The sequence below is a fragment of the Zootoca vivipara genome, chromosome 13 (assembly GCF_963506605.1).
Source record: "Zootoca vivipara chromosome 13, rZooViv1.1, whole genome shotgun sequence".
NCBI lineage: Eukaryota > Metazoa > Chordata > Lepidosauria > Squamata > Lacertidae > Zootoca > Zootoca vivipara.
This window is the reverse complement of record NC_083288.1, coordinates 33264606-33334407: the sequence shown is the minus strand read 5'-3', so window position 1 is coordinate 33334407 and position 69802 is coordinate 33264606. Positions and strand designations below refer to the sequence as shown.

The following is a 69802-nucleotide window of genomic DNA, read 5'->3' as shown; positions in this document are numbered from 1 at the left end:
CACGAGCGTTTAGTAGTGCTTTCTACTTTATGGATGAGTCCACTGTCCATAAAGTGCAGCTGCTGGTCATGGGTTGGTCTTGGCGTCTTCTTCATCTGTCGCTGGCTGTTTGTGAGCTGGTCGCCACCCCTGCCCACCCCGTTTAATCTCCCCTGCGCCCGCCCGCTGGCAGCTCCCTGGTTGTGAAATAACAGAGAGATACTAGCAGGAGGGGAGGTTTGACTTACCCTGCCTTGTGGGTTTTGGGTGAGACAGCAGTTTTTACAGAATTAAAAAACGTTCTTCCTTTCCCATAGGGCTCACAGACTACATAAGGCTTTATTCTGCATTAGGAAGCGGAGAACAAAACTGAAGGAGACTCAAATCTTGCATGTTCAGCAAAATAGTGTAGTAAATATTTAAAAGCTCCTTTACACCTGCAAAATACTTACTTGCCTTTATCCTTCTTCTCCTTCCATGCCTGGTTCCTTTCATTGTCTTTGGAAAAGGGGCCTGCCTTTCTTTTTCTGCAGAAAGGTAAAATTTCATTTAAGGCATATGCACAGATAAAAACCTGAAAGAAACAAAAACGAGTGCACATGGTTCGGATTTTCAGTTGGTCATTGGAGCTGGCTGCCTTTGAAGAAAGGGCAAATGAGAACCCAGTTCATGTGGCAATTGATGGCATGCTGCTGATGCCCTCAGCCTGCCCTCTTTCTCCTACAGGGATGTTCTGAGCCCAAAGTAAAAGGGGAACACAAAGCATTGGCAGAGCAAATGCCTCTGTGTTCATCCTCTTTTATCCCACCACCCAGAGGACTCTTGCTACCATAATCCAATTTCTACCCTTCCCCTTTGCTGTCTCTTGTGCTTGGAATTCTCTTCCCAGCACAACTATGAGAAGTCCCCATCCCCACCCCTTCTATCAAATCACTCCTCAAAACCCGCATTGTTTGTGACGCATTTGGCACGGTCCCTTTATCCCCATATCTTAGAGCTAAGTGTGTACAAATAAGCCAGATACATATTTTTCATTTGTTCACTCTCAGCCCTTCCCTTTGTCAGATATTAGATTGTAACCTCCTTGGGGCAGGGACTGGCATTTTAGTTGCTGCTCTTTAAAGTGCTGGGCACATTGAGAGTAACTCACCTATTCATAATCATAATGGCAAATAAGTCTGGGAAAGTTTGGAACAGAGGATCTGACTCCCAGCCACCTCTGACTTCGCTGGCTCTGAGAATTGATAATAAAAATATATGTGTTCTGGTTCACCCAGCGTATGAGCGGAGGGCAAAACCCAGGTACCCTACTTGAAACTCCATAACTCAACTAAAAGATTGCCAGATAGTTTCCCTCGCTGCTTCAGATCCTATGTTCTGCTTTGCTATAACTTCTGTCTCACATGTTTAAATTTAGAGGGTAGTTTACTGGGGGTCATTGTATTAGAGGTTACTTACTGCCTGTTCCTGTGGCTTTATGAGAAAAGCGCAACCATTTTTCACTAGTGGTGACAAACTGAATAGGGAACTAAGTAGAGCATTTTAATAAAACTAGCTGAGGGGAAATTTTTTGGCATTGCTTTTTTTTTTTTTAGTATTTAACCCCTTAACCAAAAATCTTATGTTTTCCTGAGAGAGTTAAAGAAAGAAATGTTGTCAAGTCTGGAGTAGGTCTCTGCTATTTCTGATGAAATTTAAGAGAGATGAGCAATTGGCCTTGAAGACTGAGAAAATGGTCTGGGTAGAGGCTTTCTATAACTATATATCAAATTATTGTTGTTCTTAAAGCCGGTCCCCCCAAATATTATGATCATTTAATTTCAATTTTACATGTGGGTTAGCTATAGTTCTGGTTTTTTGTACCGCACACACCACTGATTATCAGAATTATAAACATTTAAAGGTTTTCAAGGCTAGGATCCAATAGCTCATGAAACTAGTTGGTGCCAGCTAGTTGCATGGTTGAATAATTTGAATACATCTAATAATTGCCTCCTTGCTAGAAACATGCAAGTGATTAGCAGGCTGTGTGCCAGTTTAATGGGCGAGACAAATGTAATGCCGGTGGATCTTGTGTGTGTGCTCGCGCGTGAGCGGCAAGTGTTAAAATGTAAAACTAGGTCAGTACAGATGCATTCCATGAGGCAAAGTAACTCCTTAGATCTCTGCCCATATAGGCTACCATAAGGAAAAGGAAAGTGTATTTTTAAAAAGTATTTTGTCTCCTTCCCAATCCCCAAGGGACAAAGCTGCAATCCCAAGCCCATTAAAACAACCATTGTATTTCTAATCAAAGCATAATTTTTTTAAAATAAAAATGTTTTAAGTACTGTCCTTTAAAAAAAAATTATAATGTGAAGTTTTGGCAGGTCTCTTAATTGAGAGAATTCTGCAGAATTGGGGTACAACGAGACCTTGCTTTTCACCCTGGTAGATCTTAGTAGAGCAAAGAGGTGAAGGTTGGGAAAAAGGGCCACTGACACTGAGCAGAATTCTTGGAACCTCCTTTCCCATACAGGATTTGCAGCTTCAGGTAGGCTACAAAGTCAGGAAGTTTGGTTGTAATGCACCTTATTGAACACAGGGCCCAGCCATGTATAGCACTCTGAGAGGGGCTCATGTTCTGCAAAACATAGCTGCCAAGTTTTCCCTTTTCTCGCGAGGAAGCCTATTCAGCATAATGGAAAATCCCTGAAAAAAAGGGATAACTTGGCAGCTATGCTGCAAAACTATCTTGAGAATAGGCTGGGGTGGGAAAATTTATTCTAGGTTTTATCTCAAATAAACTACAGGTTTTGTGGAAATGGCTTAGTCTTGTAGTGTTTCAGTTCTAAAAGAACTAGGCAACTTAACTGCAGCAAACTTGGCAACTCAGGAGTGTTGGTGGTTTTTTTAACCCAACCAATAGAACAATTTACCCATTTATATACAGTGTAATGGTTTCCTTTTAATATACCTGCATATAATTGTCTTATAAGTTAAGGAAATTTAAGGAAATATTGCTATAAATTGGCAGGATAAATAGATTCAACTAAGATTAAACAGATAAAACTATTAATGCGTAAACAGGCCTTAAGAACCACTTACTTGGAACCCAATTCTATGCAGGTTTACTTCGAAGTAAGCCGCGCTGATTTCAGTGGGACTTACTCCTGAGTAAAATTCCATAGTATTGTAGCGTCTGTTCAGTAATAAGCAGCATAAAATGGCTGTGTCTATGTTTAGCTTTCTGTTCAATTTGATGGCAATCATGTGTTTATGTAATTTTGGTGTAAGCCCCACTGAATGCAGTTGGGACTTACTCTGAGTTGAACAGGCAAAGAATTAGACTGCTCATAATCTTTAGGATGCAATCCTGCGCCCATGTATCTGGCAATAAGGCCCATTAAACTTAATGAGACTTTCTTCTAAGTACACACACATAGGACTGCACTGTCAGACTTTCCCCATTATAGATGCAAAATGATTTGTTAAGTTTAATGCAATAATATGTGGCTATACCTTTGATTTCAAGAGAGCAACAAAGAAATAGTTGGAAACTTCCTTCCACAATAGCGGGGGTTGTTGTATCCAATGTTAGTCCTACACATGGCAAACACATTGAATTTAATTAGCATGACTAATTTAGGTTCATTAATTTCAGTGGGTCTACTCTGATTAGAACTTAGTTGGATGCAACCCATTTGGTTTAACAGAAAACTTAATGAGGTTTTGTTTTTTAATATAGTGACTGGTATTCAGGGGACATTAGGAGTCTGTTTGCTTTCATTTGCCTAGATGGCGGGCACTAGGTTGGCGAAGGCTGATCTATACTCTGTATCTCTTGCCTTTCTTGTTTTCTATCTCTTACTTTCTCTCCCCCGCCTTTCATGCAAGTTCCTGTTTGGGGTTAAGACAGAATCCTTCATACATTAGTTACTTGCCCCACAACCCTGAACACCTTTATGCAAAATTCCCCCCGGCTTTCCTTCTGAGCACTGCTTGTAAGTACATCTTGGGCACAGCATGAAGGAGGCCTTATCTTCACTATGCACATGCTCTAAAATGGAAAATACTGTAACCTAAAAAAAACCCCAGTTAGATTCCAAAAGTGGGGAAAGGATCTCCATGTCCCGTATCTTACCAACTGCTTTGGTCCATAGACTTTTCTTGGAACGAGATTCACGATGGCAGTGGAACTGTCCTCCAAGACCTCCAGGCAATGATCCCAGACCAGCTCATGTTTCATCGAAGAGACTCTTGTGGTCAAATGGTGCTGGGACGGGCATTCCTGCCAAACTCCACACATTTCTGCAATAGAAAGGAACTGCCCTAAAAAGCAGAGAGAGGAGGAGGACAGGTTAGGAAAATGGCTTCAAGTTCAACCAACTGTTGCTTGCTTGAACAGAGGTGTTCATCTTTTTTCCTATCAGTAGAGGGCAGGCATGTTGAAATTTCACAGCGCCCTTTCAGTGAAGGGCCTGAATAAGCATGAATGTGTACCCACTGACTGTGCACAGCCGCCATATTTCCTCTTTGCATAAGCCACCCGTGTGACATCTTTCGGAACTTCCCTATTCTTACTTCCCAGTCTAAGCCTGTTTAGGAGGGGGGTGGGGAGTTAGGACTAATAGCGTATATGCCGATGAAGACCCCTGCATGCTCCCAATTCCTCAGGCCCCTCTTTAAAAATACATGTTTTGTTCTTCAAACAAGAAGACGGACTAAGATTAGCTTTGGCCCAGATCCCCATCCTTCCATCTCCCAAACACCAGCCTCATTCTTCCTCTTATTCCTTCCTAGACAGGATGATACAACTCCGGGAGTCCTAGAGCGTAACACCCACCCAGCATACGGATGCAGCGTGCTCTCTCCAAGAGCCTCATTCGCCTTATCTCTTATTGCACAGCCCTTTCCTGCCCTCCTGCATTCACAGCTAGAACCCAGGACTCTTCAGTCAAGTAGCCCCGCTCTTCCCAACTCCCCGCCCAGGGATCCTGTCAGCCCACAGGAGTCTACCTCTTGGGTTGCTTGCAATCTGCCAGGCCTGCCGGGGAGACCAGTCGCCAGCTGAAGTCAAGAGATGGAAGTGCCGGTGCTTGGCCCATTTATAGACGCCTTGCCACACCAAGCCCGCCTTGTGTCTCCTCCCACTTGGGGAGAGAGATAATCACATGACTGTTTGCTATCTCTCCCCTCCCTGCCCCAAACCACAGGAAACGACAAGAGGCCTCTCTCCTCGAACTGGGGCAGGAAATTGCAAACACTCCCCCCCCCTCCTGTCCTGAGTCTTGCACACCCCTCCCACCTGATGCACCAAGGAGCTGTGGTTGATCTGTTTGTGGGGGCAGCTCCTGGCTAGGTCTGCCTCCAGCAAAGCGAAGGGGGCAGAAGGGTCCCGGGGGGCCCGCAGACACCTGCATCCTCTGGTAAAGCTCAGGGTGTGTACATGTGGAACAAAGGCCTGACTATAGAAACATCCTACGGAACCGAAACAAATTTCTCTTGAGCCCTTTCTTTTTTGGGGGTGGTGGTGCTGGAAAGGGGAGGCACCTCTGGGGCCCTTTCAGGGCTGTGTTTGGGGACATGGAGCTACGACTGTGCTATTGGGTGCTTTATATGAATGAGTGCTTAGCGAAGGCTGACCTTGGCATGGAACAGTTGGCTGGGCTCTTTCACCCATGCAGTGTTCAAATGCAGGTTTTCCTGTGCACATGCTCTGACCCTCTCGCAAGTGTGTGTCTGGCCCTCTTCAAATGCCTAAAGCAAAGCTAACTTGAGGGGTGTGGAAGTTGCCAAAAGAGGGGCAAATCTGCTGCTGTGCTCCTAACCCACTCATCAAAACTAAAATAGACAGGACCTTTGGGCTTGGCCTAGAAGTTGGATGGTGTGTATGAGTGATTGTCTGTTTTATGGTTTTGGGAGGCAATACAGTCAACTCAGGGTTTCCCCACAAGGGTTTCTGGATGTTGTTGCTTGCTAACATTCCTCACCACACTTCTGTCTCACTGAATAGCTCATTACTAGATGGGGAGAGCAAATGAGATTGCTTAAAGCGCTCCCTTTCTTACCTTAAGTTAGCCTTTGCTAGTCTGGTGTCCTATGTAGGCTTTCGACAACAACGCAGGCTGGAGCTGATGGGAACCGTAATCCAAATCCTCTAGGGCTCGCTGAAAGCTGCCCCAGGTTATCTCATAAGGGCCCTGAAGTGAGAACTTGTGCTAGCTCACAATACTCTTCCTCATTCACAAAGTGCCTGCGTGCTAATTTGTGCTGGGCGTGCACATGTGCGCTGCTTTGCAAATGCACTTTTCGAAGTAGTGCAAATAAGCTATGCTGAGGTGTAGGCAGAGTTTTTTCTGTAATGGAATCCATGCTATGGAACATGCTTCTTAGACGTCCACACTGGGTCCCATCTCTATTTCTCTCCCCCCACCTGACCCTCTGTGAGTCGAGATGTTCTTATTTAGGATAAGCCCTTCTATTTGTGTAATGATTGTGGTAATGTTAAACTTCTGCCCAATGGCTTTTGAGAAGCTCTTAGTGAATTGCAGAATCTAGATCTAGGGAAGTAATAGTACCACTGTATTCTGCTCTGGTCAGACCTCACCTGGAGTACTGTGTCCAGTTCTGGGCACCACAGTTCAAGAAGGATACTGACAAGCTGGAACGTGTCCAGAAGAGGGCAACCAAAATGGTCAAAGGCCTGGAAACGATGCCTTATGAGGAACGGCTTAGGGAGCTGGGTATGTTTAGCCTGGAGAAGAGAAGGTTAAGGGGTGATATGATAGCCATGTTCAAATATATAAAAGGATGTCATATGGAGGAGGGAGAAAGGTTGTTTTCTGCTGCTCCAGAGAAGCGGACACAGAGCAATGGATTCAAGCTACGAGAAAGAAGATTCCACCTAAACATTAGGAAGAACTTCCTGACAGTAAGAGCTGTTCGGCAGTGGAATTTGCTACCAAGGAGTGTGGTGGAGTCTCCTTCTTTGGAGGTCTTTAAGCAGAGGCTTGACAGCCATATGTCAGGAATGCTTTGATGGTGTTTCCTGCTTGGCAGGGGGTTGGACTGGATGGCCCTTGTGGTCTCTTCCAACTCCTATGATTCTATGATTCTAAGTCTTTCCTCTTCCAGTAGTGTTAGGTTACAACTGTGTTAGTTTTGCAGCTGGGATATGTTTCATGGTGCCTTTTGGTACTGTGCTTATTCTACTTCTGTATCTTGCCTTGAATAATTATGTGTGTGTATAAATACTCCTCGCACACTAACTTCTGCATGTGAGTTTGTGTATGCCCAGGCTATGGTATGCAACCATATATTTAGCTACCAGCCTTGGATAGATCTGGAGAGGGATATAATCAAACTCCTAGGTTCCTATATCAAATTTCCAGGTAACCTGTTGGAATGAGGAGTTGTTTTGACTGCAATTCAGTTGACAGAGAAAAACAAACTCTGTGCAACTTTTTTGTTGAGCAATCCTATATCCTGCCTTGCTCTCCCCCACCACTACACCCCCATGCAGCTTTCCTTAGAGCCCAGTGATAATTTTTCATGATATTGCCATGGTTTTGGAAGAGGCCTCTTGTTCCTACCCTCTCCCATCCTGTATGTCTCAACTTTTTCTTTTGGTTTCTTTCCCCTTGTATTTTCTTTCTGGTCTCCTTCCTTTTCAGATCTCTGCATGCCTACAGCAGGTATGGGAACTTTTGTCCCTCCAGCTACTGCCATTGGCCTTGTAGAGACTGTTGGAAGCTGTTGTTCGGCAACATCCGGAGGGTCAAAAGTACCCCACTAGTGGCCTTTAAATGTTGTTTTTCAGACCCTTTCTGCCAAGAGCTCTTGCAAATCTGCTATGGAGTCCCATGGATGTTCTAAGGCAGGGGAAGCAAGCTGCTTTGCTGATCAGCTGCAGGCAGCATGGCCAGCATCCCTGGCATGCTGGGGGTTGTAGTAGACCATCAAGATCTGGACAGCCACAGGTTAGCCACTCCTCTTGGTTCATGCAAGGCCCTGGCTCATTGGTAAGGATCACAGCTCAGTGGTGGAGTGCATAAACTGTACACTGAAGGTTCCAGGTTCAGTGCCTCAGACTCCGGAGAGTCAACTCGTGTCATGGACTGGCTGGATGCAGAGGAGTGGTCTGAGGCACGAATTGGAGAAATCCCAAGGGAAGAAGGCTGAGCCAGGGGATTGGTTGTGGGACCACGATGAGTAGTCAGAGGGAGAAGAGGGAGCAGACTGGGAGGAGGAGGTGTTGGGAGATAAAGAGGGTTTAGTGAGCAGGAAGAGTCTGTGGCAGAGAGCAGTTCAGAATACAGTGGTACCTTGGTTTACGAACTTAATCCGTACCGGAAGTCTGTTCTTAAACAAAAGCATTATTAAACCAAAGCATGCTTTCCCATAGCAGCAGGGGACTCAATTTACAAATGGAATACACTCAACAGGAAGCGGAACATATTCTGCTTCCAAGGCAAAGTTCACAAACCAAAACACCTACTTCTGGGTTTGCAGTGTTCTTAATCAAAGTTGTTCATAAACTAAGCTGTTCTTAAACCAAGGTACCACTGTAAAAGGCTGGAGAGGAGGGGAGTCAAGAGGCAGAGCCAAGGCAGGCTGCTGGAGAAGCCAGAGCATCTCCTTCTCCTGTTGCAACCAGCTGCCCTCCCTGCTGGTCTCCCAGAACCTGAAGAGGTAGGAAGAGGACAGAGCAAAGATAGACAAGGTGCCTGAGATTTGGATTGCTTAGGAAGGATCCAGGAGGAGGAGATTTAGGGAACTTCAGTCGTCACAAATGCCTCACTGGGGCAAGATCTACATCAGGCACCCCCAAACTTCGGCCCTCCAGATGTTTTGGACTACAATTCCCATCTGCCCAGACCAATGGTCCTGTTAGCTAGGGATCATGGGAGTTGTAGGCCAAAACATCTGGAGGGCCGCAGTTTGGGGATGCCTGATCTACATGGAAGCATTATTATATTCACTAAGCTTGGCCTCCTGAGCTGTTTGGTTTCTTTGACTAAAGAGAGTTAACTTCACTGCCACCGTGTGAGTTAATTCTGCTCTTCTCTTGACACCCGCCCTGATAACAGGTGGACAAAGAGGCTAACCTGATATAAGGAACTTCAATTCAATTTTATTTACATGAGACAGCTTACAACGTGCAAATGTCTGAGATGGGCAAGCTCTCTTTTGAGCAACTCTTCCACACTTCTCATTGAGTAACCATGATAAGGCTTCTGGAGAATTCCAGGACTCTCTGGGGAGCAGGGAGAGACAGAAAAGCAGTGGCTCGGGGAAAACTGGATGCAAGGGAATAGGAATGGTGAATGCTGCTCCCCCCTCAAATCCTGAGATGATGGCTTCCTTTTACTAGGCAGACCTCTCTAGCAGATGCTTCTTTTTAATTCTTCCTGCCATCTGCTTGTGACGTGCTATAATGTGGGAGCCTACTCTTTAATACATGTCTGCACCTAATTCTGAATACAACCCTAACCCAACCTGTTACAATTCGAAATCACACAGTTTTGGAGGTGGGAGTAGTGCATTTGTAAAGGTTTTGGAAAGTGTGGGGGCACTGGAAAAATAAGTTGGCTGAGATAGAAGACTAGATATGTGACAGCTGGAAGGTGTCATAATTGCTGGAACACTCTCCCCCCCCCCCCTTCAACTTGGGTTGTGTAAAATCTGTGGACCATACCTCACATTTTTTTCTGCAGGCATAATGTGCAGAAATATATCCACTAAAACGTTCTGTTGGTTTGAAGGTGGCATAATTGGCATGGTTATCAGAGATTTCCCTGAATAAAACAAGGAGAGCTTTCTGGAGTAGGTCAATGGCCCATCTACTCCAACCAGATGCCCATGGCAAGACTGCAAGCAGAATCTGAGTGCAGTAGCACTCTGCCCACCTGCAGTTGCTACCAACTGATAGTAGCCATTGACAGTCTTATCCTTCATTAAATTGTCTAATAATCATTTAAAGCCATCCCCCCAATAGGCCTTGAGGCACCTGGCTAGCCAGTGTTGGGTGTAGGGGGCAGGACTAAATCAGCTTATCTGGCAGACTTGATCCCATGTTTTTGCTGGCATCCATCTGTCTTGGGAGACAATGGAAGAGCGTGCCTTCAGGGATGCCTTCTTCCCCCTAGAAGCCTAAGGCTCTCCCATCTTGAGACCTGTGCAGAATACTAGCTAGGGGACAGGTATGTGCAAAAAGATAGTGTAGGTGGCAGAGAGCCGATTATCTATTGTACTCAATGAGTAATATACTTGGTTGACTTGCCTAAGCAATACATATCTTGCCTTTCCACCCCTGAAGGTTCAAAAGATAGAGAACAATCACAAAACAACATTGGAGTCAGTAATAGTACACTAAACTAACAGTAGTTACAAAACTATTATATCTGTTATAAAAAAATTATGCCACCCCTCCCTCCAGAGAGCTTGGACCACTGTACACCCCCATCCCCATTTTGTTCTTGCAATAGCCCTGTGAGGTAGACTAGGATGAGATAGTGCCTACCCAGAGAGCTTTGTGGCTGAGTGGGGACTTGAGCCCAGCCATCCCAAGCCTTGTTAAACACTTGGCACTGTTCCACACTGACTCTCATAAATACTCACCCCAATCCAACTTGGGGGCCCCTTTTCAAAATAAATGTCAAGCTATGGGAGGTCTGATCTTGGAACTCCAATATCTCATCTCTCCTCCTCCTCGACCACCACCCTTTCTGGAAAAGCACACCCCCTCCCTCTCCCACCCCTGCTTTGCTCCCATATTCAATGAGATCTCATTACATGATTCCAGGTTCTCCCTAGTTCCGTTTTCTAAGGAGGAAGTGCTCTTCTCTGTGGTAAACGTGGGCACCAAGCCCAGCTCGGTAAGTTTCTCATGAAACTACAATTTGGGAGTCTGTATTCCGGCTAATTCCCTGCTTTAACTTGCTTTATGAGCAAGAACGGTATTGGAATCCGGCCGGAAGTTTTGTCAGGGATTGCTCTGCTAAAGGTGTGTGTGTTGTTGTTGTTGTGCATTGTACAACTTTGTGTTTCCCATGATGCATGTGTGCTGAATGGATTAGGAAGTGGAGAGACTGCAGTTCCACCACTCAATTGAGAATGGAGATTCTCTAGGCCTGTCTTGGCTTCTTCAGTGAAATCAGCAACTAGACTCACACAAACACCCCGCATCCCCTAGGCAACATAACATTAGTCAGTCTTCCCTCACTGTTGCTTTCAGAGCTTACCAGGACATCTTATCTGATGAGGAGAAGGGGTTATTTATTTATTTCATTTTAGGCAAGCCAAGAAATGATGCTTGCAGAAGCTGAAATGTTCACCCTTTAACAACTAGAAGCACCCATTCATTTCTTGCATCAGAAAGCAGTAGAAAGTATGGTCAGGTATTGAGGCATTTGGGACCTCTGTTTTTCTACTTCTTTTCCCCAAAGCAAGAGTAAGGTTTTGCCCTTCCCGAGGCATTTGCAGTGTAATAAGAACACGTGGCCCCAACTGTCTACTGCTGTGACCAACTGAGAAAAGTGCAGGGATTAAGGATGGTGAGGTCAGGCTTTATGGCTGGTTGGAGAAGCTCGGTGGGCATTTGGTGGCATGCTGGTGCCTGTGTGGAACTTCCTTCCCCTTACCTCAAGCAGTTGGCCACTAAATTCCAGCCACCAGGAGGCAACAACAGGTGAGGACTATTGCCTTCAGTACCTTCCTGTGGGCACCTTCCAAGAGACATCTAGCTGATACCTGGGAAGCAGGGTGCTGAATTAAATGGGCTGATCTAGCAGGGCTGGAGGGTCTACGCACCATGGGTGATTCCATTTTCTGAGCTATGGCTAGCTGAGAGAAAAGGCTTCTGTCACTTCCATTTCTTGGTGCCCAGAAGCAAAATCCACCCCCGGGGAAATGAAAATTATGGTATCCGGACAGCAGCAGCAGCAGACCATAGCTCTGCAGCAAGAGGAATTAAACATTTCCCCACCAACATGAGAACATAGAAAGAACATAGAAAGTCCGCCTAGCCCAGTTTTGTCTACTCTGACTGGCAACAGCTATCCAGGGTCTCGGGCAGGGGTCTTTTCCATTGCTTGCCACCTGATCCTTCTAAAATGGTTAAATCCATAGATTGAACACAGAACCTTCTTCATACAAAGCAAAGGGTTCTACCTCTGAATTCTTATTCTTACTTTTACATATGTATAAAAACAACTTTACAGCCTGAGGCCATTGTGTGCAACAAGACAAAAACAAAACACAAAAAAATACAAATTCTAAAAACAAAACCGTTCTTGCAGGCTCTGAAAGCAATGAAACCATTCCTACAGGTTCTTATGGAAAGCCTTAAACAAAGATGTTAAACAAAGATATCTTCAGTAGGCACCCAAACATCATGAAGTTGGGAATTGATGCTGGAGTTGGCCACACCAAAAGCCCAGTTTCTAGGACAAACTAAATACACCATTTGAGGAGCATAGTTGTTGGGCAGGGATATATGGGGTGAGGTAACCCTTTAGGTAGCCTGATCCCAAGTTGTTTAAGGTTTTAAATGCTAAAAGCAGAATCAAACTGCTCCCAGCTGCATATTGTGGAAACGAATCATGACAACGTTTGGGAATCTCTGTTGCAGAGGCCTTAAATGGGAGGTTTTCCAGGACCTGAGATTTTATTCTTCTGACTAAATTGCAAAGTTTGGAAACTCCTTGGCTAGGTGCCTCGGCCACCTTGATTAATCATCACTGGGTTATTTCTTTCTTTGTGGAAGCCACAGAAATGGTTGACCAACCCCACACACCATTTTGCAGTAGTGAGTTCTAAAAATGAGTGAAGTACTGGTTAAGTAGAATGTCGCCTTACTTTGGTTTTAAGACTCATTTGTCTTCTCTCTTTACCAAGTGCTGTTGGTGGCATTCCCCTGCTTTCTCCTCAGTCACTTGTTTCAGTCCAATTCACGAGTTCATGTACTACTGTAGCAACCCCCTGACCCCTATTAAATAATTACTTGAATTAGGCAATCAGTTTTATGAATTGCTCTTTTGCCAGTCCTTTTTGTCACTCTCCTCTATGCATTTTCCTGTTCTGAGGTAGGAAGTAAACACTGTGTGCTGTTCTCAAGAAATAGTACAAAGAAGCATTAGGAAAATCAACCGTGAAAACAAGGGTATGATTTTTGCTGTCAATCTTTTTTTATTGTTGTGTCCCTCATCAGTTACTTTCCAAAGTAGCGATGGAAAATCATGCCAGCAATAGCTGGTGAGCCGTAGCATAGCTACCCGTGATCTACACCTACTGGCAGCAACACTCTTGCCTAAGATTTCAGACAAGAGTCTTTCCTGGCTTATTTGGAGTTGCCAGGGGTTAAACCTTCAGCTCTACCACCAAGCTATGGCTATTTGGCAAACTCTTGGGTGTGATGGCTGGCTGACAGTGACTTGTATCGAGTCATCATTTTAAAAAAATTAATAATAATAACAGCCTGCTTTTCCAGTTATGTGTTCAAAGAGAGATGACATAATTATAAAAATTAAAAAATAACAACATGATTAGAAAATGTATTCGTCTGTCTGAAAAGTATCTAGGGACAAATCCCACATGAAGTGGGGATTCAAGTGTTAAGATTTGCATGGGGGCTTCCTCATTTTTAACACCCACTCAGCCTTGAAGCTAGCTGGCTGAGTTACCATGGGCCAATTGCTCTGTCTCAGTCTAACAGCCCTCACAGGGTTGTCGTGAGGAGAAAATGGAGAAGAGGAACAATGCATGTTCCCATTGGCCTTGACTATTGGCCACCCTGGCTGGGGCTGATGGGAGATGTAGTTCAGCAGCAGCTGGAGGGTCGAGGGTTCCCCAGCCCTGCGCTACATGATAAACAGACATGCATGTTAAATTGGTTCCCATGTCCAATGTTTTTAAAAGTGTATCTAGCATGTGTTCTCCAGAACCTGCTGTGCTTTTTGGGTGGGTCTGCTTCACCCCTCTGCTGTCTTGAGGTCTAATGTCAACTTCAGGCATTTTTTTTTCTGGAGGAACTGGCTTGGGTGAGGTGTTCTCTGTCCCCCTCTCTTGAGAAGCACTCATTATTCACTCCCTACTGTTCTGCTGCCCTGCCTCCTACCTCTGGGCCATTTCTGTATCACCACTTGGAGAGTACATGTCGAGGTAGAGTGTTTTCTTCACTCCCCACTGTTCGGCTGCCCACTTTCCTGTCTTGTGCCTCTGGCACATGTCTGTCTTGCCACTCAGAGGGAAAGTGTAAGCTGAGCAGAGGTTCTGCTGCTTGGCAGTAGGAAGAAGGAGAAGCATTAGGGTCTGCTGGCGGTTAGCAGTGGGTCCCAACTTGACTTGAAGAACCGCTAGTCCTACCGGGGTGACAGAATTTGCTATCAGAGGGAACAAGTGGAACTTGCCAAGGGCTTCGTCAGACCTTGGGGCAGTGGGGAGTATGCAGGTGTTAAGGAGGGGGTCTAGCATCCTCTCACAATAGCCAACCAGATGCCTACAGGCAATCTGCAAGAAGGACCTGAGTGTAACAGCTTCTCCCCAGCAGCTGGTCTTCAGAAGCATGCTGCCTATGACAGTGGAGGGAGAACATAGCCATTGTAGCTAGTAGCCATTGGTAGCCTTATTATGCACGAATCTGTTTAATTCTCTTTGGAACCCACCCAAGTTTTTGTCAGTCTCTTGCCTTCTCTGGGAGCAAATTCCATTATTTAGACTTGCGGTATGAAGAAGGCTAGAGTGTTGTGTTTCTCTAGATTAGATAGGACAGAGGCTAATGAAATTTGTACTGTCCACCTGGGAAATAAAGTTTGTTTCTTTGTCCCCCTTCAACACAATAATTTGGAGGCACTCTCAATCTGATTGGCAGGAGATTCAGAACAGCCCCAATTCATAGAGCGGTGGTGATGGGTAAACAGAATCTCCATGGACGGAGATATAAGTCCATGCCAGTTAATGACTGCTGCTGTGTGTGTGCCAGCAGGATGTGTCAACAGTGAGGAAGACCTGTTGCCTTTATGCCCGGCCTGGAAGCTTTCTAGAAACTTCTTCCTGGCTAGATGGCTCTGTCAGCAGGCACTTCTGTTCTTGACACATATTAGGTCACCCTGCCCTATATGCTTGTGTTCTCCCCTCTTTGCAGGGAGTTTCAGCTTAGCCTGGGAGAGGGAACTGCAGAGACCCAGAAACATTTGTCAGAAGAGAGACGGGGCAACCACATCCTGCCCAGAGCCTGAGAGAGGAAAAGCAAAGGCAGGCTCGCACATCGGTCTGTCTCTTGTCTCATGCGTAGTCTGCCTTGCTCAGGCTCCTCCCCCTTCCCCTCAAATTCACAGTCTCCTTTGCTCAGTAAGGCCTTTGCTGTACCCACATGGCAACAGCCCAAGGTCACAATCCTGTCACACAGCTGCTTAAGAATTGGGGAGAGGGGGCTTAGGAAGAGAGGCTTATTTGCGGGGTGTGTGTGTGTGTGTGTGTGTGTGTGTGTGGTATTTTAACATGAGCGAAGTTGGTGGACCTAGCAAGGAGGACAAAAACGAGCTAAGCAGTTGTAAGCCTTGTAACCCTCCTGTTTCCTCAACCACTTTACGTTAAAAGCAGTCTGCAGTTTGATATCATCTGGTTCATCTTTGCTTCTGAGCCTCTACTTTGGGAAGAGAGACTATAACTCAGTGGTAGAGCATTCTGAAGGTCCCAGATCCAAACTCTGCCGTCTCCAGTTGAAAGGACCTCGTAACAAGGATGGACCTGTGGTCCTCTTGGCATTGCAGTGGTCCAACTCCCATCATGCTTGACTGTTGGCCATACTGGTTGGGGCTGATGGGAGCTTAAGCCCAGTAACACCTGGAGGACCAAAGGCTCCCCATCTCTGAGGTAGTGGATGTTGGAAATGACCTCTGCCCTGGGACTCAGGAGAGAGCTGCTGCCATTCAAAGCAGGCACCATCAGGCTAAACGGTATTAAACAGTTGGGTGAGTTTCAACACCTGGTGTCCTTAGGGAGCTGTTGAGTTCACAACATCTCGGTAGCGTCCATTGCGGACACATGCCTTTGTTCCCTGTTTAAGAAAACAAAAACATGTTGGCCTGGCACTCCAGACAATGCTTCTGGGGTGCGGTGGGGAGCTGAGTGTAGCCACCATTTAAATATCCTACAGTGCTCTGTAGTGATGCCACATTGGGGGCATTGTGAGAAACTAAAATGGAGGCTTGACTCAGCTGCCCGGCACTGCTGGAGACATGCTGCTGTCTCCATTGCCAGATAAACCCACCAGGTCCCAGTGGTGGATGAGGGGGTCCTCCAGAGGGTCCTTTCCCCAGGGACCCCCCAAAAAACCTAGAAGCAGCCCCATTAAGATAGTCCCCTTTGTTAGGGGGCACATAGAGGGAGGGAGGCTGGTGAGTCAGGGTCCATCCCCAGCTAGTCCCGTTGCCCACATTTGCCTTTCCCGTCACACCTCTCTGTAGGCAACTAGTGCTGCTGGCGGCATATCAGACCCCTCAAAGGGCTGGATTTAACTAGGGAAGAGGCCTCTAGTTTCTGATCTCTCATCTTGTCCCCTTAGGTGGATCCCATCAGGGTTGCCATCTCCTCCACTCTCATCCTTATTGACCCAGCACTGACTGCTGCTGTTCCCTGCGGCTGTCGCTGCCTCAGCAGCCTTGTTGACCCTGTTTTCTAAAGAGCAGGTGAATGTCTAGCAGCAGCCTGCCACAAAAGGTCACAAAAATGGCAAGTCTCCCCACTCTGCCATGTTATTAACCTTCCCTTGCCATCTGTGCTAGTCATTTTGCAGCCTATTGGCTCCCAAAAAGTGTTGGGGGATTTGTGGGGCAGGGAGGTGAAGCTCTTCTAGTTTTAAGGTTTGGCTGCCCAGTTTGGTTGTTTGAAGGCAATTTTACCTCAGGTACATGCCTGTTTTAGAACATGAAATTGTTTTAGAATTTGGTCTTCAACCCTGACAAATCTCCCACCCCACAATTCACTTGCCTCCCCTTTTTTACCACAGCATAAATGATAGAGAATTTAGGGGAGGGCATTCTCAGAGTGTCTCTCTCGTGCCCCCCCCCTCAATTTTTTTTGTCCTAGTGTGTCCTTAAAGCATCCTGGCATTTAGCAACTGAGGCTTTTCCCACAGCCTTCAGATACAATGATGGGGAAAGCACCACTTGCTTAACTTCAGGCTGCTGAGAAAGAGCAGGCCCCATAAAGAGGCTGACTGTGTTGCATAACAGGCAGGACTTAAGAGTAGGACTGCATCTGACGAAAGAAACATTTCTTATTTTATTAAGAATTTCTTGTAAGTAAATTGAAATGGATACGGTAACTTTGCCAATGAGTCATCAAGCTGATACGGATTAATTGAGTCTGCATTAATTTGCGTATGAAGAAAACCAGCTTTTTCCGAACAGCAAGTACAGTCATATCTTGGTTTAAGTACGTTTCAGTTTGAGTACTTTCAGTTTAAGTACTCCGCGGACCTGTCTGGAACGGATTAATCCACTCTCCATTACTTTCAACGAGAAAGTTCACTTCAGGTTAAGTACGCTTCAGGTTAAGTACAGACTTCCTGAACCAATTGTGTACTTAAACCGAAGTACCACTGTACTGTTATTTGATGCCCACAATACTTTTCCTGGGGCCCCATTTCCTGTTGCGCTGAAGATTGGGAGGGGGGGGGTTAAGAATACCTCTTCTAAAGTCATTTTTATTGGGATATATGTATGAAAATAATTTAACATTAAAAGCTGCACAATGTTGCTGGAGGCACTTTTCTAATGAATCCAAAAGCTTCCCAGCGGGCTCTTCTTAGGAGTTTGTCTCTAGGGCTAACGCTGCAGTTACCACTTGAGCCTCTCAACCCGGGTGGGAGATGTCATGGGTGCATAGCCCCCCAGGATTTCAAATTTCTGCTTTATTGGCTGAGCTAAAAAAGGCCTGCCTTTGTAAGCCTCCCCATCCCCATCAGAAACCCCACCTGCTTCCTCTCCAGTTATACCGTTCCCTTCACTTCCCCATTCTCTCAAAACTTGGGGGGGGGGGCAGGCCAGTGTGGGGCGGGTAGGGCAGAGTGGTCTCAGCAAGGGCTCAAATCAAAACCTGAGAAAGTGAGTGAATGTTGGGGTGGGTGTGGGTGAAGGGACTTCAACTCCCTGCATACTTGTCGCTGGGACTGTCACCAGAGCCAGCTGCAGTTTCATCGTTTTCTTAGAAACATTCCTCCCCCCCTCTCCTCAGAGAAGCAATTTCAGGGTTTTTTTTGGGGGAAAAAGAAGTGCAGCTGGGATATTGTATATAAAGGTGTATATCTGGAGGATTTAAGAGCCCAAGGCTGGAGTGGCCCCATAGGCAAGAGACCTGAACGAGGATGGGTAGGCAACCTAAGGCCCGTGGGCTGGATGCGGCTCAATCACCTTCTAAATCTGGTCCACGGATGGTCTGGGAATCAGTGTGCTTTTACATGAGTAGAATGTAAAAGCATCTCTGGGTTATTTGTGGGGCATAGGAATTCGTTCATTCCCCCCCCCCCCAAAAAAATAGTCCGGCTCACCACATGGTCTGAGGGACAGTAGACTGGCCCACGGCTGAAAAAGGTTGCTGACCCCTGATCTAAGATCCCCCCAACCCTCCTAGGATTCGCACTGTGCCCTTGGGCAAGTCACTCTCTCTTTGCTTCAGTTCTCATCTGTGAAATGAGTCTAATGAGAAGTTGCCTCCTAAGGCTAGTGCCACAAAGATGGGAAGGTGTTTTTTTTTTTAAAAAAAAACAAAACCCCCCCAAAAAACCTAACTAAATAAATAAATAAAGGACTCAGATGATCAATGGCCATGAGCCCCTTTTCAAGGACAGAATAAATATGGCTACCCAGTTCAAGGCACAAGGCACAAAAAACTCCAGGGGGGCGGTGGTTAAAGCAAAAATAATAATAAAAAATGCTGGAGTAAGGTGCAGCTTTTGAAAAAAGGACATGTGTGTGTGTGTCTTCTAAAGCATCATCATCATCATCATCATCATATTTATACCCTGCCCATCCTGCTGGGTTCCCCCAGCCACTCTGGGCAGGTTCCAACACATATAGTATTTGAGCCAGAATGGGTCAGAAAAGCAGGGAATGGAGGAAAATTTGCTACTTCTTCAAGATGGAGCAGTCAAAGTTAGGTGGAGGGGTTTTTCTTTGAACACCACCCAATTACCAGCTTTTGTTTGCGCATTTCTTCGGCTTGCTTTTGCCCTGGAGAAGGAGGTGGCTGTTTCATCATTTGAAGGCAGATTTGCTGCCACCATCTCAGTAGCTTTTTCTTTTCTTTTTAACCTCATGAGACAGGAAGGACCCACCCTTATCCGACAGAACTGATCTTCTCCGAGCGATAAGGGGCCGCTGGCAAGGGGTGTGTGTGTGGGGGGGCCGTTGGTTTTGAGATGAGCATGACGGTTCTGCGTGTGCAAGCCTACTGAATTCTATAGTCATCCTGGGTCATTCACCCCCCCCTACTTGCTCCTTCTCTAACCCTTCCCTTGCAGAGCTGGGCATGTATACTAGTTTTAAAGAAAGCAGAAGTCTGAACCCTTCCTTCATTCTTACTCTCTTCTCCTGAAGCTCTCCTTTCTCAGAGAACCTCAACTCCTAGCTTCACAAAATTTCCTGCAGAGAAAACCAGGAGTCCCAGTTCCCAGACCTGCACCTCCCTTTCCTCCTCGCTCCGACCTACCGACTAGATTCTTCCTCCCCACACCTTCTGGCCACCAAGTGGGGCAGACTTGAGCTGTTGCTAGGCTGCTGAGCTTTGACTTCCCATGGTAGGCTGTGGGGCAAGCTGTAGCGCTGCATTGATTGCCTTATATGGGCAGAAACACACCAAGGGCGGAGGGGGAGGGGAGGGCGAGGCCTTTGGCGCCATTTTTGTGAGGCAGGATGTGGTCGGCCTGTGGCTTCGGCTACTTGCAGGAAGACGTTCAGTTATGTGCTTGTGGGGGGATGGGCAGTTGTCACCTGTTAGCGTTTTAGACTCAGTGACCTGTTCTGAAACTTTCCTGGCGTTCTGCCTGCTGTGCATCTCCATTTCGTGCTTGCATCTCTTCCCCCTCCCTCCCCAGCACCCGCAGCTGGATCTCGAGCGTGTGAAAAGCGAGCGAGAGATTGAACCGCACTACAGATTGCACCCTGAGAATTTGCAGTGGATTCTGAGAATCATAGAATTGTAGAGTGGGAAGGGGCCTCCAGAGTCATCTAATCCAATCACCTGAAATGCAGGAATCTCAACTAAAGCAGCCATGACAGATGGCCATCCAGCCTCTGTTTCGAAAACCTGCAAGGAAAGAGAGCCCATAACCTCTCAAGGGGGATAATAAATTGTGGTGACAGCAGTTTGCTAATCGGTACAATGCTGTGTTTGGAGGCTCAGAAAATTTAAAGCATCCTGATCAAACTTGGGTGATAAGCACAGAAATACAATTGCAGATCTATGATTTTTGGGGGTGGGGTGGAGGTGGGGTGGGGAAGCTGACAGGAACTGTGGGTCCAGTTTGGAACACATTTCCCCTTGGGATGAATGTGATAAAAGTGATGCACATTTTAATGGGGGAGGTGTAGAAGAAGCCATGGCAAGGGCAAGGGACACAGGATAGCAATTCGGAAAGAGCAAAACACCATGGGGCGAACTGCAAGTTCCAAAGGCACTCAAAGCCTCTGTCTATAATCTATGATAATTATTGGAGATGGGGTGAGGTCCATGTGGACTGGAGGCGAACTGAAGTTGTCCCCATCTTCAAAAAGGGGTGTGGGAGTCCGGGGAGAAGACCCAGGTAACTACCAACTGCTTAGCTTGACACTGATACCAGGAAAGGTGCTAATACAGATAAAACAGTCAGTTGGTAAGCACTTAGAAAAGGATGCTGTGAATACTAAGACCCAGCATGGATTTCTCAAAAACAAGTCATGCCAGACATCTCATCTTTTTTTTGATAGAGTTACAAGCTGGGTGGATCAGGGCAATGCTGTGTACGTAGTGTATATTGATTTAAATCTGGCTTTTTACAAAGTCCTCCATTATCTTATTGCAGAGAAGCTGGTAAAATGTGGGCTGGACAAGGTTACTGTTAAGCTGATTTGTAGCTGGTTAATTGAGCCCAAAGAGTACTCACTAATGGTTCCTTGTCGTCCTAGGAAAAGTGACACGCGGGGTGCCACAAGGTTCTGCCTGGTCCTGTTGTTGTTCAATGTCTTTATAAATGACTTGGATGAAGGAATTGAGGGGATGCTCATCAAATTTGCAGATGACACCAACCTGGGAGCGGTAGCAGAAAACAGAATAGGGATTCATGACTAGATTGGAGAACTGGGCCCAAACTAACAAAATGAATTCCAATAGAGACAAATGTAAGGTTCTGCACATAGGCAGAAATAACCAGCTGCAAAAAGATGGGGGACACCTGGCTCTCCAGCAGTACATGTGAAAACGATCTAGGGATCTGAGTAGACCATAAACTGAACATGAGTCAACAGTGTGATGCAGCAGCAAAAAAGGCTAATGCAATTCTAGGCAACCAACAGCAGTCTAGTCTCCTTCCTTGGGTTTTTTAAAGCAGAGGTCGGATGGCCATCTGTCATAGATGCTTTAGTTGATATTCCTGCGTAGCAGGGGCTTGGACTAATTTACCTTCCAGCTCTACAATTCTGTGATTCTATGAAGAAGGATACTGTATACAAGTGGTTTTTTCATGGTAATACTAGAAGCCTCTGAGCCAAGATGGATGAACTGGAGTCTTACAGGGTGGCATCATTATAGTAGGTACCATAGAAACCTGGTAGAATGGAGAGGACCCGTGGGCACAGAAGATAAAAGATGTACTGGAGGTGGTGTCACTTTATATGTCAAAGAAGGCGTTGGGTTCCGCAAGCTAGAAGTCCTAAAAATTCAGACTCCTCCAGAAAATGGTTGTGGGTGGTGACACTGGACCCTAAGAGCAATTTAGTACTGAGGATGTGCTAACGTCCCCCAGATCAAAATGTCATTAAGGGTGGGGAAGATACAATGTAGATGAAAAATATTTTCCACCAAACGTTTGATGCATAGGAATTCGAAAAGAGTCTGAAAAGCATATTATTTTTGTGAACTGGATATGTGCAGCCCTGTGCAGCATAGACTTTTTTTGTTTGTTTCTTGAGTCATCCTGCCCTGTCAGTAGGGTGTTGGAGCAGTGACACTGTGTATAGGATTATCATTTTAGTGTAGCTTATTGCCTGAATTTTGCTAAATCCCACTCTGCTGTGGCCACGTGGGTTTACTTCTGCTCAAGAATAGGTGAATTATGCAACTTGAATTCATTAACTACATTTGCATGCATTTGTTTAGACATAATTTTATCTGCTAGGCCTGAGGAAGGGCAAGGAGCAACACCCAGTACCAACATCTAGCTCCATAACAACTGGAAATATTTATCGGTAAAATATTGCAGCAAGCATCACCCATGACTTTTCACCATTTACTTTTGTAACCTTAAGGACCCGATATTTGCTTTTATTGGGGGTGGGGGGGAACCCCAAAAGCAGAGATTCCCAGAACGAAATCCCATGCTTCTACAACGCTACTGTGAATACACAGGATAAATTTGGCTTGAAAGCCTATTGCAGTTGTACACTCCAATCCTGTAACTGGTTTACTCAAACAAGCCCACTGTGTTAAATGAGGTTTACTCCCAAGAGGGGTTGCCATATTTCAAACAGTGAAACTACGGACAAAAAAAGGTGTTGAGCTTTTCTTGAGCTATTTTTATGGGAAATCGGCAAAAACAGCACTGACGACATGGACTGCCATATGCCTGTTTTTTCCAAGACATTTGTTACCGATTTCCACCAGGACACTGTTGCCAACTGCAGTATTCTGGATATTTCCGGAAAATCCTGGACTTATGGCAACCCTTCTCCCAAGTAAGCCTGGATACATAACTCAGTAATGTATACTTGAAGGATTTCAGAGTCGCACGAGGACTGCAGCTTCTTGTCACACAGCTTGGTCACGCAGCTGTGCCTTTAAAAGACATTAGCACAGGGGCCCAGACCATGCTAACCATTTGTGGTGAGTCTCCCCTTCGCACAGACACCGACTGTTACAGTAAACTGCTGCCACCCAACCGGGACGTTGTTCTCCCATCTTAGCTGTTCCGTGACATGGTTGATTCGAAACCAAACCAACGTCTTCTACCCACATGCCTCGTTGCATGAAGTCAACCACATGGTCTCCCAACCGACGGCAGCGCTGCAAGGGAACTTGTTAACTCGGGCGGAGATGCTACAAACCAGAAACTTGGCATTTGAAATATAAAAATGCACTTGCTAATTTTGTGTCAGTTCATGTGGAGTCAATGTTACCCTTCACTTCTGCACTTGCAATCATTAAAGCCCCCCTCTCTTCTTCTTTTTTTTAAAAGAAAAATTGCTTTTTTACTATTATTTTTTTTTAAAAAAAATATTTTCAGATTTTGACAGACTCCCATCAGTCCAGCCAGCAAGTGCCAGTGGTAATTGCTGATGGGAGCTGTAGTTCATTGGCCCCCTGGAGGAACTATTGATTGACTTAAGACTGGGGAGACCAGAGTTCAAATCCCCAGTCAATCCTAAAGCTCACAGAAAGAGGCCAGGGATCGTCTCTCAGCCTCACCTACCTCGAAGGATTGTTACGAGGATTAAAACGGCAGGGGGAGGAGCCATGCACACCGCACTAAGCTCCTCGGAGGAAGGGTGAATTGGGGCTTCAAGGTTTGCAGTGCAATTCTATATAAATCTACTCCGAAGGAAGCCTCATTGATTTCTGTGGGACTTCCTCCCAGGTGAGCACGCACAGGATTGCAGCCACAACTGATAAAAAACAAACACTGCCAATTCAGTGACAACATGGCCCTGTTTAATTGGACAATTTTTAATTAAAAAAACCAGTTACAAAACTTGGATCTGGTTAATGCCACCTTGAAAGGGGCAACTCTCCCTTCATTCACGAAGCAGGTAATGTCTCTTTTAAGCTAGTGTGCAACAACACACATCATCTAAAAACAAAGTTTGTATTTCTCACCAACGTCCCCTGCTTTGAATCACTCCTATCCCCTCTGCTTGATCCCTCTATTTTAATGCAGTCAGCATACATAGTTGTTATTTTTTAATCTCTTCAACAAGTCCGTGAGGTGTCATAGGATGGTTGGCTGAGGCAAGAGATAACAACTTGACGTTCTTGACAAGGCTTGGCGGTTTGAATCCAGCTTCTAGATCAGCACGCCTCAAAATGACTCCCCAACCATCTTTTGCTTTTAAAACTGTTCTAACACCACCTGGTGGTTTGTTCCTCCTATGTATGACTTAGGCTTCTACCCCCTGGAAGTGAAAGCGAGCCCTGGAAGTGAAAGCGAGGGCTGTAGAAACCTTCTCTTCTCTGCCTCCCAACACATAATCTAGGGATAGGGAAGATATGCCCCATCAGCTCCCACCCAGCTTGATCATGGTCAGGGATGATGGAATTTGTAGTCCAACAACCCGTGGCCTAGTTCCCCATCCCCGATATACACCTTCAGTGACAACAGGACAGTTGGTTAAGGCTACCACCAATCTACCCAGCCACATTAACATGTTTGTTTAGGAGTAGATTTCTGTCATGAAATTGCTCCACAAAAGACCCCCGTCCGAATAGTATCCTGAATCCTTCTCTCCAGATGTTCAGTGCCAGATGTGGAAAGAGTGTATGTGCAAATATACAGGTGTAACTTGGGAAAATTAGAATATCGTCGAAAAGTGCATTTTTTTCAGTAACGCAACTTAAAAGGTGAAACCAATATATGAGATAGATGCATGACATGCGAAGCAAGATATGTCAAGCCTTTATTTGTTGTAATTGTAATTATTTGTCATTAGGCGGGTCAATTTTAAATGGAATGTAATTAATGAAATGTAATAGCGATGTTTATTTTTGTATTATTGTAACTATTTGTTTTATTACTGTGGAATTTCCAAAAGACAGCATTTGTAAAAAAAAAATAGTAAGCTGCATTACTGAAATAAATGCATTTTTCATTTTCCAAGTTTCACCTGTAACTCAGTTAGTAGAGCATGAGACTCTTGATCTCAAGGTTGTGGGGTCCAGCCCCACATTGGGCAAAAAGATTCCTGCATTGCAGGGGGCTGGACTAAATGACCCTCTGTGTCCCTTCCAACTCTACGATTCTATGAATTTTTTTTAAAAAAATAAAGCAAGAGCTGTTCTTTTAAGCACATTGAATGGCATATACTTGAATAGGAATCCATTCTTGCAAATCTGCTGGGTCTGAAATGAGAGAGCCTAACACAGATGAGATTGCTTTCCGGCCATGCTTTAGATGGGTACTTTTAATAGCCTCCTTTCTTAAGGTAAAGGTAAAGGTACCCCTGACCGTTAGGTCCAGTTGCGGCCGACTCTGGGGTTGCGGCACTCATCTCGCTTTACTGGCCGAGCGAGCCGGCGTACAGCTTCTGGGTCATGTGGCCAGCATGACTAAGCCGTTTCTGGTGAACCAGAACAGCGCAAGGAAATGCCATTTACCTTCCCATTGGAGCGGTAACTATTTATCTACTTGTACTTTGACGTGCTTTTCAACTGCTAGGTGGGCAGGAGCTGGGACTGAACAACGGGAGCTCATTCCGTTGTGGGGATTCGAACCGCCGACCTTCTGATCGGCAAGCCCTAGGCTCTGTGGTTTAACCCACAGCGCCACCTGCGTCACCAGCCTCTTTTCTTACCTTGCAGCTATTTTAGCACTCCACATACATACTCTACAAAGAAAGGGGGTGCTACCCCAAGGTGCCTCCCGATCAGAAAAAGAATAATAGCTTTTAGTGCACTGCTAGGAGCTCAGTGCAGAGGTGATCTACACATTCAGGTAAGTTAAATGGGACAGAATTTGAGGCTGTATGAAATACTAACAAGGAACCCCATGGACTTGCAAAGAGATAATAATGCTCTGTGGTAGGAACCCTTTAACGAGCTGCAAAGGGTTTTGCTGCGTTAGTCTGCTCCATCAAAATCAGCAAAGCCTTGTGAAATCTTAAAAGACCAGTAAATTAAAAACCAATACCCTTAGGGAAGAAAAATCTGGGGCCCTCCAGATGTTGAATGGCAACTCTTGTCATCCCTGACCATTGATTATGCTGGATGGCTGATGGGAATCTAGTGCCATCTAGAGGTCCACTTCCACTTTCAAAACTGCCGTTTTATTTCAATTTTTTGAATAAAGGTCCAGTGGCTGGGGAACAAAATGTGCGGCTTGAAGACCATGAAGAATATCCTTGAAAGTTTTGGGAACTAGCCGCGCTGAAAGATCTTAAAACAAGGCTTTCTCCAAGTAGTGTCACCCTGCAACTTACACACATTTATCTTTAGCTTTGTGCACTTGGCAAGGAAAAGTAAAAAGGGAGCCGAAAAAGGCTGGGTGTCTGGGTGGGGGAACTTTGGCAATCTTACCTACCATTGTACACATGTGTTTTGGCTATACGTGATTTTGGGTTTAGGCGGGATCATTGGAATGCAACTTCCGTGTGTGTTGCAGGCTTACTGTAATTTTAAATGCTATACCAGATGGATTACAGGTAAGCCCTTAGCTATGCCTAGCTCCCTTGCTAAAACATCATTCCCAGGTCCTTTGAGAATGATGGAACTATGGCAGTTTACCCAGCTTATGGTTTCACTGTAGATGAAGGATGGGGAACTTGTGGCCAAGATGTTACAATTTATTTGTTGTTTAGTCGTGTCCGACTCTTCGTGACCCCATGGACCAGAGCACGCCAGGCACTCCTGTCTTCCACTGCCTCCTGCAGTTTGGTCAAAATTTATTTCCCACCCTTTATTTACCTCGGGGCCACAAGGTGGGTTACAACATCAAAACACATTTCTACAAACAGTTTAAAACAAATTACCACTACAGAATTAAGGTGGGTTCTAAAAATATACACCTTAAATGTCAAAAGCCAGGGTGAAGAGTTGCAGTTACCAGAAACAAAAATAAACGTGCCATAAATGCCTGTGTCTGGAGTTCCGCAACTAAAGGGCTGCCATAGAAAATGCTTTCTCCTGAGCTACTGCTTCACAAGCCTCTTGAGGGCAGAGGAACTACCAAGATGGTCCCTCTGCCTCTCTTAGCACTCGAGAGGGTCTGTAGGGAAGGAGGTGGTCTTTCATGTAGCTGGGGCCTGAGTCATTAGGGCAGGCATCCCCAAACTTCGGCCCTCCAGATGTTTCAGACAATTCCCATCTTCCCTGACCACTGGTCCTGCTAGCTAGGGATCAGGGGAGTTGTAGGCCAAAACATCTGGAGGGCCGCAGTTTGGGGATGCCTGCATTAGGGCTTCACACATGAATGTGAGCACCTTGAATTGGCCCCAGAAATGAACTGGCAACATATGAGATCCAAGCAGAACCCAAGTCAGTTTCTGGCTGCTGTATTTTGGGCTAGTTTAGTTTCTGAATCATCTTCAAGGGCAGTGCATTGTGATAATCCAATAATAAAAAAGGTGTTGTTGGACTCAAGTTCCCACCAGCATGATGGGAGATGGCTATTAACATTTGTTCGGTGACAATATACTTACCCCGGGGCTTAGAAGAGCATTTTAAACAACAAATTCCAGAGTGGGAGCCTGCAGTCTTTAAGGTCTCGCAAGACTCTGCTTGCTGGAATCTCAAAGACCACCACAAATTCAGTGTGGCATAAACTTTCGCTAGTTGTCCTGACATGATCCCAGTCCCTGAAAACAGGGTTCTTTTTGTGTTTCATAGCACAGGCCCACAACACAAGACAAGGGGAAAAAAAAACCAGCTGAACTTTTATTGTTTCCAAAACCAAAAATGAAAACATTGCTCTGTTTGATGAGTGGGGAGGGGCTTGGAAGGAGGTGTGGTCTTGTATAGAGAGGGGCGGAGTAAAAGGGGGATCTGGATTGGAGGGGTGGGACAGTGCCATGTCTCTCTCCACGCTGGAGGGTTGAGGGAGGGAGTGGGTGGTGGGGAAGGGGTGCCACGGGTTGTGCAGCTCGCTCTGTCGCCATCTGGCCTCTCACTGCACCGCTTGCTCATTGGCGCTGCTGCCAGAGTCCTGGGGCTTCATCACGTCTGGGAGCTCCGGGGGGCTGGAGAAGGGATCAATGCGGAGGGGCTCAAAGGCATCTTCTGCACGAGAGGAGGAAGAGGAGAAGATGACACAGTCAGTTTGAATTTGTGCAAGCTGGTAACTAGCAAGGCTGGAACCAAACAATTCCACAAGTCAACCAAGAGCGACCCACATGCCAGTGGTGGACAAGGCTTGCCGTCAAAGAGTGTGGAGCAATGAAGGCAAATTTTCCATTTGTACAGTAGGCTAATTTTCAATATACACTCGCACACCCCTCTCTATCTAGGCAAGTAAGAGGCATTGTCACAAGTTCAAGGACAGGTTTCAGACGGTCAAAAAGACACAAGGAGGATGCAAAGCATGGCTAGTGCACGGTTGTGTCCTGGGGAAGAGTTCTGAAGACCAGGCAGAGAGGACTGCATTTGTATCCCAGGCCTAAGGTTTCCGACCCCTGAGCTGAAAGCTTTTGTCAATGCACGGGTGAGCAGAGTGCGATGCAAAATAGCAGCTGCTTACTCCTACATCAGCCCCAACACAAGTTTTTCTTAAAAAGAGGATTTTACTTCTATACTGTTTCACACAGATGCTTTGAATTGGGTGAAATTATTGTAGCATCTCTCTGCTTTGCCTCCTGCAAACTAAGGGGAAAGAAACCACCTATTGGCTTCCCCCATATTCCTTTGGACTGCAAGACAGCTTTCTGCCCCAAAGCAGCAGCTACGCACTATTCACCTTGTCAAAAAGGGTCATGAGAAAAAGCTGAGGATCCGGCAGCTCTCAGCCCACCGACTCATTCCTGCACAAGGCAATGGGTGCCCTGATCATTTCCACCAACGTGAATGGCAACAGGTGGTTTAATGGCTAATCAGCCTAAAAGTACCCAAATTGTAGGGCAGACAACAGATGCATGAAACAAATAAATTCTATTCCCTTCCCTTCCCAAATCTAGAAAGCAAGACACCCCAACTCACCACTGGCTTTGAAGGCCAAGCCAACTGTTGCTGGGGCCTGAGGTCGTGCTGTCTGGCTGGTGAAGCCACAGTCTCCGAGGGTTTTGCCGTCATCCAACAGCTGGTCATCCTGTAGGGTGAAGTGGCAATTGCACAGCAAATTAAATCTTAGCAATGCACAACCCCCCAAAAAAACTAACCTGGTAGCACAACACAACTTTTGCTGCTGTGGGGTGGGTAAAGAACAGCAAGCAGGGAATTTGTTGAGATTGCCTCTGTGATGACAGGCCACAACGTGGCCCTGTAACACCAGCAATTGGAGCATGCAAAGGCACACACCATCGTCACAACAGCATGCATCCGGGGGGGGGGGGGGAGAGTGATGGGGATGGGTGTTTAATGAGCAACAGTAGGATCGAAGGGTAGAGCTGTTATTTCAAGACTTGTTCTGGGGCATGCCAGCAGGCTGCGAGAGGAGCAGAGTGAAAAATTAAGCCAACGTGTTTGGTAAATCTTCAAGCCTATGCTTTTCACAGTGCGCAGGCCCCACACAGCCTTGAGCTCTGCTCTGCTCCACTCCATTTGTGGGCAGTGGCATTACTTTGAGGGGGCAGAGACTACGGATTCCTGCAGGTTGCCTGCATGACAGCTGAGTGACGGGGAATCCCAGGGGCATCACCGCTGCCCAGGATTGGCCCGAGATAAAGGCAAAGGACGATATCTCCCCCTCCACCCATTCCGTATACAGAAGTTGACCAGACCAGCTGTTATAATAATAGCTGCAATCCACAGGGAGGGGATATTGGGGTATGCTCTGCAGTGAGAAAAAGCACACACACCCCCCCCCCGTTACCTTGTATAGCCTTTGTTCTTCTGGGGGTCTCTTAAGTATCCCCTCAACAATTCTTTTCAGCTCGTACACCGTACTGGACTCCTTGGCGTCTGTGAAGATGGTCGTCTTGTGACGTCGGATCATTAAAAAGACGTCCTGTCAAATGGAAAAGTGCCAATGGATGGTGAGCAAGTATTTGCTGATGCACAACACCTTTTCAGGAGCTTGAGCCATGGAAGCCATTCATAACTTTAAAAAGAAAGAAGAGAGAGAACCTCTAAGTTCTCAGGAGTGTTCCTACTCACTTCCCTAAAGGCAGTTATGACCTTTCACAAGTGTCCATGTGAGTGGCTATTTACAGGTTGGAACAACTCATAGAAACCTGCATTATACTATGTCTGACTATTTGATCAAATAGCTCAGCTCCGATTGACACTGGCTGTCTATGGCTTCAGCTTTTCCCACCACCCTCTCCCCAATCCTTTCAACTGGAGACACCAACCCATGATTTTTTTTGCATGCAATGAAGGTGATCTTCCCCTTAACAGTTGTTTGAACCAAACAAAGCCCAGTTGGGGAAGACACCCTGAAAGCTGTACAAGTTGGTGGAAGGCACTGAACCACTTCAGACTGTAGGTGGGGGGAAAGCAACATTTTCAAAATCCTCCCCAAAGCTTAAAAACAAAAAACAACAACTCTACTTTTGTTAGAGAACTAGCACATCAGCAACTAGCCTAGAAGCTCTCTTTCTAGTGTTCTAGTTTTCTGCTTGCAGGGCATTTTTACATGGAGAGCAGTCCAAAGTGTGGTCTCCCACCTGCGCCCTGATGTGGTAAAGTCTGCTCCACCACCTCAGTATCCAACCAACTCATTCTGCTGCATGTGTAGACTAGTCCATAAAATTCTTCTGGCACAAGGTGCAACATGCCCCAGGCACAATGACAGCATCCAGGTGTAACTTATTTCTTTTGAATTTGGGTAAACAAGGTTAATACCATGTTCTCATGGTACTAACCAGCATTTTGCAGGTATGCAAGTCAAAGTGCTCAATGGACAGCAACTGCTGCACATCATGTGGTATTTATAATGGCCTTTCAGCACCTGTGGAAGACTTACTTCTGACAACAAGCCTTCTAAGTGAAGTCCCCCCCCCATGGGATATGGGATCCAAAATTATTTTTTACATATGCAACGGTTTAATATATGTTTTCATTGTATTTTAACTAAATCACTTTCAGATGTTTAATAGGAAACAATGATTCTATGAATTCATAAATAAAATAAATAAATATCTTTTAAGAAGTTAAACTAGCATGGAACAGTCTCCATTCATGTTGGAACTGAAAGAACTCCAGCTTGTAAGTCTCATTATTGCAAGGTCAGATGTTCATGCACTGAAATAACAACAGTGATAAAGAGCTCAAAATGCAGACTGTTTCCTCCCCATTGGCCCAATATTTTGATTTCTTTCTGTTCATTGGCTCTTTTTTCAGGGGAAGACTCAACATCTTTCCTCTTTAGGGCTGACAAATTCTAAAACAATAATACCCCACAATAGGTAGTGCAGCAGTTTTGACACTGCATATAATGCAGATACATAATTTCAAGTATCCACATTAGCCCTTGTTCTCAACGTATGTGGGCAACATTTTCCAGCTCATTTTCTTTGAGGTGTAATCCAAAGACTTTTCTCCTCTACTGTATTGAAAATCTTAGGACTGTCTTGGATACCTTTCCATTAAGAATTTGAGGGTCCCTGTAAGGCCATTTAGCTTCTCTTTCACCATGAAAGGAAGCCTCTCTTATCTGATGCTTAATCAACCCATTCTACAGAAACGAATCCTTTGCTGGGAAAATCTGTATGACACCCCTGCTGACTGGGTGATCTTAGGCTAGTCACTTTCCTTTAGTCTACCATACCTCACAGGGTAGTTTTGAGGATAACATTGTGTGGGGAGGGGTGAGAATGACTGTGTGTGCTTCCCTCAGCTCCTTGGAGCAATTGTCTTCTGCATTTTCAGACACAGAAGCCACCTTCACACACTTTCCCCTTCTCTCAAGTTTAATTAGGAAACAAGAAAAGATTGGTGTCTTGACCCACCATAAGGACAGGATGAGACCCAAGAATGAAAGGATGAAGCCCAAGAATGGATGGAGTAAAATAACAACAAAAACAATAATAGAACAACTACAACTCTCTCTCACCCAACTCTCAGTGGCTGTAGGGTGGCATCCTGCTTCAAGCAACCTCTTATATTGAAAAGTCTTATCCTCCCTACCCTGCTCCACAAGCTAAGAGCACTCAGGCTCCTTCAAACTTTCATTGCCACTCCTGTAATCCTGAAATATCATCGAATGCATTTTTCACTCCCCCCCCCTCTTCTTCTTGGCTCTTTTGTAAATATAAAGCAGCAGGGACAGCCTTGCTTGAGAAGCGTCAAACAGCTCATTTAACCTTACTAGGGAGTGGAAATTTTAGATAAGAGGTCACCTAACATAGGAATCTCATCCTCTTCCCTATTTGCTAGTGATGCTCCACAACATAACACAACCATAGTCTGTGTGTGTTAATGTGCATTTGTGGCATGCCAGAATTACCAACACAGGATAGATGTTGGTGGGTGGGTGACAGTAGAAATGAGGCATGCTTTGCAGAAAGACAGAAGGACTATAAACAGGTCATTGGGTGTCACAGCTGCATTCTAGAGTGGGGCTAGAGTTCAGATTCTCACATAAAAAAGAGGTGGGGACTGTGAAACTTCCTGCTCGACAGTGCGCCAATCATCCCTTCCCAGCCCAACCTACAACACAGGGCTGTTGTAAGCATTAAATTTCGGGGGCCGGAACAGAACCACAAACACGGCCCTGGGCTCCATGGAGGAAGGGAAGGATAAAAAATAATGCCTGGACGCTATTATTAGTGTGAACAACAACAAGGGAGTGTACACACCCAATGTGGGGCAGAGAGGGAAACAGGAAAGGGAAGAAGAGGACGAGACGCAGAGGGACCACCTCCCGTTTTGATAAGGGAAACTGAGCGGGGCTGGAAAAAGTTGCCACCCAAAAAGGGGAATGGGATGGTTGCCACGAAATAAGATCCTAGGGGGTGAGGGGGAGGCAGAGAACAGGGGGATTGGAGGGTAAGAGGGCAAAAAGAAATGAATATATAAAGAAGATGGGGCGGGGTGGGGGGGAGCCACAGGGGAGGCGCTGGGGGTTGGAAGGGAGATGCTTAAACCTGGGGTATGGGGGTGTAGAAAAAGGTGAAGGGGGCCGGCGGAGGAAGTGGGAGGGAAATAGTATCCCTATCCCTGCTACTGTTATTACTACCAGCACTATTGTTATTATTGCCGACGGTCCCCCCTCCCTCCTCTCTTGCTCCCCCTCCCCTACTCACCATCTCTGCAGCCGCAACCTCAGCCCAGACCCCCCAGAGAGGAAAAAGCAGCAGAACCCCCAGTATCCCAACATGCACCGCAACCTCAGGACAGCCCAGCCGGGTTCGACGGGAGGAGCGGCGCGGCGCATGCGCTTCGGGAGCGCTCGGCGGCTTTCAATTGGGTGCGGAAGACCATAGACAACTAAGTCAAAGGGACGCTCGAGGAGGAACCATAGAGATAAAAGAGAGAGCGGAGAGTAGTGGTGGTGCGGGCGGGGCAGGCAGGCGGGTTATGACAGGAATCGCCGCCATCTTGCGAAGGGCGCGCTCAAACGCAGCCATGCTGAGAAGGTTCTCCGCACATAGGTAGTTCTCCTCTCTTCCCAAGCCCCATTTTATGAGGCGGCAGCGCGGGGGCTTGCTTCCGGCAGTTTGGGGGAGGTCAAAGGTTGCCGTCATGCTATCCGTCTGTCAAGGCTCCTGCGTCTCTCTGCTCTCCTTATCTCTGGTATTTTAACCCTGTTTAAGCCTTGACAGCAAGCCGTACTACCGTAGGAAGGATAGAAACGGCGATCGCCGGGAGCCATCTTAGGAAGGTCGTTTCCGCACCCCTGAGCCAAGGGAGGCTCTCCCAACGACCACTGGGGTGAGGTGGTCAAGTGCAAGGATCGTTATGTAACTGTGGGCTGAGGCTGCTGCCATCTTGAGAAGGACTCCCCCCCCCCGCTTCTTGGAAGGACCACCATTTTGTAGCATTGTGTTTCATGGACTCTATAGTGGCCATAGCTCACTCATAACGGCAGCCAACTGACAGTTTGGATGCTGGCTGGACAAAAGAGGCTCTTCTCTTTGCACAAATCCTTTACTCATTCATTACTGCTTGTGGAGGAGACCTATGGAGTCCCTGTGCGATTTTTATGCCTTACAAAATGCATCCTTTCATTTACACGTGGCCATAATCTGACAACTACAGGTAGAAAGGACAAGATTACTGGAGTCGCAATGATAAGGGATTATTCCAAGGTGTGGTCAGTTAAGACTGCAGGGAGGTGAGGATTCCCTAACACCTGTGCACAACCTCTCCCCTTGCCACAAGCTTGCGTGTGTAAACCTTGCAGGTCAGGAAAAGGCCATCTTCCTGACATGTACGCTCTGTGATCCCATGTGAAATTTGCACTTGCTTCTCCCTATTGTCCGGGTGACTGGGAAATTGCTATTACTGTTGTGTTGTATGTACAGTATCAACGTCCTCTTTTCCTCTAGCCTAGGAGGAACCCCAGCCAGGGAGCTGCACAGGACCCTGCTTAACAAACCAGTTTAAGCTCCCAATCACAGTACTGAGCCTAAATTTAGGGCTCAAGGTTCAACAAAGTGTACATTTGAAAACACCTGGAGAAATGTTGGGAAAATGTTTTGAAAATGTTAATCTGCATACAAATACAACCAAGTTCTGTAAACACAAACAAACAAAAGTAGCCATGTTGCCCCATGAGGAACCACACTCCTCTAAAATCTTAATACATTATTAAATCAAATGCCACAGAAGCGTGGCAAGCTTTCGGGTTCCGCAGAGCTCTTCATCAGGCAAAATGATATATGAAGCGGGGGGGGGGGGGGAGTTCATCAGGCTGATGTCATAGCCACGAGGCCACCTTCCAGAGTCCAAAATAGTACAAATTATTGACTCTTTTGAAGTATACAGTACAGTGAAGTTGGGCAATGGGACCAAATGGCTGCTAGGCATATCTGCATGTGCCTCCACGTCTCGCCACCAGGGGCCAGCAGGCACTATGTTGTCCAATCAATATTTTATTTGACCAGTGGGAGGTGGGGTGGGGTGTTCAGGCCACCATGCCCTGTCCTGCCCCACCACTCCATTCCATTCCATTCCTCCACCCACACTTAATCCATTTTGGTTTGAAGCAGCTATATTGTTTTGTTTGTTAGGAATAAAGATTGGACTTGGGAGTGGTTCAAGTCGTAAGTGCCAACTCACTGGGGCCCCGGGGCCCCGAGCACCCACAAAATTCTCCATGAAGGGACCTGTCACCCACAAATTTCGGTGCCAAGGCCATGCACGCTGCATGGCACCCAGGGCCCTGGGCACCCACAGTCGTGGGACCAAGTTGACACTCCTGATTCAAGTAGCTTGGAAATGGTGACAAAAGGAAGTGTATTGCATGTGTGACAGAAGAAAATATGCAGGAAGAGATCAAAGAATCACATACTTGTAGAGTTGGAAGGGACTCTGGGGGTCATCTAGTCCAACCTCCTCTTATGCATCCTCAATTCAGTTTGAACAGTAACCTGGCATAACTAATAATAATAATAATAATAATAATAATAATAATAAATTTATTAATACCCCACCTTTTTCACTGATGGGACTCAAGGCAGCTTACAGATACTAAATTGACCTCATAGCCCCCATGAGTGGGTCAGTAGCAGTGGTAAACCCTCCAAAAGGAACTGGCATAAGTTTCCCTAATATCCTGTGTGTGTCAGTTGCTTGGAATGGGAATAAGAGTTTCAGCAGCAACCTGTAACAAGGATAGGTTAAAAATGAATGAATTGAAGTTTCTGAACCAATATGTGAATAGGAACACAGCTGTCTCCTTTGAAAATTCCACTTGCCTGAATAGTCAGATGCAGCTCTTCAAAAGAATGTGCATATACAAAAATGTGTGTATTAGTGAAAATAATGTACAAAAATGCATTCTGTTAAGGGGGTTTTGCTTGCAAAAAATGCCTCTACTAGGAACAATTGTGCACAACTATACAAATATTAGGAGAAATGTGCATTTTTGAGGAGGGAATGTGTAATGACTGGGAAAAGCAAAAATGGAGAGAAACTGAAATGACAAATTCGTCTACCCCATTCTCTGCTGCTGTTACCTTATAGCAGAGTTTTGACTTTCAGGGGTTTACAACTTTGTGACATCATGTGGCTCTGCCTCATCATGACACCACAAGCCCCACCCTCTTGCCCTTCAGGCTTTGGGGTGCTGGGGGCCTTGACAACTTTAGGGATGCGATGTGGATAAAGCCTGGGAGGAGATGGGATGGTGGTTGAGTTTACACTGGGTGCTACTACAGGCAGAGCTGAAGATCATTTACCTGTTGGGTTTTGTAGCACAGCGGCTGTGCTTCGCTGGCCTAAACAGAAGGCAGGGCAGACCACAACCTGTGATCAGAAGCCACCCCCCAAATTCTGTATTGTCTCATTCCTCCAAATATTATATTATTCCCCCAAATTCTATATTACTGTACCTCATTTCTCCTAAAAAAAAAACCACCTATGAGATAGGTCAGTATTATTACTGTCATATTTTATTGTTTGTTTTATGCTGTTCACCAACATTATACTTTTTTTCATTATTGGTGGTGTAGAAATTTCTGCAAATAAATATCGTGAATGGGGTGGTAGATGCTGAAAGAACAGCTAAGCAGACTCCACCGGGACAATAACCACCAGCTCTTGGATGTGCTCCTTCCCTGGTGCACGGATCCTGCAAAGGTTGCTTGGATTAAGTAGCCGAGCCCAGCAGTCTCTTCTCTGGTTGGCATCAGAGTTGGATGATCCAGGGCTGCCCGGACCATGCTGAGTTTCTGCTCTTCCCAGATTGTGCTCCTCCTCGTGTTGCTGAGAGGTGAGGCATCAGGAGGGGTGTATATTTGTGTGTGTGGTCCCCTGGGAATCTGAGAGCTACCCCTGTTCTCTCTCCCCCTCCCCAGGCATGGCAGCCATTGTGTGTCCCATCTGAGCTGCCAATTTTGCTCGTTTTTGGGAAGGAATGATCCAGGACTCCTAGATTCTCTTGGTGGTGGTGGTGGGAATTGGGGTTGGGATACAAAGTGGAAGAAGCAAAAGGGCAAGGGTACTTTAACTGAGAGGACAGTGGGTCATAGCAAGAGGCCCTAGAAGCCAGGGGATATGCAGATTCCTAGGTGCGGACTCTAGCTCTTAAAGCAGTTGTGTTAGTAGATTGGATGAAAGTTTGGTGGGAATTAAGGGGGCTTGAGAAATGAGATCCAGGGCCCCAAATACCTAAACTATATTCTCTGCTCCGGGGGCACTTTTTGCCCTTGCCAGACCCACTGCATCTTATGCAAACATTCAGATGGGTTGCTTTTCTCTTGGAGATGCAATATTGGGGAAGATTTCACTTGTCGACCCCTTGCAATCAGAAATCAAAGGCACTGGGACCCTGCCAGAATCTGGCTGGCAATTTTAACGTGGGGAAATGTGTGATTGAGAAGAGATGTCTTTGTGTATTCGGAGCCCAGAGTCTGGAATGTGGGAGGACTTGAATTCTGTTTTCTGGTACTGTATGATCAGCCCTGTGGCTAGTTCTTGTTGTTGTTGTTGTTTAGTCGTTTAGTCGTGTCTGACTCTTCATGTCATGACCCCATGGACCATAGCACGCCAGGCACTCCTGTCTTGCACTGCCTCCCGCAGTTTGGTCAAACTCATGTTTGTAGCTTCGAGAACACTGTCCAACCATCTCGTCCTCTGTCGTCCCCTTCTCCTTGTGCCCTCAATCTTTCCCAACATCAGGGTCTTTTCCAGGGAGTCTTCTCTTCTCATGAGGTGGCCATAGTATTGGAGCCTCAGCTTCAGGATCTGTCCTTCCAGTGAGCACTCAGGGCTGATTTCGTTAAGAATGGATAGGTTTGATCTTCTTGCAGTCCATGGAACTCTCAAGAGTCTCCTCCAGCACCATAATTCAAAAGCATCAATTCTTCGGCGTGTGGCTAGTTCTTAGCTGGACCAAAACATGGTCTGCCTTTCAACGTCTTTTGGGAGGTTTGGATTTCCTCCGTGCACCTATTTCTGTGCTACAGAACTCAGAAGATGTTTCTTATCAACACCCCAGAGGCAGATTCATTGCAGTGTTAGAAGCTACCCAAGGTAACTACTTTTGGCCATTTGTGGCTTTTTAGTGGCTTGCTCTGTCATGCTCTTCACATGGCCACACCACCATAGACCAGGCTTGGCATTCCTGTGGGCTCATCTCCATGGAGGCTATCCATCACATCAGTCTGCCCTCAAGCAAACCCCAGCTGCCTGCCTCCTCCCTTCCTCAGTTCCTATGCCACTTTTCATTCACACGAGTCACAAAGTGGCTTACAAACAATAAATATCAATAACATAATGTTGTTGTTGTTGTTTAGTCAATTAGTTGTGTCCGACTCTTGGTGACCCCATGGACCAGAGCACGCCAGGCACTCATGTCTTCCAGTGCCTCCCGGAGTTTAGTCAAATTCATGTTGGTCGCTTCTATAACATTGTCCAACCAGCTTGTCCTCTGTTGTCCCCTTCTTCTTGTGCCCTCAATCTTAACCAACATCAGAGGTTTTCCCCCCCAGAAAGTCCTCTTCTCAAGAGGTGACCAAAGTATTTGAGCCTCAGCTTCAGAATCTGGCCTTCCATTGAGCACTCAGGGTTGATTTCCTCCAGAATGGATAGGTTTGATCTTTTTGCAGACCGTGGGACTCTCAAGAGTCTCCGCCAGCACCACAATTCAAAAGCACCAATTCTCTGGCAATCAGCCTTCTTTGTGGTCCAGCTCTCACTTCCATACATCACTACTGGGAAAACCATAGCTTTAACTGTACGGATCTTTGTCAACAAGGTAATGTCTCTGCTTTTTGAGATGCTGTCTAGGTTTATCATCGCTTTTCTCCCAAGAAGCAGGCGTCTTTTAATTAATTAACAATAACATAATAGAACATCCGAATTACAACATAAATCATATAAAATAATTAACAAGTCATCAGTAAATAATGACAAATAATCAGCAAAATAACCGCCTTCTGTAAAACACTATTAACAAAACAACTAAAAAAAGAGGCTAAACAACCACAATAAAAGGCATATTATAAAATTCAAAGCACTACAGCACTCAACATCCACAAAGCAATATTAACAACATTAGCAAATTAACAACCAAAAATGAACTAAGCATGTTTGAATTCACTCACACTCTCTCCCCACCCCCGTGACCCATAGTCTTCCACTCTGTTCATCACAAGACACACATAATGCCTGTGGTAGCAGCTCCATTCTGAAAGCTCCCAGCATCCCCTGAGCTGGAGTGGGGCAAGCCAGGTGGAAAAAGCCCTTGCCTGATAGTCAGCACAAAGTCTCATTCCCCCTTCCTTGTTTCTAGTCCTGAAGGTAGCACTAACTGGCAGCTTTCTCCTCTTTAGTCTTGGTGTTGCCCCTTGTAGAACTCAGTAGGGAGGAGGATGGGGGCAAAATTAAAATTAGTTGGCTCTGCCAGCTCTGGCGCCACCTACTGTTGGCCTTCTTGCTTCCCACCCTATCAGTCCCAATGGGGACCAGCCACCACTGCTCCACCTTAATGCTCACAATTTCCCACCTTGCCTTCTTGACTCCTGTCTCCTTTCCTTTTGCAGGTACCAATAAAAATTCTGCTCAACAAGGTGAGGAGGATATGTGAGTCCATAGCTACATGGGGCTGGTGTTCACCAATATTAGCTTTGCTCCCTCCCCCTCTGACTGCTCCTGGTTCATCCCTGCAGACTGCGGCCAGCCTGAAGTGAAGCACACCGCTCGTTTAATTGGGTGGCAGGAAGCTGATGAAGGGGAATGGCCGTGGACCGTCAGCATCCGAAGGAACAGGCTACATGTGTGCGGTGGAAGCCTGATCTCATCCCAGTGGGTGGTGACAGCTGCCCATTGCTTTGAAGGGTGAGTCGAAAGCAGCCTGTTGGGAAGATCAGTGCAGCCAACCATTATTATGGGGTTACTGTGCTCCTGAAGAACCATGGAGGCACAGGTTAATTCTGTGTCCAGGGCAACTGTCTACCAACTCCATCTGGAATGCAGGCTGAGACCCTACCTGCCCACAGACTGTCTCGCCAGAGTGGTGCATGCTCTAGTTATCTCCCGCTTGGACTACTGCAATGCGCTTTGTGTGGGGCTACCTTTGAAGGTGACTTGGAAACTGCAATTAATCCAGAATGTGGTAGCTAGACTGGTGACTGGGAGTGGCCGCCGAGATCATATAACACCGGTCCTCAGAGATCTGCATTGGCTCCCAGTACATTTCTGAGCACAATTCAAAGTGTTGGTGCTGACCTTTAAAGCCCTAAATGGCCTCCGTGCTGTATACCTGAAGGAGCTTCTCCATCCCCATCATTCAGCCCGGACACCGAGGTCTAGCACCGGGGGCCTTCTGGCGGTTCCCTCACTGCAAGAAGTGAGGTTACAGGGAACCAGGCAGAGGGCCTTTTTTGGTAGTGGCGCCTGCCCTGTGAAACGTCCTCCCATCAGATGTCAAGGCAGTAAGCAACTATCTTACATTTAAAAGACATCTGAAGGCAGCCCTGTTTAGGGAAGTTTTTAATGTTTAATGCTGCATTCTGTTTTTAATACTCGGTTGGGAGCTACCCAGCCAGATGGGCGGGGTATAAATAAATTATTATTATTATTATTATTATTATTATTATTATTATGGTCTTATCAACCATCTCGAGCCATACGATTGGTCAGGGAGGCCCTGTTGATGGTGCCACTTCCGGCTGCTGCCCAGTTAGCATTGGCCTATGACACGATGTGACAGGGACTTTTCAGCGGTGGTCCCCATTTGTGGAATGCCCTCCCTGGTGAGATGCTCCTGTTTCCCTATGTATTGGTTTTCACTTGAAATTTAAAAATATTCCATTTGATGGCCGAAAGGTACAAGCCATGGCAACCCTGAATTTGATGAGGGTATGGAATTGCTTTTAAATGATTCTTAGAGGCTCTAAATTCTTTTAGACGGTTTTAAATTGTGTTTAAATGCTTTTACTTTATTTTAAATTTGCACTTTTTAAACATTTTGCTATTTGTCACCCTGAGTTCCTTTGGGATGAAGGGCCTGATTACAAATCATCATCAATACCATGTGATTCAGCATCACCATTGAAATTCTTCAGTGCAAGAAATCCATGTTGCTGATACCAAAAACGGCAAAATTTGGAAACTATGATTAGAGTTAACAACTTGAAATGTGACTCTCTAAAGTGTAATATTAATTCATGTTAATAAAATACAACATTAATAATAGTTATAATAGTTACTCATAGTTAAGAGTTCATCATGTCAAATGCAGAATTAACACTTATTATGCTGGCAACTGATTCACAGAATTGTAGAGTTGGAAGGGACACTCAGGGTCCTCTGGACCAACCCCCGGCAATGCAGGAATCTCAGCTAAAACATCCATGGCAGATGGCCATCCAACCTCTGCTTAAAAACCTCCGAGGAAGGAGAGTCCACAGTGTCTGCTTGGTAAATCCTTATTTCGTGTATTGTAATGGTTTAGAGCATATGTCAGAAGCCAGGAACAGTGCTTGGGTACTTCATCCATTTTTCTCTGAATATCTAAGTCTGTTACTATGGAAGTGAATCCTGTGTGTGTGTGTGTGTGTGTGTGTGTGTGGAGGGGTGGGTAGGTTTTCTTCTGAGAAAACTACTTGATGATCAGCCTCCCAACAACCCTCTGAAGATAGAGTGGGCTCCTTTCCAAAGGATTCCTAGTTGGGAAATTGGGGGGGGGGCTAATACCCCAGAGGACAGGATCACACTTCAAAATGATCTTAACAGATTAGACAACTGGGCCAAAGCAAACAAGATGAATTTTTAACAGGGAGAAATGTAAAGTACTACACTTGGGCAAAAAAATGAAAGCCACAAATACAGAATGGGTGACACCTGGCTTGAGAGCAGTACATGTGAAAAGGATCTAGGAGTCTTGGTAGACCACAAACTTGATGTGAATCAACAGTGTGATGTAGCAGCCAAAAAAGCCAATGCAATTCTGGACTGCATCAACAGGAGTATAGCATCTAGATCAAGGGAAGTAATAGTACCACTGTATTCCGCTCTGGTCAGACCTCACCTGGAATACTGTGTCCAGTTCTGGGCACCACAGTTCAAGAAGGATACTGACAAGCTGGAACGTGTCCAGAAGAGGGCAACCAAAATGGTCAAAGGCCTGGAAATGATGCCTTATGAGGAACGGCTTAGGGAGCTGGGTATGTTTAGCCTGGAGAAGAGAAGGTTAAGGGGTGATATGATAGCCATGTTCAAATATATAAAAGGATGTCATATAGAAGAGGGTGAAAGGTTGTTTTCTGCTGCTCCAGAGAAGCAGACACGGAGCAATGGATTCAAGCTACAAGAAAGAAGATTCCACCTAAACATTAGGAAGAACTTCCTGACAGTAAGAGCAGTTCAACAGTGGAATTTGCTACCAAGGAGTGTGGTGGAGTCTCCTTCTTTGGAGGTCTTTAAGCAGAGGCTTGACAGCCATATGTCAAGAATGCTTTGATGGCGTTTCCTGCTTGGCAGGGGGTTGGACTGGATGGCCCTTGTGGTCTCTTCCAACTCTATGATTCTATGAACTTCAGAGCTGAGTAAGGATTTGAACACGAGCCTTCCCACTGTGCAAGTCACTGATTGTTCCTTGTCTCCCACAGGCCACTGAATGTACGTGAGTACAGAGTAAACCTGGGGGAATATGAGCTCTCTGCACCCACGGCTGCCATGTTCTCAGCCAATGTCAGCCAGATCATAGTGCACCCGTTTTATGCTGGAATTGGCCTTAGTGCCGATATTGCTCTGGTGCAGCTGGCAAACAAAGTAGTTTTCTCCAAAATGATTTTGCCTGTCTGCCTCCCAAATATTTTTGAACCTCTTGTCTTCTACGAAGGGATGCTGTGCTGGATTGCTGGCTGGGGCGTCCCCTTTAAAGGAGGTAAGAAAGAGCTTGGGGTCTCGCTAAGTCAGGCTGTTTATTGGAGATGGTGCTGCTGCTTTGTGGCTTTAGGGGAAAAGAAGGGTTTAGGCGGGCGGCTGGGAATCATATTGACCAGGAAGACAGGAAACTGTGTTGATAAGAAGTTGGGAAGATGGCAGGAGCGCCCCCATAACCATGATCACAAGTAGGGGAAAGCATGGTAGAAAAGTGTCAGGGACCAGGTTTCAGTGTCCTCTTCAAGTGCACCCCAGAAGCAGTTCTACCAGAGGAACCTGTAGTGCCAGCATGACCCCAGTTGAATCAACATAGCAGCTTTGTGGTTGTAGAGCATAGCCTGGGTCCCTGCATTCAGCTTTGATGCTGCCTGGTGCCTATCTTGAACCTGACCCTGAAGCCAGTCTAAGTTCCATCTGGCCTTGGCAGAGAGTATGACCCAAAGGATGCAGGTGGATACAGGCCACCTCCTCTTCTGGCCCTCCCCTCACTTCTCAGGGGCGTAGTTGCACAGCTAGTGAGCTGGCCTTCCAACCTGGTGGAGTTGCTATTGACCACCAAGTTGGTTCCCAATAGAACCGTAAAATAGTAGAGTTGGAAGGGACCCAAAGAGTCCTAGTCCATCCCCTTGCAATGCAGGTATCACTGCTAAATCATTTTGTTGTGATTTGATGAAAGAGCTAGCATGGCCTGTATCACTGAGCTGCAGATTTATTTTTTTGTGGGGAATGAAGCCTGATTCAGAACAAGCTGGGCAACCTTGTGTTCCGAACCAGCAAACTATGTGATGGCCGGCTCTTAAAAACCAGCAAGGCTGTAATGAATGTTGTCTGGTGAAATTTGAGACTGTGCCTTATCTCTGTGCTTCCTTTCTTCTGCCCAAGTCTCCCATGTCACTCGGACCCTACAGAAGGTGGAAGTGCTGCTTCTAGAAACTGAAGAGTGCAACGCAATCTATCACAACATAAGTAATGACAAGACCATCCCCAAGAGCTACAGGTTCATCTATGATGACATGATCTGTGCTTGGTATCCAGCAGTTGGGAATTATGCCTGCTTTGTAAGAATCACGAACCAGGGTATTATAGCAATGGTGTGGGATATTGCAGGGGCGGGGACAGGAGCAGCCTGTGAGGCTGCGATGGCAGAAATGCTGTCAGTTTGTGGTCATTGCAGCCGAACCAAAACTTGTTTTCAGTAGCAGGGTCCAGCCCTGAAAAATATAGGCAGTGGTGTAGTTGTAAATTTTGCAATATGTATCATGACAGTGCCATCCCACCACACTCCAAGAGAGTCCAGAAATACAGGCAGTGGTGTTGATCCTATATTATCTCAAAGAGTAGCAGCAATATGTCACATAATATAATGCCAGTATGTTAGGATAGAGAAGGGGATTTTTTTTAAAAAATTATTGTTTGCATTTAAGGCAAAGCTTACCTAATTTGCACGTTGCAAAACAAACACAGCCATCCTTTGAAATATGTACAGTGGTACCTTAGGTTACAGACGCTTCAGGTTACAGACTCCGCTAACCCAGAAATAGTACCTCAGGTTAAGAACTTTGCTTCAGGATGAGAACAGAAATTGTGCGGCGGAAGCGGGAGGCCCCATTAGCTAAAGTGGTACCTCAGGTTAAGAACAGTTTCAGGTTAAGAGCGGACCACCAGAGCAAATTAAGTTCTTAACCCGAGGTACCACTGTACTGGGTTTTTGGGGAGCTTTTTTTGGCAGTGTAGTTCCCCAGTCAAGTAATATGTACAAAACTGCACATGCTAAGGCAAAGTGTGCATGTTGATACAAACGTTAGTCAAAATAACATGTAAAATATGGACTCGCATATCTCAAATTTAATTCGTTCTGGGAGTCTGTTCGACTCCAATGATAGTTCAAAAACCAAGGTGTGGCTTCTGATTGGATGCAGGAGTTTCCTGCACTCAAGTGGAAGCCGCGTCGGATGTTTGGCTTCCAAAAAATGTTCACAAACCGGAACGCTCACTTCCGGGTTTGCGACGTTTGGGAGCCGATTTGTTTGACAACTAAGACGTTCTACTACCAAGGTACCACTGTATATCAGAGGCAATTGCTTTGCAAAAATGTGCATATTAGGCAAAATTGTGTACAGAAAGATGCATATCAGGAGAAATTTGGTCTCAAATGCTGATTAAATTTCATGAGGACTTTTATTATTATGGTATTATTGCAAGCTGATGTGGAAATGTGGAGAACTGAAGTTCAGACTGGAAAAGCGAGAAACAGGAATGGACACCAACGTGATAAATAAACATGTCCATGCAATTTGTTTCAGGTTATCAAACCCTCCGTGCATTTTGGTGCCTCTTCTCAAGAGAGTAATGGAGACCATGTCTCCTTTTCTTGGCAGGGTGACTCAGGAGGACCTCTAGTCTGTCAGCAGAATGGTGTCTGGTTCCTGACTGGAGTGAGCATAACATTTGGTTGTGTGAAGAGCTCTCAACCCGGCATCTATACCCAAGTCACCTCCTTCATAGATTGGATTGAACAAACCACGCAGAAATCAGCAGCCACTGATGTCCATAACAGTTTGGCTACCCTCTTGATTCCACTCCTTCTGGCCTTAACCAATGTCCTTTTGTGACCCACCCTACCTTCACCCAATGTGTTTCACTGTGTCTTGCTTTGGCGTGCAAGTTGGCCTGTCCTCAGAGAAAGCTCGGAAGGTCTGAATGCTGACCCTCAAAGACTGAGCTTCCAGTGGGGGACTGATCTGCGTATTGCCTTCTTCCTCACCTTGTTTTGCTCAACAGATGAGAAGTGACTGAGCTTGATATGAAAAATAAAATGTATGGAAATGTAAGGAGGAACCAGAGTTTTAAAGGCACAAGCACAAATCAATGCAAGGTAGCCAATGTGCCTTCCAAATGTTTTATTTGACTACAACTCCCATCATCTCTGACCATTGGCAATGCTGGCTTGGGTTGATGGGAGTTGTAGTCCAACGTTGTCACAAGGGCACCATGTTGGTTAGCTGTATAGGAGAAAGCACCCAGAGAAAGAACACAGGTAATACCAATAAAACCTGATGGCTGAATATGGGGACAACCTTCTCCCCCTGCAATAAGCCAATATTAGTACTGAAATTCTGTACTGTACTTAAGTGGTGGTTTTCTGTTATTCTAGAGAAAAGGGGATTGACTAGCTTGGGACAGACCCTCTTCCAGGGGTGGGGAGTTGCAAAATTTGGTGGAGAAGTCATTCCTTTGCTTTTTTGGGGTGCCTCCAAACCATCACTATGAAATTTGGGCCCTGGGCATAGAGTTCTAGGAACGATTGGTCTTTTGAGTGCCCATATCTCAAACCATTCAAAGGTCAGCCACAACAACTTGAATGGAGCCCAGGAACAAATGTGTAGCTTTGTATGATGTTGAAGAAAGAATTTCTGTGGGCGTGCAGAGCAGCTTTCCCCTCCTTGTTGAATAATGAAGTACGCCAACTGAAATTCTCTGTTCCACATGACTTTAAAGAAATAGGAAGCCCATCCTCCATTGCTTATGGTAATCCTACAATAGGCACACATCTATGTATGCAAACAGGTAGGTGTGCACATGTTTCATGAACTAAGAGCTCACCAGCCCTTGCTCCCCAACCAGAGGGCCAGTGGTGGAGATGGAAAGGGCTAGGGAGCCTTGCTCTCCCAGTAGTGAAAAGTAGGCAGCTGAGCTGGCTTCACTGGGTGGCTGTAGGCGGGTTGTGGGCGGCAGCACCCAACAGCTTGGAGGTAGCTACTTGGCAGCCTTTTTGGTACTCAGTGACACCAAGAGGCTGCTCTGGGTTTTGTGCCAAGGGTGCTTCAGCAACCAAGCCCAGTGCTCTCTCCTTCCTTCATTGACCTCGGAGCAGGATTATCATGCTGAGTTTCTGCTGTTCCCAGATTGTGCTGCTTCTGCTGTTGCTGAGAGGTGAGCCACCAGGCTGTGTGTGTGTGGGGGGGGGGGGCTGGTGCTGTGTAAACCACTGAGCCTCTTGGGCTTGCCAATCAGAAGGTCGGTGGTTCAAATCCCTGCAACGGAGTGAGCTCCCGTTGCTCTGTCCCAGCTCCTGCCAGCCTAGCAGTTCGAAAGCATGCCAGTGCAGGTAGATAAATCCAGAATGCGGCAGCTAGACTGGTGACTCGGAGTGGCCACCGGGACCACATAACACCGGTCCTGAGAGATCTGCATTGGGTCCCAGTAGGTTTCCGAGCACAATTCAAAGTGTTGGTGCTGACCTTTAAAGCCCTAAACAGCCTCGGTCCTGTATACCTGAAGGAGCGTCTCCACCCCCATTGTTCAGCCCGGACACTGAGGTCCAGCGCTGAGGGCCTCCTGGCAGTTCCCTCATTGTGAGAAGTGAGGTTACAGGGAATAAGACAGAGGGCCTTCTTGGTAGTGGCGCCTGCCCTGTGGAACACCCTCCCATCAGATGTCAAGGAAATAAGCAGATTTCCTATTTTTAAAAGACATCTGAAGGCAGCCCTGTTTAGGGAGGTTTTTAATATTTAATGCTGTATTGTTTTTAACACTCGATTGGGAGCTGCCCAGAGTGGCTGGGCGGGGTATAAATAATGAATTATTATTATTATTATTATTATTATTATTATTATTATTACCGCTGCGGAGGGAAGGTAAACAGTGTTTCCGTGCGCTCTAGTTTCTGTCATGGTGTTCTCTTGCGCCAGAAGCGGTTTAGTCATGCTGGCCATACCATATGACCCAGAAAGCTGTCTGTGGACAAACGCTGGCTCCCTCTGCCTGAAAGCGAGATGAATGCCACAACCTCACAGTTGCCTTTGGCTGGACTTAACCGTCCAGGGGCCCTTTACATTTTTTAAACCTTTCACCAACCTGGGGATGTGAGAACAACCCCTGTTCTTTCCCAGATGGGTGGCAGGTCTTTTGCGTCTCACCTGGACTGTCCATTCTGCTTTTCTTTGGATAGGAATGATCCAGTTGTATGGGAGAAGAGTTGGGGGTTTCTGGTAGGTTGTGAAGTGGAGGATCTGGGAGCAAGGCTACTACAAGAAGTATATTGGAAGATTTGGGACACACAGAAGAAAGGACTTCTCCACATGACACATATTTAAACTTCAGAAGTAGTGTTGACCACCAACTTGGATGGCTTTAAAAAAAGATCAGACCAATTTCGTGGAGCATGGAATCATAGAACTGTAGAGTTGGAAGGTAACACAAGGGTCATATAGTCCAACCTCCTGCAATGCAGACACTTTTTTGCCCAATGTGGGGCTCGAACCCATGACCCTGAGGTGAAGAGTCTCATGCTCTACCAACTGAGCTAGCCACAATGTCTATGCTCTCTGTTGGAGGCAGGATACCTCTGAGTATCAGTTGCTGGGAATCTCAAGTGAAGTATTGCTTTGAGGCTTCCCACAGAGAACTGCCCACTGTGAAAACAGGAGGATGCTGTACTAGGTGGGCCATGGACCTGATCCAGCAGGGTTCTTCTTATGAGAAGGGAATGGGCCACAGCAGGGAACGCTAGAAGCTGTAAAATTCCCAAATGACATATTGGGATGCTTGCATACGATGATTTGCCTCAGCTGGACCAAAATGGTTTCTGTCTTCATATCCCTCATGGAAGCTTCGGGTTTCTTCCATGTTCCCTTTCAGGTAATGCAATGCCAGAGAGAAAGGGAGTTGTTTGTTGTCAGTGTGGTGTAGAACATTAGACTAGAACCCACTCAAGACATGAAGCTCACTTCGCCAGTCAGTATCTCTCAGCCTAACCTACCTCTCAGGGTTGTTGTGAGGATAAAATGGAGAGGGGAGAAGCATGTATGTATACTACCTTGAGCTCCTTGGAGGAAAGATGGGATAGAAATTTAATTATGAATGAATAAATACTGTAAATGAAATCCAGTGCTGGAGAAGAAATAACCCTTTGGTGTTCTGCCACACCCCAGGCTCAGTGGTATTTCACCACTGACCAGATTTTGGAATGGGGGAGGGAGGGGTGGGGCTCCTTGGCTAGTCAGGAATAGGACAAAAGTGGTCCAATCTCCACCTTCTAATGCCGATCATTTCCCACTATTTTCATCCTGTCTCATTTTCTCTTGCAGGTGCTGAAAATGCTTCCACACAAAGAGGTGAGAGAGGATTTCTGGGAAGGGATACCCATACCCCCTCCTCCAAGAAATCAGTGGGATCAGGCTCCAAGGTGCCTCTGGAGAAGTTGCTTCCATTTCCCTAGACTCAGAGAGATAGACCCCTTCTTGTTTCATAGAATCATAGAGTTGGAAGAGACCACAAGGGCCATCCAGTCCAACCCCCGGCAAAGCATGTCCCGGGTCCCCTCTTTTTTTCTTTTTTCTTTGCTACAACTCTTTCTGCCTCTCCCCTTTTAAAAAACAACAACAACCAAGAGAAAATTTTGGTGGGTCCGCCAGTTTGAAGATGGATATATTTCTAAGGCTACTGGGAAAACACAGGAGGACAGTGATCTCATCTGACTAGAGCGAGTGGCACGCCCATGTGTCGTTTTATTGCCATCTCAGTTCTGCACAGCATCCCAAACCAGAGCTGCCCGCTCCCGCCGGATAAAGCTCTGCCCTGGGAAGACAAAACTATTGGCCTCAACATTTAGCGCGGCTTAAATTTCCTGTAGAATTGCAATGAAACCACATCGAGGGTGATGCTCGCCAGCTTCTCCTCTGCTCTCTGCCGCATGCCTGACGCCTCTCTCCCTCGTTCCTTTGCAGCCTGCGGACGGCCCCACGTGTTCGCCCCTCGGATCATCGGGGGGAAGAAGGCCGATGAAGGGGAATGGCCGTGGCAAGCCAGCATACGAAGGAACCGGCTGCACATTTGTGGCGGAAGCCTGATCTCGTCCCAGTGGGTGGTGACGGCTGCTCATTGCTTTGAAGGGTGAGAGGGAAAGGAGGACGCAGCTTTGCACTGCTCCACTAGAGGGCGGTCGAAGGAGCAATATTAATTCAATATTAACCGATCTGATGTTTGCAACGCCAACATGCCACAACTCCATAGCTGCCAAGTTTTCCCTTTTCTCGCGAGGAAGCCTATTCAGCATAAGGGAAAATCCCTGTAAAAAAGGGATAACTTGGCAGCTATGCACAACTCATTAACTATTACTCGGCACAAATCTTTAGCGAACCCGAAGCACATGTCTGATTTAGGAATATATTTATGGGACTGGCTCTGATGATCTTTCTTTAGTGACTTCATTCAGCGCCCCCCCCCCTCCGCCTGCTTGCCTTCCTCTTTACAGTCAGTAATGGGGGTTGCCCTGCCTGCCGGCTTTCTTTGCCTCACTCTCAGTGATGCCCTTAGAGAACTCAGCAGGGAAGAGAACGATGACAACTGTTGAATCGTGGGAAAGATGGATGAAGATACAGCTCTTAAAGCAACCAGCTCTTTATTTCAGCTCTGAGTCCTGAACTGAACAGTACGGTAGCTTAGCCGAATGGCTTATATAGTGCTCAGTAACTTGCAACAGTAACAAAACTTCCCCTAGCTACCCAATCCATGAACAGCACTCTCAATCCTTCATTTACATGTTGTGGACCTGAGTGAGAACTGCAGCCACAGTGGGCGGGGTAAGAACTGCAGCCACGGTGGCCAGAAGGAGTACAGTACTGCAGTTAACTTAATACATACAGTAACAACAACAAAACTGTTCTGAAGAAGTGTGCATGCACACGAAAGCTCATACCAAATTAAAAACTTAGTTGGTCTTTAAGGTGCTACTGAAGGATTTTTTTTTATTTTGTAACAACAAAACTGTAATTAGTTTTCTCTGCCTGTCAACCCAACATACAGTACTTGGAATCCAATAAACGGCTTCTCAGACGTAAGTTCCGTTGGGTTTTCTCAGGGATGATGCAAGACATTTTGGTGCCTGGTGTAGAGCAGCAAATGGCAACTCCCTCCTTCCCCAAGTCAAGTCAAGTCAGTTCAGTTATTTAATTTTTTAATTGATTGATTATACCCCACCTTTCCTCTCAAAGGAGCCCAGGGCAGCATTTTAGACCACATCAACACAATACAGTCAAACACGATTACACTACACTTTAAACAGTCATGGCTTCTCCCCCCAAAAAAAATTATTTGGAAGCTGTAGTTTATTAGGCATGCTGAGAGAAATTAGGAGCAGGGTGTCCCGTCCCCCCCAGTCAGAGCTCACCGGAGTTCAGTTCTGGCACCTCTCAGGTGGGTGCCATTGCTATTCTACGAGAACAAGAAAGAAATTCATGGTGGGCTCTGGCAACTTCTTTTCTAGAAAAATAGCACAGGTAAGAGGCCCCTATTTCTCTCATGGAGCTGCAGTTCCCAGAGTTCCCTGGGAAGAGGGATCAATGGTTAAACCATTCTGAGAATTGTAGCTCTCCGAGTGGGAAGCCATGACTATTTAAAGTGATAACATAGCACTTTACATGTACGGTGTAAATATGGCCTAAAATGCCACAAGAACAAATGTCCTAACTTTCAATTGCTGCCCTTTAATTACAGCTGAAATAATCTGCAGCTGCCTCACTCTACCAAATGGCAGGACTGACTCTGGGCTTCCTCCCTGCCTGGTGGCTATAGGACTGCAGCCTTAGGGTGCAAAGTGCTTGACGGTTAATAACCCCAAGTTACCCACCAGGCAAACCTATGAGGCAGAGTAGGATTAGAGAATGCCTTTCATCAGGGCTGAGGTAGGATTTGAATCCAGGCCTTCCTCCCGCACAAGATGCTTATTGTTCCTTGTCTCTCACAGGCCACTGAAGCTACCCGAGTTCCGAGTAAACTTGGGAGAATACGAACTCCCCAGGCCTGCGCCCAGCATGGTCTCCTCTGCTGTCAGCCGGATCATAGTGCACCCGTCTTATGCTGGAGAAGGACTTAGTGCTGATATCGCCCTGATGCAGCTGAAAGAGGCAGTCAATTTCTCCCGAACCATCTCCCCTATCTGCCTTCCGAGCTCTTTGGATCCTGACACCTTCCCTGTAGGGATGGCGTGTTGGGTTACTGGCTGGGGCCTCATCTCCGCAGATGGTAAGAACGGGTTGTAGTGCCATCTGCTTCAAGGCAGTCCATTGACATGAATGGCCCTGAGTTGGTCATGTCCATTAATGTAAATGGGTCTACTCTGACTATGACCGGAAGCTGCCCAAAGGGGAATTGCATTTGGGCTGAAAAAAATAATTCCCTACGTCTGGTCTAAATGGTATATCCTGTTAAGGGACATTGAGTCTGTGGCTGATCTTGGTCCTTTGCTTTCCTTGTCTTAGGCTACTTCATGGCTCGGACGTTGCAGGAGCTGGAAGTGCCAATCCTAGGCACTGAGGAATGTGATCAGATGTTCCATGAGGACTCCAATGGCACCGAGACTGTGCCTCTGGGCCACCGGTTGATCTACAAGGACATGATCTGTGCTGGGTACCCAGATGGAAATAAAGACACTTGCCAAGTAATTGTGGATCAGAGCAGCAGATTAAGGGCAATGGAAACTGGGGAGGGGTCAAGGAGGAAGCAACTGGCAGCTAGGATGAGAGGGTGACTGTGGATTAGGGTAGATCAGGGCAGAGCCAGAACCTTAAGTTCAGTCCTTTAAAATACAGATCCCAAGAAAAGTGGATCCTTGGGGCACTTCCAGACAAGTCACAGCTGTACTGTTTTTAATATTCGGTTGGAAGCTGCCCAGAGTGGCTGGGGAAGCCCGGACAGATGGGCGGGGTATAAATAATAAATTATTATTATTATTATTATTATTATTATTGGGAATTCAAGTCACATACTGGCAAATTCAGGTGGTACAATTATTATTGATTGGGACTTTTCCCAAAACACTATCAGACTGCTGCGATCAAAAAAGCATATGCACTGGAAAGTGTGGGCTATAACACTTGCATAGAAGCAACCTTGACTAGCCTTCCTGCAGACAAATCAGAACGGATGCTCATTAAATAGCCACATCGTCTAATCTCCCTGCAGAGAAAGCAGGATGAGAATGCTCAATAAAGAGGTTGTCTGGAAGAGGTTTATCTCAAGATCTTGGAGCCTTTCAACGCAAGAGGGGCAGTGGGTGCTTTCGGATGAGAGCTTAATATTGCAAATTCAGATATTGCAAATGGGCCATTGGAACTAGAGATGGGGGACAAATCTGATTCCATTGGTATTTAAAGGCTAAGTTGCCACATTTGCATCATCTGAAACAATATGTGGACTGAAATGTAGTTCTCCAGCCAAGCAATATGTGCAAAAATGCATATACTGGTACTAGGGTAAAATGTGCCTATAGATGCACATGCTAGTGAAAATCACACACAAAAATGCCCTTGGTATCTCCACATTGATCGCTGGAGAGTTGATGCTTTTGAATTGTGGTGCTGGAGGAGACCCTTGAGAGTCCCATGGACTGCAAAAAGATCAAACCTATCCATTCTGAAGGAAATCAACCCTGAGTGCTCACTGGAATGACAGGTGCTGAAGCTGAGGCTCAAATACTTTGGCCACCTCATGAGAAGAGAAGACTCCCTGGAAAAGACCCTGATGTTGGGTAAGATTGAGGGCACAAGGAGAAGGGGATGACAGGGGACGATGGTTGGACAGTGTTATAGAAGCAACCAATATGAATTTGACGAAACTCCGGGAGGCAGTGGAAGACAGGAGTGCCTGGTATGCTCTGGTCCATGGGGTCACAAAGAGTCGGACAAGACTAATTGACTAAACAACAACAGTATCCACTTTAAGGATCAGGCAGCAAGTGATAAGAAAGTCCCTTGCCTGAGACCCTGGAGAGGTGTTGCTGCCAGCCAGGGTAGACAATATTGGGCTAGATTACACAGTAGTGAAAAGAGGTCTACAAATACTGGAAAATGAATGAATGAATGAATGCACAAAAGGCTGGCCTTTTATAAGGCAATCTATTATATTTCTTTGTCTTTCTCTCTCCCTCTCTCTAGGGTGACTCTGGGGGGCCTTTAGCTTGCAAGCGGAATGGCACCTGGTTCCTGGCTGGAGTGGTGAGCTTTGGGGTGGACTGTGCAAAGCCCAAGCGGCCGGGAATCCACACACGGGTGACTTCCTACATGGACTGGATTCAGCGCACCATCGCAGAGAAAGTAGCCCATGGTGGCGGTGATGCCCATCTCTTGAGTGCCAGTTCTGCCACTCCCTTGCTTCTACTTCTCCTGTGTTGTAGTGGTTAAGAGTGGTAGACTCATAATCCGGTGAACCTGGTTTGCATCCCTGCTCCTCCACATGCAGCTGCTGGGTGACCTTGGGCTAGTCACACTTATTTGAAGTCTCTCAGCCCCACTCACCTCACAGAGTGTTTGTTGTGGGGGAGGAAGGGAAAGGAGAATGTTAGCTGCTTTGAGACTCCTTCGGGTAGTGATAAATCGGGATATCAAATCCAAACTCTTCTTCTTCTTCCTGGTCTTGACCCACAGCCTTGGGTGACCCATGCTGCCTGCACACCTGGGGCTTCAGAATGGCCATCTTGTGTCGATAGACAGGTTGGATCAACCAGCTCAGGGTGACCGGACCCTGGTCTTTTGTAGGCTGAGCCTGAAGCAGAGGACATCAAGGACAGAAGTAGAGCCCTGTTGGACTTGGTCAGTGGCCCATGTAGACCAACATCTTGTTCTCATCATGGCCAACTGATGCCCAGGGAAAGTTTGCAACAGCAGCTCTTCCCACCTACGATTCCGAACAACTAGTGTTCAGAAGTGTATCACTGTATCACCTCTGAATATTTTAAACAACTTTGTCACCATCTGAAAGGTCACCCTGTTTTTGTTCAATAGGTGAAGAGAAACAATGTGTAACTGAAAGAGGAAACAGAAACAGAAGGGAGAAGAGCCTTCTAAAAATAAGAACAGAGCACATGGATCTGCAAGGGGTGCTCTTCTTCAATGTGCCACCCAGCCAGGCACACCTTCTTTCAGGCTACTCCATTCCATCTGTCTTCTGTCCTTCCCCACCCAACAGCCAATCAGCATTCTGTGGCTACTGTACTTTTTGTTGTTGTTCTGCAAAACTTTGAGTGACTTCAAACCTGCCAGTACCACCCCTGTTGTGGGTGGATAATGCCATTTTGGTTACATAAGGATCATAGCTCTCAGAGCAGGAGGTCAATATTAGTACATAGGATTGGCGGATGGCAGTAGAAAGATTCCAGAGGAATAACAGTGAAATGAAATGAAATACAGATCGGTAAAAGATAAATGTAACTCAACTGGTCGAAGTTAAAAGGCTACTTTTCTATGTAACAATGGACCATTTTCCCAATTCACAAGTAATTTAGACATAGTTGATGACCTTCGTGGGAGAATATCCTGGTGGCTTGTGTCCAAAAGTGACCAGGCGACAGATGTTAGGGCAGCTTTTGCTGACCTGGTGCTCTCCAGATATTTTGGACTGCATCTCCCATCAGTGACAGCCAACATGGCATGAGGCTGCTAGTCTGCTTCAATTTTAATCATACAGTCCTGTGAACATGAGCAGTAGCCGGTAATCGGCTCGTTTGAACACCCAACCAACAAGAAAACACCACAGGTATGCTTCTACTGTCCCTGTTTCCCTGTACCCATCCCTTGAAAAAGTCACTGCTAATATGTTGTCTCCTGGATTGGTTTTGGGAGACACATGTGGGTTAGAACTGGGTGTCGGTCTGTCTGTTTGTAGAGTAAATGAACACAGGAAGGGGGAAATTCAGCCATATATAACGAAGTGCCATGTTTCGCTGGGATGAAACTAGCCAGACAATGTTGGTATCGAACTATCAAGCTGCATATCTGTAGAACAGAAGCTATGAGATGATCTCAACTAAGATAAATGCATGTCACAGACACCACACAGTGACCAGGAAACACTCTCCCAGGTGAGCTGCTTATTTAGCACAAAATTGGCTTGGAGGTTATACGATGTCCACTGTTTATTGAGCATTCTTGGTTTGCACTCATTCGTTTTCACTGAGCAATGGAGAAAGGGCCGTAGCTCAGCAGAGGAGCATCTGCCTTGCATGCAGAAGGTCACAGGTTTGATCCCCAACATCTCCAGGCAGGACTGGGAATGTCCCTTGCCTGAAACTTTGGACAGCTGCTACTAGAGATGTAAAATTTCTGGAAATTTTGAAGTTCGGAAAACCCCCTGGTCCCCCCCCTTTTTCCTGAAAAATTGAAAAAATGCTACATTAGCACTTTTTTCCCTTTTCCAGATTGAAAATCATTCTGTTACTTTAGAACAGGCATCCCCAAACTTCGGCCCTCCAGATGTTTTGGTCTACAATTCCCATCATCCCTGACCACTGGTCCTGTTAGCTAGGGATCATGGGAGTTGTAGGCCAAAACATCTGGAGGGCCGCAGTTTTGGGATGCCTGCTTTAGAAACATAAAATATAACTATGGACAATTTTAATGGGCATAAAATTATCACAACTAGCATATTAAAAATATAGTGTATCCAAACAGGAACTGACATTGAACTTGTCATTCATCACTGTTTGCTATGCAACATGCTTACTCCACCTCCCATGTTTTGCCCATGAGACCTTATGTATTTCCTCACACTGATGTGTGTGGTCTGTTAACCACTTTAGCTATTACTGTATGCTTAAATTAGTTTATTTCACTTTTTAAAGACTGTTTTACAGCATTTAATGTTTAAAATATTTTCATTTCTTTTTTTCTTTCATAACACTTCTTTGATTGCCACGACAACACATATACTTTCTGGCCCTTTTTGTTGCTCTATATTTTCTTCCAGTGCTTTGAGGTCTAGTGAAAAGGAACAGAACCAATGCATACCACACACATGCAAAAACAAAACTGAAACCTTTTTCTATTCTGGTGACAACAGCACCTCCTAAAGGAAGAAATGTATCTTGTTCTTGCATTGGAGAGTTCAGTTTGCAACCTAGGACTTGCTTGTCCTCACAGAAATTAGAATAATCTGATACCATACATATTTTTTAAAAATGATTTATAAAATATTTGAACCCCCTATCTTAAAATATTTTTTTTCATCATGTTAAAATAAAACATTCCATTATCTTTTTTTATTTTTTTTCAATTTTTTTTGGAAAAAACAAAAAAAGGCTTCAGGAAAAAAAAAAAACAAAAAAACCCCCTGCCCCCCCCATTTTTCCAGTTTTTCCCCGGGCCTTCACATCTCTAGCTGCTACCAGTCGCTGCAGACAGTACATAGCCTAACAGTCTGACTTCATATATGGCAGCTAGTGTCCTGTGTTTCAATGAGATTATATAGTTCCTTTTCAATCACTGGTTATCCCAGTGCATTTTTCTGTTGCTTTGCATACTCAAAAAATTCCGTCTTTTTGTATTTAGTGGGTTTGTTGCACTACAGCGCTTTAATCCATTTTGACTGTGCAAATTTAAATTTTCAGTTGGATTCCTCCTGTGAAACAGTGACAGTCTAGATCAGGCATCCCCAAACTGCGGCCCTCCAGATGTTTTGGCCTACAACTCCCATGATCCCTAGCTAACAGGACCAGTGGTTGGGGAAGATGGGAATTGTAGTCCAAAACATCTGGAGGGCCGAAGTCTGGGAATGCTGGTCTAGATAATCCCTTTAATTCCCCCCCATGTGATAATACCAAAGCATTGCTACGCATGCTGAATGCTCGTGAAAAATTCCCTAAGGAAGTTAATTCTCCAAAGGCGCTGACAAATGACACTGTTTGGATTGCAAAACTGCCTTTGGTGATCCCAGGTATGCACCTGAGCGACGAGAGGAAAAGAGTGTGTGATCATTCAAAGAGTGCAAGCGCCAAAACATTTGTAAATATAGCAGTATATTAATGATGTAAACAAACGTACCACAGACAAACCTGGACTGCATCAAAGACATTCACATAATTCAAAGAAATGAAAGTCAACATTTTTCACCCACCTCAGCTGCAGAATTGATTCACATAATTTAAACTATCTTCGGGGATTTCCCTTTTAAAACTGAGTGATTGACATTAAACACCAGCACTATCAAAGAGTTTATTTTTTCTTTAAAAAATGGGTAACACAGATGTGCCCCAATTAATTTGACGGAAGTGGGAGAAGACTCCCAGAAACTCTACCCTACTTCACACAGTCCTTTTGGATACTTCTTAACAGAGTCCAGTTAGCAGTACCATGTGGGCTGCAGGCCGGTGGAGAGATGGCACCTCAAGGGAGGGCCAGAGCAAGAGACGCAAGGAAAAGTGTCATAATGGGGGCACTGTGCCATCCAGCACGGTTGCACTCCACAAAGTTTAGGTTGGGTACATGATCGGCGATCCAGTTGGCATAGTAAGGCACTAAGGTGTAGACACCAGGGTGGTTTGGTTCGGCACAGCCCTGTCCCCAACTCACAACCCCAGCCAGGGTCCAACCTGCCTCACACCTGCAAACCAAGGGTCCTCCAGAGTCACCCTGCGGAGAGAAAGAGAGAGGGGGAGATGGCAGCTAGAATGTGACTATGGGAAGCTTCCTGAGGCCAGATTTGGGTTAATGGTTAGATAAGTTGGAGTAAGGCTCAGGTCTCACTTGCAAGCCAGACGCTTGCAAGCCCCTATAACTGAACTCCCATTCCTACTCATAGCTGTGGACAGCCTTATCCTCAAGGAATTTGTTTATTCCCCCTTTAAACCCATCCACGTTGGTGGCTGTCGCTGCAACTTGTGAGAACGAATTTCAGTTTTAACTATGCAATGCATGAAAGTCGTATTCCCTTTCATCTGCCCTGCATCCCTCAGCATTCCGCTTAATTCGATAGTCCTGGGTTCTAGTATTATGAGAGAGGCAGGGAGCCGAATTGTCTCTCTATCCTTTTTCTTTATATCAGGCATCATTTTATACACCTCTGAATCATTTCGCTGAGCAATCATTTGCTCTTGGCTCTGCCCCACCATGTTGACCTTGATCCTACCCAGTGGCGGTACAGTTTGCCACTGAAAGATTAGCTCCTTGATCCCCTAAAAAAAGCTTGCTGGTCCCAAACCCTCCAACATGCTTCTGAGTGAAATCGGGACATGCGCCTTTTGGAGCGGAGGTCCTGCATAAGTTAAGTGACTCTTCTGAGAGCATGCCCCCCCCCAAGTTCATCTTTTGGGACTGTGCTTTTGTGGGAGCCAAATTGGGACATCCCGGGAGCTCATCAAAATCTGAGATGGCTTCTGTAAATCAGGGTGTCTGGGATAGTTGACGGGTATGACTGATCCATGGACTAGGTCCAGGTCAGGAAGACATGGCTTGGGGTTCTGTAGGCACACGTCTTTTTACAGTGTATTTAGTTCCCTGTCTTTCCTCAGGATACTGTAGAGTCAGGGATAGAACATCCCTCTGAGTAAACTTACAACATTTATGAACAGTTGGTTATAAAACTAGGCCCAAGATTGGCAATGGTTTTTATGACATGTAGGATAATGAGGATCTTACATGACAGGCATCTTTCCCGCCTTCTGGGTAACCAGCGCAGATCATATCATTTAGGACAGGATTCTCAGGCAGGTCTGGCGCTGGGGCACTGTTGAAGAGAGAGTTGCATGTGTCTCGGTCAATGAGGGGGACCTCCAGTTCCTGAAGTATTTGTGGGGGGTTCAAGGCCACTGCAGAAGACAAAAATTGGACAGCTGAATGAAAATGGAATAGAGGGTCTCTGGGGCTGGATCTAGACACGTCCAAAAATAGTTTCAGGAAAACACATTCTAAACTTCATAAAGGGAAATCACATTGACGAAAGACAGGACTCCACAGCGCCATCTGGTGTCACAGTGTTATAATGCATAAAAGCACTTTTTCTTTGCCAATGTAGCTGAGTTCTGGGCGCTTCGTGTGGACACTCATACTTTTAGCAGTGAGCACATTGTGGAAGAACACACCATACTTTGACACTCAGACAAATCACCGCCCCTGGTAACATGCACTGGGGAAGCCTGTTCTACTGCTTTTTAGACGTAAACAGTACTTGGGTTGGAACATAACAGCTGCGAAAGGCTGGTTTTTCAGCAGTAATTTAGTTTGGAAATCGTTTCCTGCTAATGTGGATCACGAACCCAGTTGCATACTTTCCCTCCAAAAAAAGTAGTCATTCTAAGCAAGCATGAACAACATAATATTTAGTTTGGCCCTCAAAATTTAAAACAGATTTCTTCAACTGGGTTCTCCCTAGATATTTTAGATTGCAACCCCCCCCATTGTCCCTGTCCATTGGCCATGCTGGCTAGGGATGATGGGAATTGTAGTCCAAACCATCTAGAGGGCACCATGTTGGGGAAGGCTGGTCTGCATGACAGCATGCCCTGTCGTTCTTCCTCACCTCCGTCTTTAACCTGCCCCCAGCCTGTGACCCAGCAGGTTGCGTTCATGGAGAACTGTGCAGAAGAGTCCGGCAGACAGATTGGGAGGGTGTAGTTGTTGAAATGCAGTGAGTCCTTCAACTCCGCTAAAGCGATATCCCCAGGAGAGCCATCATGTTCCTTATAGTCAGGGTGAGAAATAACCTGTTGCACAGTAGTTGTCACAAGGTTGGAAGAGGGGTTTGAGAGCTTATGGGCCCCCAGCAGGACTTCATACTGTTCGAAACCCCTGGAAGAGAGAAAACAAGAGTGAAAAGCAAGTGAATCAGGGAGGTTTTGGTTTCTGCGCAACCTCAGATCCTGTCTTGCTGAGACTGCAAGCAAGACTGCTTCCTTTGAGTGGCTATGCTTTGTTGACCATGGCACATCTTTAAAGATGCCTCTGTTCATAACATTCACCTCTGCTTTCCACTATTCCCTGTCATAGGCTTTGTGGCATATACACTGTGAAAGAACGGCTCTATCATTGGGCAGAGGGAGGTGGCCACCTTGGGCAAAAGGTGCAATGGCAGCAGCTGTTCTTCCGGAGTCTGTCAGGTGTTGGGTGGACACAGCTGTGTGCAGCATGTAGCTTGCCTCAGACCCTTAAGCTACCAGTAACCTGCTTCCCTTAGGTGTGGTGGAGGAAGCTGCCTCACTGCCAGTGTTATCAGAAGATTCAGCTGCCTAAGTCACTTGGGTACATAGCCTGGAGAGGAAAAATATTGTTGGGCCCACCATGACACCATGGTTCCCCTCATGGAACAGCAGGTTTTTGGTTCTCAAAAGTGCCATCGTTTTTGCAACTGGTCTCCTAAAGACCTCCCTCCCTCCTTCCATACATGAGGATTTGGTATAGGCTTGTAAAGAACTTATCCCTCCCACCCCATGTGCAATCTGAAGGATTCAGCTTCTGAGAAGATCTCTGGAAATAGTTACGAGTATGGTGCGATGAAATCCTTTTCTTTCGTCTTTTCCACTTCAACCTCTATATCACTTAAAGAGCTACTAGGGAATCCTGAGGTAAAACTAACCTCCCTCTCTCCCTTTCGCTTTGCTGTAAACCCTTCTACCCCGTGGGCTTGATAGGAATGAGTTTTTTCTTCCAGCAAACGCGGCCTGGTATCATTTGCACTTTTTGGACTATTTACGAGACTTTGCCTTTTGTCCACAGTAAAGGGGCTCACTCTCCCTGAACTTCCCCCACTGCAAAAGATTACCTCTCCACTGAGGCAACACTCTGACACTTTAGGTTTGTGCTCCTATTCACCCCCCCCCCCTCAGTGAGACTCAAAGACACAAACTATCCATTCTTCTCTTGTTGGAAGTTTTGTCCTTTGCGGTGTCTCCACTTAAACAAGTGCTGATACCTTGCTGGAAAATAATACAGATGACTCTTTACTTGGCACTTAAACAATGAATATTTATTTCCTTCTAGTCATAACGAATACTTGATGGTTTCATGTGTACAAGCTTGGTTTTTGTTATTTCCCCTTTGTCAAGCATTCAATGTCTATATCTTTTCCAACCTTTACCTAAACCTATCCTCACTATAAGACCTTCTTCTTTTTCTATTAACCACACATGCTCCCGTTCCCCAAAACCCTCTACTAACTGACAAACGGCTCCTCCTCCCTTTTAAACACGAGCATTCCTTCCCTAATAGAATGTTCAGCCAGCCAGCCTTGAGCGTGGAGTTAACCCTTGACAGGTCAGGTAAAACCAAAAACAACAACCCTTGACAGGTCAGGTAAAACCAAAAACAACAACATCACAAATAGTGTTAGCCCATTATATATGGCCAGAAAAGAAATGAAAGCACTGAGGAAGTAATGAAAAGGGGAGGAACAGAAAGTAACAACTGATCCTTCCCACACCACTTTGGGGGAAAACAAAAACCACCTTTGGTGTTATTGAGACAAAGGGAACAAGTATCTGTCTGGTAGGCGCAGAACATTCGCCTGGCCTTACAGCTGCCTCTGGGACAAAGCTGCATAATGGCTCCCCAGCGACATGCAGGTATTGGATACTCACTTAGTGAAGCAGTGAGCTGCAGACACCACCCACTTCTCGTTGATGAGGGAGCCTCCACATACAGGCTTGGTGCCCTCCATAAAGCTGACTTGCCATGGCCATGCGCCCTCGGGGGCTGCATCCCCTCCCACAATACGTGGAGATAACACAGGCTGTCCACAGACTGTGAAAAAGAGAGAAGAAAGGAAGGTAGACTGTAGTGATCACAAAAACAGAATTCTTACAAGGCAAGATGTGAAATGAAGCGTCTAAATTTGCCGTGGCAAATTTATTTGTATAATAATTTCTAAGTAACTTTTCCAATGACTGATCCTTTTGGGTTTTGAGGAATATTTTCCCCCTGGCAAGTAAATACTTAAAATTTATAGTGCGGTCTTATGTATGTCCTATCCAGAAGTAAGTCCCCCAGGAGTAATTTGGTACTTACTCCTAGGTATGAAAGGATTGCAGCCTTATGATCTTGTTTCCCCCCAAAAACACAATCCCATGTACGTCATCTTGCAACGTTGAATGTATGAAACACATTTTATTACATTGTCATCTGTATAAACAGGTTAGACAGCATATAATCAAACCAATACTAGCAGAACAACCCGGAATTGCTGACTCTTTTCATGTCAAGGTTCTCCTTGAGGATAAGATTGATACTACCGTATTACACGGGCGGTAGCAAAATTCCCAGGATCTATTTAGGGGATACCCCAATCCCTTGGAGTAGGGCACCCCCCATCCAATAGACTAAGGATCCAACCCAATGCCATATCTGCCACCAAGTTGTGACAATTGCTATGAGGTTGGCTAATTCCCTGAAAGGCCCAATTAGTCTGAAGGCAAATTCATCCCTGGTCCCGAATATGGCAACCAAAGGGTGGGTGGGAGAAGCTGCCCATGACTGAGGCTGGGGCCTAAGTGCAACAGGCTTTTATGGCCAGGGAGTGAACCAGAGGGAAGAAGTTTCCCCTCTGGTCTGCTCCCTACCAATGCCCCCAAGGTTGCCTGTGATTGCCTGCAAGTGTGGGTGAGCCCCACCGCTCAGTGTGGCTGATGGAGGAGGAAGTGACATCCTCTCCAGGCCATGTTGAAGCCAGAAGGCTGCCACAAACTGCCTCGACTGCACCAGATTGCACCACTCATTTCCAACTGGTGGGTAAGCAGTCTTTCTGGGAAAATGCAGTTATGTCTATGAGACACCTTGTTTGCTTTGGCTGTCTACTTGTAGTGGTCTACAGTAGATTCAGTACAACATGGGTATATTGCATCTACAGCAGCCTCACACAACATGTGGTCCTCCAGATGTTTTTGGACCGTGACTTCTATCATCTTTGACCATTGGCCAGGCTGGCTGAGGCTGATGGGAACTGGAATCTAACAACGTCTAAGTGACACGAGGTTGTGATAGGCTGGGATCAGAAATTGGCTGTTAGGTTTGTATCAGCACTATAATTCTGAGAGAGCTTATTTTTGTTTAACCATTCACTCTCCCTCTGGCCTGTGAAATTCCTGTACACGTACAGAAATAGTTTCCAATATATTACATACCTGCTTCGGAGCTAGCAGCATCTGGGGGGGGGAAAGAGAGAAAATACATTTCAAATAAGAGACAATGCACAAATATAAGTTTGTAGGTAAGAGCAGAAGGAAGACTCTGCCCAATTTTGTTAGAAAATTAATACTCCTGACTTCATGCAGCACATAGTTAAACTACAGGATTTGCTTCCCCGGGAGGCAGCGATGGCCACTAACTTGGACTATATCTGTGATTAATGCATGTCATCTCAGGTGTATTTGCCTATTAGTCAGAGTTACTTGTCCAGTGAATTGCTGAACTTATTTAGAGCAACAGAGTATTGCAACTTTGTACTTGTATGTACCTGTACCTGTATATACTGGTATCTATATCTGCAAAAGCCTACAAGCTGTATATATCTACAGCCAGAACTTATTGAGCCTTGTCATCTGCAGGAGTAAACTATCTAAAACTTTCTCTTGATTCTGTGCAGTGACTGGTACTGGGAACAAGTTTTACTGTGGAGGTTTCTCACCTCAGACTCCCAACAGGTTTGCCACAAAAGAGGGTAAGTTTTGCAAGCATATGTACACACCATAATTTGCATTACAAGATTGAGAAACCCAGCCTATGCATTCCATTAAATGACACACATGAAATATAACTGGAAGATATCTCTTTGTTCTAAAGGTCAGAACATTATTACAGTGGTTCCTCATTAAGAGATAGTAGAATGCTGGAAGGTCTTCAGTTAAAGTTAAACATTAAAACAGCAAGCCGTGGGCACTTGTTCACATTCACTACTTAGTGGTCCTGAGCAAAGGGCTCTACAGGACCAATATTTGTATGAATGAAAGTGAAAGCATGTCTGGCTATCTCAAGGAGCCAAAACAAAAAGAGCTTGGGAGAAATTAAGAGAGGAGAAGCAAGTTGGGGTGAAGATGTGCAGCCATGGGTGTCTGGGTGTGGGGTTAGTTACTCCTTGATGAACCATACCACCCAGCTTCCATTTTTTAAAAATTCAATTTTTAACCAACACCCACATCTAAATATTTTTGTGCTAATGCTCTAGATCAGGCATCCCCAAACTTCGGCCCTCCAGATGTTTTGGACTACAATTCCCATCATCCATGACCACTGGTCTTGTTAGCTAGGGATCATGGGAATTGTAGGCCAAAACATCTGGAAGGCCACAGTTTGGGGATGCCTGCTCTAGATCTTCCATAAATGTCAGATATGGGCAGGGTGACTATAAAAGAATGGTGATGATGTCATGCGGACATGGTGTAAACACAGAAATGAAACTGTTTGGGAAATGGTATAGGAGGTTCATCTGGAAACACTCCAGGTTTTGCACTTTGGAGGATGTGTTTTCCTTCCTTGTCAAAGGAACAAGTTGATGTGTGCATAAGAGGAAAATTGTCACGATGACCCTGCCCATCCCAGGTAGTAGAAGTTGGAGGGCCAGGGAGGTGGCACTTATCTGACTGCCCATCAACAATGTCACTGCCATGTACTGGGTGGGTGGGTAAGGCAGTGATGGGCAACCTTTTGAGCTTGGTGTGTCAAAATTCGCCCCAAAACCGAGCATAACTCGGGTGGTGTGTCACTTCGAGAGAAAAAAATCAAAATTTTGTGATATTTATAGTTTAAATAACAAAAATGTATAATTGTAATATATAACTGTATTTAATAAACCAAAAACTAATTATTTAACCAATCAAACAAAAAAACCCTTATTTATCACAAAGTGCCCAGAGTTGTTGAGCTTTTTGGGGGGAGCTGCTGACCCCCAAGTTTTGGAGGTTTTTTTTTGGGTGCAAAAGTTGCTTTGCTTTTTTTGGGGGGGATGCCCCAATGCTGCTGCACTTTTTGGGGTGGAAAGAGAACAGAAATAAATGACGAATAATACCTTCACTGGAACTAACACGCAGCACTGACATAGTCTACCAAAGCGCGAGGAACAAAAGCACAGATAGGGTTAAAAAACCAATCTCTGGCTACCAGCAACAACAACAACAACAAAGGATCTGGGTTTTAACAGCGGAGACAAGCTGTAGCGTGAGGAGCAGCGGGAGAACAAATGGGGGGGGGGAAACAAGAACAACAGCGCGGATGGGCTGATGGGGTGTGTGCCAGCAGTGAGGGCTCTGTGTGTCACGTCTGACACGCATGTCATAGGTTCACCATCACTGGGGTAAGGCAACACAGTTGACAGGACACCAGCTAAATGCTTCTGCTCTGCCTCTGTGTCTGGTATTGCCAAGGGCATGGCTTGAAAAAGGCACAGAATACAGAAAATTGCTGAAGCTAAGCTGGACTGTGTGGGGTCAGTGCTTGGATGGGAGACCACCGGTTAACCCTGCTCGTGTGATCCTCAGTTCCATGGCTAATGGGAAGGAAAATTAATAGCTAAATAATCCTGAAAATAGAAGTGCATTCCACATCCTCCTCTTTTAATTTATCAGAGACATAAATATGTTAATAAACAGACTAAGACAATGCAGAAATTATACCCCCCCAATTGCTGAGATGACTGAAAACAATATGATTTTAAGCAAGGGCTGCATTCACAAGGTAGTTTGTTCCATTTTCCTGATGTTTTCCTAACTATTAACATCGATCACATCTGAGCTTTCACATGGTGTAAAAGCCATTTCCAGAAAAACAATGGAATATAGCACATGTTTAGTGCTCATTTCTGGGTTATTTGATTCCAGAAAAATAATAATCTGTTTGTAGCCTCCTTAACCCAGGAAGTCACAGACGTAAATTGGGGCAGTATATCAGCATACAGTGATGCCCTGCTGTTTTTGTGGAAGAATACTGGGGGAATAGAAGCACCCATGCGCAGAAGGGGTGGGGGAGTAGAAGCGCTGCCTGATGACATTGCTTGTTGTGTTGTACACACCAACTGGTGTGAATGCAATTGGGCAAAACATGCCGGTCTACTAGTCAAAAAGCCACAGTTCAGTGGGAAAGGAACATTAGGAAACAGGACAGAATCTCTAGCATTATAAAAAAACAGGAAAACTAATGCAATATCCCCCAGGTTTGAATGCACCCAAGGTCTCATCACATTTTGGAGTGAAGAAGACAGACATAGATCCTCAGTGCCTCGAAATGGCTTTTGAAAACAGATTCTTTGTCCTGAAAACAAATGTTTGAGAATACAGCGAATGCATGCCAAAATCTCCTTTACCACATATGCTGTCCACATCTCTTCACCCTTTGTTTTCAGAGTGCATCTGAGAATGTGCAGAGTGTCTCAAACTGAACCAGCTCCCCATAAAGGAGAAGGCTGAATATATGACTCTCCAGTGGTCTCATTTTCTTTTACATATCAGATATGGTAATGGGGGAAGAGGTCTCTGCCTACAAATCAAACAGCTAAAGCACCCCCTGAGCTGTAGCTTACCCTTTACAGAGCACCTTTAACAACTACAGTTCCCAGGATTCGTGTGTGTGTGTGTGCGCGCGTGCGGGTGCACTTTAACTGCGTGGTTTGTACACAGCCTGCATTCACCCTTGACTTGCCACAAACCCTGTATCTTTGTTTCACCTGTGTCACCGATTACTCAAAGACTCCCTTCTACACCGTCCTCTATTATACTACTCTTAAAGATGCAGGAAACTTAAGAGACTGACTCCCACATTCATTCCCTCCCCCCCCATCTTCCCATCAATCACCTTTCAGCACAATCAGTTGCAGCAGCCCCAGCAGCAGCGAGGAGGGCACAACTGCCATCGGCTCCCCCCTTTGTCTGCTTGCTTCAGTGGTCCTTCTTTTGCCGTGTCCTCGAGATACTGTAGTTCTGCTCCAACCAGTTCCTGGTGAAAGCTGTTTTGCTTCAGTCTCGGTCACCTGTGCTATACAATTTCATGTCCAAAGGTGAAAGGGCAGGGCTGGAAGCATTTCCTCTTCCCTGAGCTCACAGGAGTCTCCCTGAGTTCTGGGGGTGGAGATGCAACTTAGAAGCCCGTCTTCCCTGAATCCTTCCTCTCGGCCGCTCAGTAAAACTCCTGGCTCTCTCCCAATTACCTGAGATCTCCCAGCTCCCCAGTCCTAGTGCCGGTGTGGCCGAGCTTTGTGGCCGAGCTCCTGCGCGGCAAACATTCCACAGTGAGATGTTGTGATTGGGCACAGCCGTCCGCTGTTGAAACTCTACCCCCCCTGCGATGCCGGCAGGTACAAGGATGTTCTGGTGCAGGGGGGCACCCTCCCTCCCCGCCCTCCATGCCTCCTGCACAATTGACGGCCTCACACATTTGGTTCGATGCCCAAACAGAGCTCAAGTTCTCATTCCCATTATTCTGCAGCAGACGCAGCAGGCAAAATAGCTGTCTGTGTACAGCAAACAGGTATGAGGTAGAGAGAAAATATGCACCCCCCCTGCGTCCTCCTAACTTCCCCTGAAGGGGGAGATGTGCAATGAAAAAGAATGACAAGGCTCACAATTCACTTTAAGGCTGTGTACACACACACACACACACACACACACACACACACACACACACACACACACACACACACAATATTTAAAGCACATTAAAACACATTTCCCACCTCCAAGGGTTCTGGAAACTCACAGAGCTACAATTCCCAGAATGCTTCCCAACTCCAGTTCCCAGGAGTCTTAGCAGTTGTGGTGGGATGTGCTTTAAAAGTACAGTCATACCTCGGTTTAAGTACGCATCGGTTTGAGTACTTTCAGTTTAAGTACTCCGCAGACCTGTCTGGAACGGATTAATCCACTTTCCATTACTTTCAATGGGAAAGTTCGCTTCAGGTTAAGTACAGACTTCCGGAACCAATTGTGTACTTAAACTGAGGTACCACTGTACAATAGTATCATCTCCTGGAGCCAAAAACTGGGGCAAAACAATGATTTCCCAGAACAAAGGGTTTGTTCCCGTTGCAGCTTATAGGAGCCCTGTCACTTTAACTGCTAGATACTCCTTCCCTCCCATAGCTGAAGCATAATTCAGGCTCCTTCCCTTTATGAGCTAACCATTAAAAAGCCATACATTTCTGCCTGCCTGTTTTGTAGTCTTGTTCCTGGCTGCATTAGCAGGTAAGTGGTTTAATATTCAATCCATAGACGGCGTTTCTAACCTTCATGGAGAGAAACGTCTGAGATCATTGCTTAAATAGAAGGAAGTTAATTTCAGAATAAGCACATGGCTTAAATAGAGGTCTGATGATGTTCCTTCAACCGCCCTCCTTCCCTCTGAGGGAAGGGCCTTAGCTCAGGGGTAGAGCATCTGCTGTGAATGCAGAATGTTGCAGGTTCAATCCCTGGCGTCTCCAGGTAGGGCTGGGAGAGATCTCTTGCCTGAACTCCTGGAGAGCCACTGCCAGTCAGTATTGAGCTTGATGGACCAAAAGTCTGACTCAGTATAAAACAGTTTCCTGTATGTTCCTGCAATTCCCCCCTTAAATGCTACTGACCTCTCCTCAATGCTGCCGCCTCCCCTCTCCAGGAAGACAAGCGTTCTCCATTAGCTGCAGCACCCTACCTGGCTCTTTCTGGACTCACCTCCCTGGAAAGACTGTATACCATGAGGGTTGTTGATTTTGAAGAGAAGGAGGAAAACACACACACGCCACACATTCTATAAATATTCAATCTCATTCTTTCCGTACAATTACACCACACCTTAATCACTTCAAATAAGGACATTTGCTTCCTGGTTCGAACAAAGAGATGCCATCATTCATTTTTGTTTTTCATTTTGAACTGACTGCCAAGAGTTTGACTCAGCATGTGCAGAGTGCCTTTGACATGCACAAAGCTGCCACGTGTAGTGAAGTCAGGCTGTCAGTCTATCTGGCTAAGAGTGAGTATTTCTCCAAGGTCTTGACTCTCAGATTCACACAATTGTTGGCTGTGTGAATGCAGAGGATGTCCCTACCATTAGATGGATTGAGGTGGCTTCCTTGGGTG

General features: G+C 45.9%; 4 protein-coding genes and 1 long non-coding RNA gene across 5 annotated transcripts in view; 2 read left to right on the top strand and 3 right to left on the bottom strand.

Moving 5' to 3' along the window:
- Nucleotides 1-5173, bottom strand: part of LOC118094922 (uncharacterized) — a 5891-nt gene extending 718 nt beyond the window's left edge. The window contains exons 1-3 of the long non-coding RNA XR_004693785.2: nucleotides 4978-5173; nucleotides 4103-4290; nucleotides 1-506 (exon numbers count right to left, since the gene is read on the bottom strand). The exon at nucleotides 1-506 is cut by the window's left edge and continues 718 nt beyond it. This is a non-coding gene — a long non-coding RNA (uncharacterized LOC118094922). The remainder of the gene's footprint in view (nucleotides 507-4102; nucleotides 4291-4977) is intronic.
- Nucleotides 5174-27770: 22597 nt separating this feature from the next.
- Nucleotides 27771-33401, bottom strand: ELOB (elongin B). The gene is made up of 4 exons (XM_035135700.2): nucleotides 33258-33401; nucleotides 29882-30016; nucleotides 29050-29158; nucleotides 27771-28137 (listed from the first exon to the last, which is right to left on the bottom strand). Exons 1-4 carry the CDS (start codon nucleotides 33258-33260, stop codon nucleotides 28025-28027), a joined length of 360 nt encoding a protein of 119 aa, XP_034991591.1. The 5' UTR covers nucleotides 33261-33401; the 3' UTR covers nucleotides 27771-28024.
- Nucleotides 33402-33572: 171 nt separating this feature from the next.
- LOC118094907 (serine protease 27) lies at nucleotides 33573-45408 on the top strand. Its single transcript, XM_060281240.1, has 7 exons — nucleotides 33573-34288; nucleotides 36630-36889; nucleotides 39663-39689; nucleotides 39789-39957; nucleotides 42732-43009; nucleotides 43891-44161; nucleotides 45387-45408. The coding sequence occupies exons 2-7, from the start codon at nucleotides 36838-36840 to the stop codon at nucleotides 45406-45408; spliced, it is 819 nt and encodes a 272-aa protein (XP_060137223.1). The 5' UTR covers nucleotides 33573-34288; nucleotides 36630-36837.
- A 1067-nt stretch (nucleotides 45409-46475) lies between these two features.
- Nucleotides 46476-56691, top strand: LOC118094906 (serine protease 33). The gene is made up of 6 exons (XM_035135675.2): nucleotides 46476-46941; nucleotides 49098-49124; nucleotides 49737-49902; nucleotides 51755-52032; nucleotides 52269-52447; nucleotides 53943-56691. The coding sequence occupies exons 1-6, from the start codon at nucleotides 46890-46892 to the stop codon at nucleotides 54186-54188; spliced, it is 948 nt and encodes a 315-aa protein (XP_034991566.2). The 5' UTR covers nucleotides 46476-46889; the 3' UTR covers nucleotides 54189-56691.
- Nucleotides 56692-57102: 411 nt separating this feature from the next.
- On the bottom strand, nucleotides 57103-69326 carry LOC118094911 (prostasin-like). The gene is made up of 7 exons (XM_035135691.2): nucleotides 69307-69326; nucleotides 67545-67807; nucleotides 63887-63907; nucleotides 62348-62510; nucleotides 60295-60563; nucleotides 59415-59584; nucleotides 57103-58409 (listed from the first exon to the last, which is right to left on the bottom strand). The coding sequence occupies exons 2-7, from the start codon at nucleotides 67600-67602 to the stop codon at nucleotides 58164-58166; spliced, it is 927 nt and encodes a 308-aa protein (XP_034991582.1). The 5' UTR covers nucleotides 67603-67807; nucleotides 69307-69326; the 3' UTR covers nucleotides 57103-58163.
- Nucleotides 69327-69802: the final 476 nt, after the last annotated feature.

Excerpts from the sequence above, each read along its gene's own strand:
- LOC118094906 (XM_035135675.2), top strand. The coding sequence starts at position 46,890 with ATGCTGAGTTTCTGCTGTTCCCAGATTGTGCTGCTTCTGCTGTTGCTG. Across the intron at positions 49,903-51,754 it reads GCTGCTCATTGCTTTGAAGG|GCCACTGAAGCTACCCGAGT; the intron begins GTGAGAGGGAAA and ends TGTCTCTCACAG. Across the intron at positions 52,033-52,268 it reads GGGCCTCATCTCCGCAGATG|GCTACTTCATGGCTCGGACG; the intron begins GTAAGAACGGGT and ends TCCTTGTCTTAG.
- ELOB (XM_035135700.2), bottom strand. Across the intron at positions 29,159-29,881 it reads AAGAACAAAGGCTATACAAG|GATGACCAGCTGTTGGATGA; the intron begins GTAACGGGGGGG and ends TTCACCCTACAG. Across the intron at positions 28,138-29,049 it reads CTTGGCCTTCAAAGCCAGTG|AAGATGCCTTTGAGCCCCTC; the intron begins GTGAGTTGGGGT and ends CCTCTCGTGCAG.
- LOC118094907 (XM_060281240.1), top strand. The coding sequence starts at position 36,838 with ATGCTGAGTTTCTGCTCTTCCCAGATTGTGCTCCTCCTCGTGTTGCTG. Across the intron at positions 36,890-39,662 it reads CCTCCTCGTGTTGCTGAGAG|GTACCAATAAAAATTCTGCT; the intron begins GTGAGGCATCAG and ends TTCCTTTTGCAG. Across the intron at positions 43,010-43,890 it reads GGGCGTCCCCTTTAAAGGAG|TCTCCCATGTCACTCGGACC; the intron begins GTAAGAAAGAGC and ends CTTCTGCCCAAG.
- LOC118094911 (XM_035135691.2), bottom strand. The coding sequence starts at position 67,602 with ATGGCAGTTGTGCCCTCCTCGCTGCTGCTGGGGCTGCTGCAACTGATT. Across the intron at positions 63,908-67,544 it reads GCAACTGATTGTGCTGAAAG|ATGCTGCTAGCTCCGAAGCA; the intron begins GTGATTGATGGG and ends TCCCCCCCCCAG. Across the intron at positions 59,585-60,294 it reads GGGGCAGGTTAAAGACGGAG|TGGCCTTGAACCCCCCACAA; the intron begins GTGAGGAAGAAC and ends TGTCTTCTGCAG.